The sequence below is a fragment of the Sorex fumeus genome, unplaced genomic scaffold, assembly GCF_029834395.1.
Source record: "Sorex fumeus unplaced genomic scaffold, SorFum_2.1 ptg000010l, whole genome shotgun sequence".
Classification (NCBI taxonomy): Eukaryota; Metazoa; Chordata; class Mammalia; order Eulipotyphla; family Soricidae; genus Sorex; species Sorex fumeus.
The window spans coordinates 2213039-2282396 of NW_026606067.1; the positions used below are offsets into that span (position 1 = coordinate 2213039).

Here is a 69358-nt window from a genome sequence, read left to right on the forward strand (position 1 = left end):
CCTGGGCACCAGGACGATCTCTAAAGTACCATAGACTGGAGGCCGGGCAAAGGCTAGCAAATTCACTGGAACACATGCCGAGGGGGGAATCTTTCCCGGTGCTTTCTATAAACCGCTAAGGTCCGTGGGACGCTTCCAAGGGAGCGGTCCTCTGGGAGACTTAGGTTCTTACCCACGCTTAGCCTCTAACCACCTGGTGACCCTGGGTAGTTTCCCGCTTTGCGTCCCAGTTTGAAACAAGGGTCCCCATCGAGGCGGAAGTTCTGCCCGTCCTCTCTCTCACTCCAAGACAAGACAACCTAGGTTGTACCCGCTCCCGGTCGCCCTCCCCTCCCCCACCCCCCCAGCCCGCTGCTGGACACGAGCCAAGCGGGCCCTTTAAAGGCTCAAGCCCCGCCCCTGCCTCTGGCCGGGGCCTTGGATTGGCGGCGGCGGCACGGGGCGGAGTCCGGAGTGGCTGGCGGCGCGCGGGGGCGGGGCCCGGCCCGGCCCGGCCCCCGCCCCCTTTGTTCGCGCGGCGGCGGCCGGGCGGGAGGTGTGTGCGCGCGTGCGGCGCGGTGCGGAGCGCGGGGCGCCGCGGGCTGTCAGGAGCCCGATGGCGCGGGGAGGCGCGCGGGCCGGGCCCCGGGGGGCCGCCCCCGGCCGCGGCTGAGCCCCCACTGCAGCGGCCCGCGAGCATGTCACCTCTGGTCGCCCGCGTAGCCTCCGCCAGCCGTGAGCGCGTACCCACGTCCCGCGGCCGCGCTGGCTGCCTACGACAGTGGCCCCCGGACCTCCGCCCCTGATTGGCGCAGGGACGTAGCGCCAGAGGACCATGGCCGGCCAGGGGGACTGCTGCGTGAAGGTGGCCGTCAGGTAGGGACCAGCAGCGGGGGGCCACACCGTCGCGGGCTTTGTCTCTCGTGGGCGCCCCGCGCCCCAGCCCGCGCTCCCCGCCGAACGCGGCCGCGTTGGCCCCGCGGCTGCAGGGGGAGCGGCCACCGGCGGGGGCGGGGGCGGGGGGAGCTGCTGGACGGTGGCTTTGTCGGGGTGGGCATTGGGGCCCCTCCTGGTAGCCCTTAATGATCAGAAAATCGAATAAACAAGGAAATCCGGTATTTCACACCCAGCTCTGGTCCGGGCCGGGAGCTCTATTTCCTCTTGGCGTCCCCCCCCCCAGGGGGTTGCTGTCTCTTACGGGACACGGGGGGGGGGGGGGCCTTGTCCCCTCGTCCACCCGCCCGGCTTGCTCGGAGCAGGGGTCCCGCCTGGCCGGCAGCCCTGCCTGGAGCCGGTTCTGAAGACAAAGATCGGGGCTGTCAGAGCAGGCGGGCATTGAGAGCGAGCCCTCTGCCCTGCCCCAGGAGGGAAGGGAAGGGGCGAGGAAGAGGTGGGTGTCCCCAGGTTGTGCCCGGAGGCCAGGAGGCGCTGACCAGCCCTAGGTCAGAACTAGGGGGAGGCCTGCTGGCTTCCCTGGGATTTGAAGGGATCAGCTGACAATCGGGAAGGGAGGGGAGGAGGCTGGGGGCTCTCTGAGGAGGGGGCATGGAGGTGCCGGGAAGCAAGTACTGCCCAGAGGAGCCGTCCTTTGTGTGGGCACAGATGCCTTCTACACACTCCTCGCCCCACTTTTGATTTGGGGTTTTTTTCCTTGCGAGGGAGGCTGCTGGCAGGAGCGGGGATGAGCTTTCATCTCGGGGTGTGTCAGAGAGGCTGTGTCTGTCCCAGAGCCCCTGGGTCAGAGGTTACCCAGATCCCGGGATGTCCGTCCGGTAGGCAAGATCAGAAAGGATCGTGGAAAATCTCCCGCTTGCTGCCGGGTTTGACCCGACCAGCCTGCAGAGCTTGGGGTGGAGTGAAGGGCTGGGGATGGGGGCCCCCTGCCAGTCAGGAGAGACAAAGGCCCGCAGGTGCCTAGGGGGCTGGCCAGGCGGGGCCAGCGCTGCGGGCATGTGACCTTGTTGCAGAAACCCGTCGGGTACTGGGGGGACTGGGTGGAGAGAGAACATGTGTAAACGCAGCTGCAGAGGGGGAAATGGACCCCCTTGAGCCAGGCCGGAAGGAAGGGGTTTGGGGTGCCCCTCCCATAGGGGTTTCCTCTAGATCCTACCTGACAGGAGGAAGCTAAAGTGCCCCCAGCCCATCAGGGTCCTGAGGATGGACTGGGGGGTGGTTAGATGGGGCAACCCTTGGACTGGTCCTTGTCTAGAGGAGCCCTCTGTCCCCCCGCCCCTGCAGGATCCTCGCTACGGAGAAGCTGCGCCTGCCCACTGGACCTAGTTCTGTGGGGTGTCATCACTGCAGCCCTCTCAGATTGCCCTTGCTAGTGCCCACCCCCACTTGGGGTCTGGTTGGAGGAATGGGGAGTTTTGAGCATCTAGAGTGCCAGCCAGGCTTTCAAGGGACCCTGGAAGGTGCTCCCCCCTCCTACTCCTCCCCTCCTATCCCAGCATGAGCGCCCAGCCCGGCACACACCAGGCGTCAGCAGGCAGCCTCTGTGGAAGGTAGACAATGCCTGGACAGAGCCCAGCTCCTAATCAGAGAGCTGAGGGTGGGGGGACAGGGAGCAGACAGTGCCCCTGAGGGGATGGAGAGAAATTCCCCTAGCGTGGGTTGGTGGGCTGGGGTGAGTGGAGCTTCTGTGGAAGGGCAGCGTATTGAGGCTCGCCAGGTTGTGCTGTCTGTGAACTTTCTGCAGATCTCTCCTGACCAAGTGCCCCCCGGCAACCTCAGGACAACTTTTGTGCCTGGGTGGTCAGGGTTGGCCAGGACATACTGGTGCATGTGAATGTGCAAGTGTGAATCTGTGCGCATTTGTGTGTGCATGTGTATGTATGTGTGTGTGTGCGCACACACACACACATACACCTGGGGATGCCTACAGCTGCTGCTAGATTAGGCCAACGTGAGAAGTGCCAGGCCAAGGGCCCTGTGGTGCCTGATGAGGCCAGAGGAAATGACTCCAGGACTTGGGGCTGAGAGACCTCTAGGAGACACCCAGGTCTCCCTTTGCACCCGGAGATTCCCATGCCTGCCTCTCCAGCCAGATGGCTTTATCGAGGAATCCTCTTAGATGCTGAGCACTCTGGGTTCAGGGGCCTGTGGGCAAGGCTGGGGTTGACCTGCCAGTCAGCCTGCTGGCCTGCTGCTGGTGCTGGAGAAGGGGAAGGGGGGCGGGGGGCTATTAAGAAACGTGAGTTGGCAAAGTGGAAATTGGGGAAGGAAGCCAAGTCACATGGTCTGTTTCTTTAAGCCCCTTTCAAGCCCCCAGCTCCAGTGCCCCTGCTGCAGGGGAGCGGCTGTGGTCTGAGTCTGCCCCACCCCACTTATCTCTGCCTGCCTTCCTTCCTTTCCTCTTGCACCACTCCTGGGGGGAGCCAGGAACACTGCACACCCCTGGCACCCCTATTTGGGTTTTCTGGCTACTTCTGAGCTCTTGCTACATGCCTGAATATCTGTCTGAATGAGAGTCGGAACCCAAGAGGACAGTGAGGTGTGGGGAGGGGGAGTTGCCCTTGGAACCCTGCCCAGGGCCCATCCATGCCAGCCACTGCCCACAGGGTTCCTGGTGGTTAACTTCTGGCAGGTCAGGGGCCCCAGAACCTAGCCAGGACCTCATTGGAGATCCCATAGGGCTTGGCTGTGCCTCCATGCAGAGTTGGGTTTATGTCATCAGGAGGAAGTGAGCTGGTAAGTAACCACAGGTCCGGAAGGGGGGGTGACAGGGGGTGTGGGGTGCACCCTTCTGCTGGCTGATTGGGTCTCAGCTTTTGAAAACCTCAGCACGGAAGTGTAGTGGAGCAGGACGGAGCAGGACAGGGAAGTGACGAGGTGACACAGACCCCCCTCATTTTCTCAGCTCTGGGGGCTGAGGGCAGGGCTGGGGCAGAGCCCTGGGGAGCCTTTTCTAGTTATCCTTCCTGGCCTCAGTTTTCCCAACAGCAGAATGGGAGCTGTGGCTGTTTCATGAAAATGGGGCAGGAGGCAGCAACAGGCAAAGGGCACAGGAGCAGTAGTTGTCTGAGTGGATAGCGCAGGGAGAGGCTTACCTTGCCCCTGGCCGACCCAGTACCAGGTTCTGGGTTAGATTCCTGAGCACAGAGCCAGGAGTGAGCCCTGAGCACTGCCGGGTATGGGCCCAAAACAATAAAATGAAATAAGGGAAAATAAAATTATAAAAAGGACCCAAAGGGTTCAACCCTGATGGCTCAAAGGGCTGAATTGCAAGGACCCCTTCGTGGGGGGAATCATTTATACCTTGTGATCCTAGCACAGCAGGTAGGGCGTTTGCTTTGCGCATGGCCAGCCCGGCTGAGCCGGGTTCGATTTCTCCGCTCCTCTCGGAGAGCCCGGCAGCTACCGAGAGTATCTCGCCCACACGGCAAAGCCTGGCAGGCTACCCGTGACGTATTCGATATGCCAAACACAGTAACAAGTCTCACAAGTCTCACAATGGAGAGATGTTACTGGGCCCGCTCGAGCAAATTGATGAACAATGGGGGGGGGGGGGGGGGGAACAGTGACAGTGACAGTGATCCCCTGAGCACAATTGGTTGAGAAAAGCTCCCTTTGAAAAGACAGAAACCCACCCCAAAAAAGCTATTTAAGAGGAAAAGTGAGTTTATCTCCAACCTTTTTCTATGCAGTCATTTGTGTGTGTGTGTGTGGGAGGGGGGGAGTGTGAGTGTGTGAATGTGTGTTACCCTATAATAATGCATGTACTTGTGTGTGTCATCATTGGGCCAGGCCTAGTGCCAACTCTTCCTCTGAACCCCAGTGACCCCATTGTGTGGTAATCGTGCTGAGAGGGAATTGGATTTGGCCCCAGGAGACGGAACCTGACCTACCCTAACTGCCCCCCAGACTGGGGGTGTCCTGCCACCTTGGTGTCTTGGGGGCTGGTGCCCTGATTGAGGGAAGTGCTGAGGGAGGCCTGTGGTGCCCATAGACGGAGTGGGGGAGGGCTTTCCCTTTAGGGGGCGCCAGAACCTCACCTAAGGTCTCTGAGGTTCTGGGGTGACCCACTTATTCCCCCTCCCCAAAAGGCAGAACCCTACTATTGGGATCGTCTCCCAACCTCCCTTTTTTTTTTTATTTTTTCCTGGGTTGTGGGTCACACCCGGTGGTTCTCAGGGCTGTGAGGTGCTGGGGATTGAACTCAGGCCAGGCACGTGTGAGGCAGGCGCCCTCCCTGCTGCACCATTGAGGCAGCCTGGCCCAGGGTCCTGGTTGCTGCTGTTGGCCTCACCCCAAGACCTTGCCCTCCATATCTGAGGGGGCTGAGAAGTCAACGTGGCAGGGGGGGGCTATTGGCAAAATATCCAGGTTTTGGATTCTTCACCTTGGGGATTGGGGGGGCTGGGATTAGGGGACTGTGAGGCCATGAGCTCCCCAAGTCCCTGCCCTCTGTGCCCTCCTTAGGAACCTGCCATCAGAGCACTGGGCGTGGGGGACAACTGGAGGAGACCATGGTGGTGGTGGGGAGGGGGGGTTCTGTTCCCAGAGGCCCCCCCAGGAGGACTCCACCATGGAGAGGACTCTCCCCAGGACACCGCATCGGGTCCCCCATCCCAGCCTCCCCCCTCAGGCTGGACTGCCTGTTGCTCACATTCCTCTGCAAGGCAGGATCCCCTGAGCACTGCCCCCTACCCCCCTGCAGAGGCAGATGCTCCAGCCAGGCTCCGGATCTCCTGGGAGGTCGTGGGAACCCCCTGCCAGATGACAGTGGAGGTGGGGGGCTCCGGGAGAGGCTGGAGCCCAGCTGAGACCAGGCGCTGCCTCCCCCCTCCCCCATACCCCAGGAGTCAGATGGCCCAGCCGGGACCAGGCTCTCTCAGGGGGCTTCCCTGCTCCTCACTGCCTTTACTTCCCATTCTCACCGCCCCCCCCTCCAATCCCCCTCTTTCAGGCTTTCTGGGGGAGGGGGACAGTTAAGCCTATTTAATGTCCATGACTTGCCCTCAGTGCCCTGACAAGTCATCCTGGTATTTCTCATGACTAGAGGTGAGCTAAAAGTGTAGGCCGTCCCTGGGGTGCTGGGTTGACACCCCAAGGTTTCCTTTCCGCAGGGTTTTCCGGGCACATCATCAGCTCCAACTGGCTCTGGGTCAGAATCCAGCAGAGAGAGTTGCTAGGACCCCTCACCGGGCCTGCCAGACCTCTGAAACCCAGGCCCTTTGACCCCCCCAATACAAAGCCGGCTTGTTTGGGGGTTCAGAGCTGGGTCTGTCCCTGAGGGCAGCTGATGTGAGGGGGGTGGTTGGCTGGGGAAGGTCTAGAGGCTGAGAGAAGGGCGGCGGGCAACCAGCCTCCAGACTTCGCCCCCATGGCTCCCTGCAGTGAGCGCACCCCAAGCGGGCCCTGAGCGCCTGCCCTTCAGCGAGGACGGGCGGGCGGGCGCAGTGGGGAGATGCTGCCGCGCCGTGTCTGGGAGCCAGACTCCCCTGAGGGAGCTGCGATCCGCTCCCAGCGCCTTCCCGCAGCTGGCAGGCTGCCGGGCCAGCGAGGATGCCTATTAGGGGGGCAGCCGGGAACACAGTCCTGCCGCCGCCACGCGCAGCCTCCCGCTCCAGCTCTCTGGCTCCTGGGGGGAGGGGGGCTCAGAGCTCCAAAACAGGAAAACGCTTGCCTGCAGCTGTTGGTGGGATCAGCCCAGGAGATTCTGAGGGGATCATTTTTCTACAGCCCCCTCCCCCCTCCTGGTGCTGGCAGGCTTAAGCAGCCCGGCTGGGCACCAATAGTACCCAGCTTCAGCAAACCGGCTCGCCCAAAGGCGCTCCCAAAACTCTAGGTATTGTCCTCCAGAGGGGAAATTGGTGTGGAGAATGCAGAGCCCGAGGGTGCTGTCACTGACTGACTCAGGAAGAAGATTCCAGGCAGGAAGTGCTTTGGTGGCTGCTTTATCTAAATCCCTCCTGCGAGAGCTGCCCTTTGACCCCCCCTGTCCTGAGGAAGACGAAGGTGTCTGGCAGGTCACAGCCACCACTCAAGGCTCAAGCCATGACCTCTCACACACAGACACCCATGATGGCACTAACGTCCTCTCGTTGTCAAACACACACACACACATACACACTCACATACATATCACATGTGTCCCCTCTCTCTGTCTCTGTCACACACACTTATTTGGAGTCAGACTCGGGGATTAGCACTGGGGCTTATGGGTACCCCTCCAAGAAAGGATGAGTCTCTCCCTCCCTCTCTTGCCTGAGCTCCTGAAGGAGAAGTGTCAGTCGCCCTCAGGACTTTCCCCCAGTTGTTATGTTGGGGTTCCAGCTATCTGAGGGGTTCAGGCAAAGCCTGCCCATCTGGAAGTCCCCAGAGAGCCCTCTCCTCCTGGGGGCAGCTCCGGGCTAAGACTGGGTAGGGTGAGGTGGGGTGGGGTGGGGGTGGGGGGCAGGTAGGCACCTTCTTCTTATTTATTAGCTGAGTTATTCCCTTTTTCTCTGAGCCCTCGTTGATGAGGGTAGAAGGGACCACACGGAGGGCTGATAGAGCAGGAGAGTTCGCTCAGGCCAGTGTGTGTGTGTGTGTGTGTGTGTGTGTGTGTGTGTTTATGGAGGGGTGTCACGCCAGAAAAGGGTGAGGATTCACAGACATTGTGACTGTAGCCCATCATGGTAATACTTGTCTAGGACTCTTGGTTAGCTGTTTTAACACCCTAGCCCTTCAAGAAAGGGGCAGAGACTAACATTAGTTTATGGTAACATTAGTTTATGGTAAGATTGGGGGGAGGGGGCGGGCAGGAGTCAGTGGAGGTGTCCTCACCCAGGGGACAAATTTCACCCAAGAATCTGAGCCACCCCACATCCCAAGGTCACCGGGCAGGACCTCTGATTGGCCGGGCTCGTGTATGATGTCATGGGGTGGGGCAAGGGAGTGCCCATCCTCCCACTTCCAGGCTCGGAGTTCCCGACTCTGGGCACGTTACCCTTTTGCAAAGGACTTTTTTTTCCCCCTCCTATGCTCTCCCTGGAGAAGTGCCTGTCTCAAAGTGCCAAGGAAACGCTGAGCTCAGCGCTTCCCGAAGCTCTCTGCTGGACTGGGGCCTTTGTCCCAGCTGCTACCAGCACCGAGCTGGGGATGGGGATGTGTGTGTGTGTGGGCGGGGGGGACGGCGGGGTGGGGGGGAGGGTGTCCCTCGGGACCCCCTGTGCGTGTTCCCGTTTCCGCGTGCACCAGCCGGGGGCGGGGGTGTTGGGTGCTCGTGTGTTTCCCGCGTGCAACGAGCTGGGGGTGGGGGTGCCCCGTGCGCGTTTCCCCGCATCCACCAAGCTGGGGGTTGGGGGGGAATCCCTGTGCATTTCCCCGCGTGCACCGAGCTGGGGACGGGGGTACCCCGGGTGCATTTCCCCGCGCGCATCGTGCTGGGGGAGGGGGTGTCCCGGGTGCGTTTCCCCGCGTGCACCGAACCGCCGTGGTGGGTGGGTGGGTGGGAGTGTGCCCGTGTGCATTTCCTCTCATATGCCCTTGGTGCGCAGCGCGGTTCCCCGGGAGCGGCCGGCGGGGATCGCGGTAACAGCCCAGCACGCTCCCTCCCACTCAATTGTGCGTCGAGGAAGTGCAGCGGCCCCGCCGGTGCCAAGATCCTGCCACAGAAAAGCTCCGGCGCCTTTTTCTCTTCCATCCGTCGGGCCGGCTCCCATTGCCCCTCCGGCCGCAGGGTGCCAAGCGTCAAATAGACCAAGCTCTGTTCTGGACCGTTCCTGGGCCTCTCGAGCCCGCTCCCGCCTCTTCTGTGGGCCCTGGAGAAGGGCCGGAGCCCGCAGCTCCGGGTGCCATGCCCCGGTGGTCCTGGACAGAAAGGATATTCAGACCAAGTGGTCAGAACTTGCCAATTTGAATTTTGTTTTAGAAAAATATTGCCTTAAATTACAATTTCTTTTGGGTCCAGAGAGTTGGTACAGTGGATAAGGTGCTTGCCTTGCCCACCCAGGTTCGATTCCCAGCAACCCCTCAGCATTGCCAGATGTGGTACAAAAGCCAAAAAAAAAAAAAGAAAAAGAAAAGAAAAAGAAAAAAATCCCAACTTCTTTTGATTAGAGGTTTTTGTTGTTGTTGTTGTTGTTGTTATTTTTAATTTTGTGGCCACACCCTGCTGTGCTCAGGCCTTACTCCTACGAATCACTTCTGAGTGGCAGACTGGGGCGGGTGGGTGGTGGTGGTGGGGGGAGACCATATGAAGTCCTGGGGTTTGAACCCAGGTCATCTCTCTGGCCCCTGATTTGAGGATTTTTTTTTAATGTCTCCTTAAATTTCATCTGCTTTCCTCATACCCCCAGCAACCATAATTCCCCCTCTTGCCCCCAGCGGGTAACCGAGCTGGACCAGTTGTCCTGGACACAGCAACAGGAAGGGTCCACTTTTCCCTGAGATGGGGCCACGGTGCTCTCAGTTGTGGCCATGAGAAGAGACTGCAGTCACAGTGCTGTGGGTCCCTGGTGGTTCCTGCTGGTCCCTGCTGGTCTCTGCTGGTCCCTGCTGGTTCTCATTGGTACCTGCCTGCTGGTTCCTGACCACTAGCTAGTCAGGCTGAGGACTCTCCTTTTGTGGCTGGAACAACCCACCAGGGCAGGTCTTGGTCCTGTGTGGTGGGTCTGGAAGTCAGAGCCAGCCTCACTCACTGCTGACTCCTCCAGCAGTGCTCCCTAGCTCCGTTGGGGGCGTGGAGGGGGGGATGGTGACTGATTCCGAGTAGGAGGCAAAATTGAGACATGGTTGGGCTTGTGGACACCACAGAGCAGGGCCGATGTCCACCCTTCACAGTTTTCTACTCTCCTTCCTGGAAAATGGGTGCAGAGTTCAAGGCTCCTTCACTGGGTGTTGAAAGCCTGATTTCTTTTGTGTTCGATCAAGTTCTTTCCCGGATGTTGTTTGGGGATATTAGTGACTCACCCTGTGTGTTGGGGCCACACCTGGCAGTGCTGGGGCTGTGCCCGGGATGGAACCCGGACTCCTGCAGGCCAAATATGTACGCCAGCCCCTTGACTTCTCTCTCTGGTCTGCCTGACCCCCTTTGCTCTGGGGACCCTGCTTGTCCAGCCACAGCCTGCAAGTGGGGTTGGTGGCGCAGCTGAACCCCAGTGGATCCCACATCTGGGCATGCAGGGCCCCTAAACTGCGGAATCCCCTCCTCGCACCCCCTCATCCCAGGCCCCAGGGGCTCTGACAGACTCAGCTGCTGCACCCCCGCCCCTGCCTGCCCCCTCTGTCTCCAGGGACCGTGATTTGATTTCCTCCAATCACCAGCATTACCATCTGCTTGAGGTAATTAAATGGTGTTTGAATTGAATCCAGAAATCCCATTGCCCAAGAGGTAGTGTGGTAAGGGGGGCTCCTTCCTGGGCTGGGCTTCACGGACAGGCTAGGGGGGTCTTGAGGCTGCCTGGGCCAGACCCTTGTCTCCCAGGAGCATCTGCAGACCCCAGGCCAGCAGGCTGCGGGGCCCAGAATTCTAGACCCTGATCCCTCCAGATTGCCGGCCGCCCTGTCTCCCTGCATTTGAGCAGACTCTCCCCTGGAATCCTGATCTGACTGGGTGGCCCCTAAACACTGGATTAAGGTAGATGATGGCGGGGTCCCTTTCCTCATACAGAAAACCTCCACTCGTGCCCATGGCTACGTTCCCGCACCCCCTCGCCCCCTGTCTCTTTCTCAGCCAGGTGTTGCGCTCCCCCTCTCCGCCGCTCTGGCTGGGGCCAGGCAGCCGGGACTAGAGCCCGTGCTGAGTCTGAGGCACCCCTGTGCCCTGCTGGGTGTCCCCTCACTCTTTTCTTCTCTCCACAAATGTTGGCTTAGTCAGTGGGAGCTTGACAAGAAGCTCATTGTGAGCGCCCTTGAGTGGTAGCGCCCAGCCCGCCCCCCTTGTACTGGAGGGCATTTGGGAGGTACTCCGTGCCAATCGCTGCCACGCATGCTCACTGACTCCCACTTGGTTGCCATGGGGACCGCACCAGGGCGATGGCCGCTTGGAAGAAGAGGAAGGGATGGCGGACCCCATCCATGGCTGCCTCCAAGCTGAGCCCTCATATCACCTTTCTTCTGTTGTAGGGGGGTCCCACCCAGATTGGGGGTGTTGCCCTTTGGGGGTGGCCCAGCATCCCTTTTGGAGCAAACTTGTGCTGGTCTGGCCAGCCAGACTCCTCCACTTCTGGAGGGAGAAGCTTTCCGGGGTGTCCCCTGGGCTCTGGCTTCTTCCCGGGGTCCCCACAGATGTGCTGTTCTCCTCTGGAACTCAGGGTACAGCTGTACTGACTCCTCTCTCCCTGGTCCCCTTATACAACCTACTCAAGTCATTAGATTCCCTCAGCTTTAACGTCCTTGTCTGTATAGTCGGGCAGGTAACACATATCTCATTTGTAGTTATACATTATAGTTCATGTAAGTTCAACCTATTTGGCGGGTTGGGTTCCGGGACCACTCCCAGTGGTCGCTTAGGGTGCCAGGGATCAAATCTGGCCTTCCAACATGTGAAGCACGTGCTCAGCCCTGCCAATGCTATGTTGTTGGGGTTGGGGGGAAGTAGGTGGCTTAGGCCACACCTGGCAGTGCTCTTGGCTGTGTGCCCAGGGAATCACTCTTGTCCCTGTGTTCAGGCGACCATATGCAGTGCCAGGAGTCAAACTGGGATCAACTCCAGCACTATCAGCACAGAGGTGTTCAGTAGGTGTTAGTGATGGCTGCTTTTGATGGTGTTGGTGTCACTGTGACGGTAACTCACAAAGGCTGCCCTATGCCTTTGGTCGCAGGGGATCCCTCAGCTTCCTTCCTTTTCCTCCAAGGGTGAGGAAGTGAGTTGGGGGACACAGCTCTGACTCAGGGCTCTCCCTGTCCGGCAGGATCCGGCCGCAGCTGTCAAAGGAGAAGATTGAGGGCTGTCACATCTGCACCTCTGTCACCCCAGGTGAGCCCCAGGTCCTCCTGGGGAAAGACAAAGCCTTTACCTATGACTTTGTCTTCGACCTGGACACATGGCAGGAGCAGATCTACTCAACCTGTGTGAGCAAGCTCATCGAGGGCTGCTTCGAGGGCTACAATGCCACGGTGCTGGCCTACGGGCAGGTGAGCCTCTCTTGCCCTGGGCTCCCACTTTGACAGAGGTGGTACAGGGATTCGGGCTGGGTTTCAGGCTTCTTTCTTTTCTGCCCCTGCAGACAGGGGCCGGGAAGACCTATACCATGGGCACCGGCTTCGACACGGTCACCTCGGAGGAGGAGCAGGGCATCATCCCGAGGGCCATCGCGCACCTCTTTGGGGGTATCGCTGAGCGGAAGCGGCGGGCGCAGGAGCAGGGCGTGGCGGGGCCGGAGTTCAAAGTCAGCGCTCAGTTCCTGGAGGTATTTATTCCAATCAGGGGGTGCCTGGGGAGCTCCAGGGCAGCGAGGGGGTCATGGGCTGTGAGGCTGTGAGATCCCCATGGCCAGAAGTAGCCAAATAAGAGTCTTGCTTGACACAAAAAGGTGGGCTCACGGAACACAGGTCTGGGATCCCCATCTCCTACCCTGAGCCCTGCTGGGGGTATCCCAACAATTTCCTGCAAAAGAAACCAATTTATAGCCCTCCTGATCTCCATGAGGCTGTGTGCGGGAACTCCACCCCGAGCCAGCCCCACAACCCATTCATCTCCCTCTTCCTTTTCCCTCTTCCTCTCCCCTCCCATAACCCCCCTCTATCCAGAGCCTTCTGTCCATTTCCTACCCACAGTCCACCCAGTGCCCCTTCTCATGATCCACCTACTATCCACCACCACCCACAATCTACCCATAAACCCCCCACCTTCCACCCACTGTTCACCCACCTCCCACCCATTCCCTGCCTACAGTCAACCTATTACACGCTTCCCACAATCCACCCATTCTCCATCTGTTCCCCACCCTTCTGCCCACAGTCTCCCCATGTCCCTCCCACTCCCCTCCTATTCCCCACCCATTCCCCACCCACTTCCTCTTCCATGCTGGTCCCAAGGCACCCCCCTCCCTCCACCGCACCCCACCCCACCCAGTCCTCAGAGAGTCTAGTGCACACACAGGACACGTTCCTCCCTCCGGGAGAGTTGGAAGGTTGGTCCCCCTTTCCTCACCCACGTGTACCCAAGCAGGGTCTGTGTCCCCAGGAGCCCCGAGGGCGGCCACTGTTGAGCTCTGGTTGGGCCCCCCGCCCCCCCCCCCCCAGGAGAAAGATGAGTCACCTGGGCGGATGGTTCCATTTCCATGCTGCAAGCCATAGGGCAGGTGCACGTGAGAGATCAGCCCTTGAGGTTCCCCATGAACTGACGCGGATCCCCCCGCAGCTCTACAATGAGGAGATCCTGGACCTGTTCGACAGCACACGGGACCCCGACTCCCGGCACCGCAAGTCCAACATCAAGATCCACGAGGACGCCAATGGGGGCATCTACACCACGGGTGTCACCGCCCGCCTCATCAATTCCCAGGAGGAGGTGAGCAGTCTGGGAAGGCCCTGCAGCGCCCGCCCCAACTCTGCCCCGCTTCTCACCCTACCTCTGCCCCCCCTGCTGCAGCTGATCCAGTGCCTGAAGCAGGGGGCCTTGTCGCGCACCACAGCCAGCACCCAGATGAATGTACAGAGCTCCCGCTCCCATGCCATCTTCACCATCCACCTGTGTCAGATGCGGGTGTGCGCCCAGCCGGACCTGGTGAGGAAGCCCCAGGCTGTGTGCTGGGGGGAACCTGGGATTGGAGTCTGCCACCACCTCATGTCGATCTTTCTCTGCTTCTTGAGCCCCAGTTTTTTCATCTGTACAATGGGTGACCAAAACATGCAGGGTCTAGGGGTCGGGCTGTACCCAGAGTACCACAGGTGGTATTCCTGGGGGGCAGTGGGAGACCAGGAGCAGGGGACGGGCAGGGACTGTCCACTGAGGTACCTCCTCTTCCGCTGCAGGTGGGTGAGGGGGTGACTGGGCTTCCCGAAGGCTCAGCGCCCTCCAGCGAGTATGAGACGCTCACGGCCAAATTTCACTTTGTGGACCTGGCGGGTTCTGAGCGGCTGAAGCGCACAGGAGCCACAGGCGAGAGAGCCAAGGAGGGCATCTCCATCAACTGTGGCCTGGTAGGCACTGCACCCCACAGGCCACCTTCCCCTTTCAGCGACTGCTGGCAAGGCCCCCCATCTCCTTCATCCTTGCCTCTGGCCCCTGTGTCCTATCTCACCCCCTTACCCCTCCTGGGCAGAGGAAGGTTAGATGGGGTGTCGGACCCTCTGCTGAGCACAACCTGTCTTCTGCAGCTGTCCTTGGGCAATGTCATCAGTGCCCTGGGGGACCAGAGCAAGAAGGTGGTACACGTGCCCTACCGGGACTCCAAGCTCACTCGACTCCTCCAGGACTCACTAGGGGGCAACAGGTACCCCAAGATCAATGTCTCGAGTTGTGGGAGGGAGGCAGGAGGGTGAGTGGGCCGAGGAGGCCCAGGCAGGCTGCATGGACCGGGTGGGAAGAGCTTTATTTATTTATTTTTTATGTTCTGTGTTTTGGGGCTACACCTGCTGGTCCTCAGAGCTCACTACTAGCTTTTCATTCAGGAATCATTTCTGCTGAGGCTTGGGGGACCCTGTGGGGCGCTTGGGAAGTGCCTCACCTCTCAGCCGGAGAAGAGCTTTGCAGTGGGGAGAGAAGTGCCAGCTGGGCCATAGTGCCAGCGGTGCTGGGAATTCTAGGGCAAGGTGGGGCCCCCTTGCCAGACGCCCTGCCAGCCCCTGTACAGCCCTGCCATCCTGTGCCCCAACGTCCAGGTTCTAACCTGGTCCTTAGGGCGCTGAGGCCTTGGGAGAGCCGGTGGGAGCAGAAGCTCCGCTCTGGGATGATGCTTCTGGGTGCTGACTGTGCCCTTGCCCCCAGCCAGACCGTCATGATTGCCTGCGTGAGCCCCTCGGACCGTGACTTCATGGAGACCCTCAACACCCTCAAATACGCCAACCGAGCGCGCAACATTAAGAATAAGGTGGTGGTAAACCAGGACAAGACGAGCCAGCAGATCAGTGCTCTGCGGGCAGAAATCGCGCGCCTGCAGATGGAGCTCATGGAGTACAAGGCGGTGAGCAGGTCCCGCTTAAAGCCACGCTCACGAGCCGCGCCCCTCACCAGCCTTCCGCCACGCCCCGCGTCCCGCCCCTCGACCACGCCCCGATTCTAGACCACGCCCACAAACCACGCCCCGACTCCGCCCCACCACGCCCGCAAACCACGCCCCCTACTCCCCGCCCCTCGGCAACGTCTCCTTCCCCCTCGGCCACGCCCACGAGCACGCCCTCCTGCTTCCCTGCCCCCTTCTTTACCCCCCCCACTGCCAGCTGTAGCCTAGAGCCTGCCCAGAATCGGCAACCCCTCTCACTCCCCCACCACCACCCCCCCATCCCGCCCAGCCCCCTGATTAGGGCACAGCTGGACGCCTCAGGACCTTAGAATACTAAGTGAGAGAAAGAAGAGCTCCTAGCCTGGAGGCCTCGCTCTTAGGTCTTAGGTCCAGTGCAGCTCCCTGCTCCCTCATGGTTCTTCCTGTTCGCTGCCCTTGCTGGGTGGGACCAGAAAATAGGTGATGGGGTCCAGAGAGATAGCTCAAAGGGCTAGAGTGCAGGCTTTGCATCCAGGAGGTCCAGATTTGATTGCCCTGAGTCACCACGAGCCAGGTGTGACCCAACAAACAAAAATAAAGAAAAAAATGGGTCACTGGAGTGCTTGGAGGAGGAGTTGACCCTACTCATTAAAGTCAGGGGGTGACTTCCTGGAGAAGGGGAGCTTTTATATGAGTTTTGAGGTGTGAATGAGGTATCAGACATTCTAGGGTGCGGACATGCCATGCATAATAAAGGAAAAGAATGGGCAGCTTGGAGCAGTCCCCTCTCATCCCAAGGGACTGAAATGGAAATCTCTCCTGGGTTTTGCTCAGATTTGCTTCCCCCCCCTCCCCCAAAGAGTTGTCAGCCTTTATGAAAATCAGGGCATTTGAGTTTTTCTAACAAGATTGTGGGAGGCCTAAAATGGCCACTTGAAAAGTGTGGACATTTTAGGTTTTAAACTGTGGGGGCCCGAATAGAGCTAGGGATCAGATTTGGGCAGGGCTGGGCATGCAGCCACGTGCCCCACCACTTGGGCCCCATCCCAGGTCTCCAGTGTGAACTTTTTAATTTTTATTTTTTGCTGTGAGGAGCTGAGGGACCCAGTGCTCAAGCTGTTTTAGAAGCTTGGGGCAGGGGTTAAGAGGTCTGGCAGGGAGAAGCCTCCTTGCCCCTTGGCTCATCCTGGGAACTCAGACCCGGGCTACTCACCAGGGCAAGCGGGTGATTGGTGAGGACGGCGCTGAGGGCTATAGCGACCTGTTCCGCGAGAACGCCATGCTGCAGAAGGAGAACGGAGCACTGCGCCTGCGTGTGAAGGCCATGCAGGAGGCCATCGATGCTATCAACAGCCGCGTCACTCACCTCATGAGTCAGGAGGCCAATCTGCTGCTGGCCAAGGCCGGTGAGTCTCAGCACATCTCCAGGCTGGGTGCTTGCCCCCACCACCCTCCTAAGCCTACTAGTCAACTCAAGGATTATTCGTTTAGGCATTTTTTTTTAAAAGTTGATTCTGAAACTCTCTTGGGGGCAAGGGGAGACACACCCATAGATTGTGGGTCGTGCTTCCTGTGGGGTCTCCAGGAACCACTCTGAATGGTAGCCAGGGGGCCTTGTGGTATTGAAGATTGAGCCCAAGGATCCTGCATGCAAAGAAGTCCTTTGGGTTTTTGTTGTTCCTGTTTAATTGAATCACCATGAATTATAAAATTAGAGTTATTCATGATTGAATTCAGGTGGACAGTTCCAACACCAGTCCCTTCACCGGTGTTCATTCCCCCACCAGTGTCCCCAGTTTCCCTCTTGCCTCAGCCTGCCTTCTTTCCTTACCCCCTTTTTGGCACTGAGGTTCACAGCACCTAGTCCTCGTCCAGAGTGACCATGTCCCTCTGTCATTGTCCTAGAGACCCATCTCCCTGACACACACCCCACCCAGTGGCAAGCATCTCACTAAGGACCAGTTTTCCTGCTCTTCTTCGTTTCTGTTGCCACAGAGCAGCCTTTGAGTTCTCACCTTGCATCTTGAAACATTGTTTAAGGTCACAAGGAACTCCTGAGTATCCACTCTGTTTAGCGAAACTAAGGCTTCAGCCTCTGAGCAGGAACTGCCTCGAGTCGTGGGTCATTCAGCGTGTCTGTCTCTCTCAGGCTCACGGCACCTGCTCTGTGGGGAGACTCTGTTCCTCAGTGCTCACATGCGTGTGCACAGCCTCCTAGCACTTCCCTTTCCACTCAACATCGGGCTTTAGAAATCCCTCGTGGGCAGGAGAGAGAGCTCAGCAGCCAGAGCATATGCTTTGTATGCCTGCAGGGGGCCCGGGTTTGGTCCCTGGCACTCTGTAGTTCCCTGAGCACTTGAAGAAGGAGCCTCCAAGACCAAACCTTGAGAATCTCTTGAGTACTGCCATGTGTTGCCAAAAAAAATCCCCTCTCCCCCCAAAAAATACCCCTCAAAATAATCCTTCCTTATGAAACCATTTTGACCCCCTTTGTTCTTTTAAACATCATGTTGGTCCATGCAGATGGTGGTAACTGTCTCAGCAGAACGGCCTCCGTTGATGGACTTTGCTGCACTTCCAAATTTCTTCCAATGAGCCCAGAGTTCATTCCTGTATTTGCATCTCTGGACCAGTCTTTGCTAGGGGCCTTCTTAGAAAGGCCCTGGGCGCCCCCTGGTGGAGGCTCAGACAGCCGCCACATGTCGCTGGAGGTCCCTTGATAACTGTCTTTTATTGTTTGTTTTGCTTTTGGGATCACACCCAGTGATGCCCAGGTTTTACTCCCGGCTCTGCGCTCAGGGCTCTTTCCAGGCAGGGCTTGAGGGACCACATATGGTGCTGGGGATGGAACCCAGGTGGTATGCAAGCAAGGCAATTGCCCTGCCGCTATATTGTGGCTCCCACCCCCGTTTGTTGTATTTATTGTTGCCCACCTCACCCCCTCCAGGTGATGGCAATGAGGCCATTGGTGCTCTGATCCAGAATTACATCCGGGAGATTGAGGAGCTACGGTGAGTGAGCAATGCATGTTTGGCCCGGTGGGGTGCGGGGGGAGGCTGGGGGAATTGGGGTGCTGCCTGATGGCCTATGAGGTTCACCACCCCCACTTGCTGGCTCGGGCCCACAGGACGAAGCTCCTGGAGAGTGAGGCCATGAATGAGTCGCTCCGCCGCAGTCTCTCCCGGGCCTCGGCTCGGGGCCCCTACTCCCTGGGGACGTCCCCCGCTGCGCCCGCCTTCAGGGGCAGCCCGGTCAGCAGCATGGAGGATGCCACCGAGGTGATCCGCAGGGCCAAGCAGGATCTGGAACGGCTCAAAAAGAAGGAGGTCAGGCAGAGGAGGAAGAGGTGAGGACATGTTCCCCGCCCCAGAGGGCTGCTCTCCATGGAGAGGGACCCCCAGGCCTCCTGAGAGCTCACCCCACATAGTCTCTGGGGCAGAAGCCACCTGACTTCCTCCAGTACTATACTTCCCCCCGGGTTTGGGGGCTGGTTCCCTCTGGGCTGGGAGCTAAGGAACCAGACTCTTCAGTGGAGCAGGAAGCCAGCCCCAACTTTGCCCTGTGAGTGGGAACCCCTCCACCATACCCTTACCAGCCTGCCCACATGCTCATGGCAGGCAGGGGAGCCCCCTAACCTGGCCTCCCTTGCCCTCTGAGCAGCCCAGAGAAGGAGGCGTTCAAAAAGAGGGCAAAGCTCCAACAGGAGAACAGTGAAGAGACAGATGAGAACGAGGCGGAGGAGGTAAGGGGCCCTGCTGCCCCCCCCCCCCCCCAGGTTTCCCCCTCCCCAGCTCCCTGGTGCAGGAGGAGCTGCTTAAGGCCACCCTGGTCATCACGGCCCCTGATGGTCTTCCTTTCCAGTCCCCACCTCAGCCCAGGGGGGCAGGGACTCCAGGCTCTGCTCAAGCTGCGGGGGTGCTGGGTGCTGACCACCAGGCTAGGATGGGCTGCAGGCTGCCCGGTGCCCCCACAAAGTGCAATCTGGACTTGCCTCTGCTCCGGGTCCCCCTCCCGAGGCTGGGCTCAGCCTGAGTGAAGGGGGAGCTGCAGCCCCCTGATTGCTTTGTGGTGCCCAGGAGGAGGAAGAGCGAGATGAGAGTGGCTGTGAGGAGGAGGAGGGCCGCGAGGACGAGGACGAGGACTCAGGCAGCGAGGAGAGCCTGGTGGACTCGGATTCGGACCCCGAGGAGAAAGGTGCGTGGCTGGAGAGGGCCGGGGAGGCTTGGGGAGGGCTTGGGAGGGCCAGGGAGGGCTGGGGAGGGTCAGGGTATATTCAGGAGGGTCGGGGAGGGCTGGGGAGGATCAGGGAGGGCTCAGGAGGGTCAGGGAGGGTCAGGGAGGGCCGGGAGGACTGGGGAGGGTCAGGGAGGACCAGATTGAGCTAGGGAGGGTCAGGGAGGATCAGATCAGGCTGAGGAGGGCCAGGAAGGCTGAGGAGGGTGGGGAGGGTTGGGGGAGGGCTGAGCTGGGCCAGGCTGCCTGTCAGCATCAGGTCCGAGCAGGTGAGGGGCCGACTTGGTGGCAGAAGAGCCGGAACCCAGGTGGGCCGGGCACTGTGTGAGTCTCTTCAACACCGTGGATGCCAGGACACAGGAGGCCAGCGGGCAGCTGTCAGTAATGGGAATGACAGTGACGGCCACAGGAACTGCTGGGCCAGCCTGAACCCCATTCCTACGGCCTGGCCCTTCCATCCTTGCTCACACCCAACCAGTGGCATGGGGCTGCCCCATATCCCCACAGACACAGGGTCACTCATCTGGATGCAGAGCGGGGGGTGACCCCGTCCTTCACAGGGCAGTACTGCCCATGGCTCCCCTGCTGCCCTCGCTGCCCACAGCTGCAGGGCTCCAGGGCCCTGGTACCTCCTCTGGGGATGCCTGGTTCTGTGGCAGAGCAGGGCAGGAGAGGAGCCCCTGAGCCCCCTGCATTTCTGGGGCTGAGCTTTCTGCTCAGTTCCCCTCCCTTTGGCGGCACTGCAGCCTGCCAGAGTTTACATGCCCACACAGCAGCACTGCTGGGCAGGCAGCTCCAGGCCCCAACTGCAGACCCAGGGCTGCCCCTTCTATGCACCCCCTAACTGGGTTTATCATTTCCTTTAGTCTGGGGCACTCAGGGCCCACCTTGCCCTTCCTCTCCTCCCCTTCTGCTGGGTCACGCCTGTCTCTGCTTCCCCAGAGGTGAACTTCCAGGCAGACCTAGCCGACCTGACCTGCGAGATCGAGATCAAGCAAAAGTTGATCGATGAGCTGGAGAACAGCCAGCGGCGGCTGCAGACCCTCAAGCACCAGTATGAGGAGAAGCTGATTCTGCTGCAGAACAAGATAAGGGACACGCAGCTGGAACGCGACCGGGTGCTGCAGAACCTCAGTGAGGACCGCGCTCGCCCACTTCTCGCCCCCCTCTTCAGCGCACTGCCCACCAGCTGTCCGTTCGCATAAGCCGCACCGCGCTCACCCACTCCAGTGCCACACCCACTCACGCAAGCATCATGCTCACCGACGCTAGTGCCATGGCCATTCCAGCCCCACGCCCACCCACTCCAGCATTTTGACCACCAGCTCCAGCACCACACCCTTTCACTCCAGCACCACGCCCACCCGCCCCATAACCACGCTCGCGCACTCGTTGCAGTACCAGGCCCACCCGCTCCAGCATCGTGCCCACCAAACGCTTCCAATCCTGTTCGTTTCTGGGGACTTACCCACCCTTTTGAACCCTGCACTGGTTCCCTTTGGCCCAACCCTGATCCTGTGCTATGGTTTACTGGTTGATTTAATAGTAGTTTCCTTCAATCCCTGGGCACGTGAGCATGACACTCCTCAGCCTCTCTTCCTGCATTCGCTCCCCTGGGCGTTGTCCTCGGGAACTCCCTCCCCCCCTTTTTTTTTTTGCTTTTTTGGGTCACACCGGGCGATGCACAGGGGGTTACTCCTGGTTCATGCACTTAGGAATTACCCCTGGCGGTGCTCAGGGGACCATATGGGATGCTGGGAATCGAACCCAGGTGGTCTGCGTGCAAGGCAAACGCCTTACCTGCAGTGCTAACTCTCCAGCCCCCTCGGTACCCCGTTACACGCCTGCTTCTCCCATTCCCTCCTACTCCTGCCGTCTGCCAGTCGGGCTGTCCGTCGTTCACGCCCTCATGCGTCCAGCGAGCAGCCGCTGACCACGTCTTGGACGACAGCCTTGTCCTAGGAGCTGGGGCTCTACGGGAGGGCGCTGTGGGGCTCCGTGTCGCAGAGGACGCAGTTGGGGGGGAGCCGGGGGCTGGCCCTGACCACGCCCGTGCCCACAGGCACCATGGAGTGCTACACCGAGGAGAAGGCCAACAAGATCAAGGCCGACTACGAGAAGCGGTTGCGCGAGATGAACCGGGACCTGCAGAAGCTGCAGGCGGCGCAGAGGGAGCACGCGCGGCTGCTCAAGAACCAGTCTCGCTACGAGCGGGAGCTCAAGAAGCTGCAGGCCGAGGTGGCCGAGATGAAGAAGGCCAAGGTAGGTGCGGGTGGTCCGAAGGCTTCGCTGGCCTGGCCCTGCTCCCCCCACCGCCCCCCCTTGAAGCACGGTCCTGGGAAAAAAGGCGAGTGGAGGGTCTGCGGCGTGTGCTCAGTGCTGCCCCCAGTGGTGGGGAGACGCCATCACAGCAGCCTCCCCGAGGAAGCATTTGTGCCAATTTTCTAACAGCGGCAGCAAAAACGCTCGTCGTTATCGTTAAATTATATTGCAGTTATAATTTAGAGAGGTTATTGTTGGTGCTGTTTGAGCGCTCTTAGAGGCCAGGCTGAGGCTTGTCCCCATACGTGTGTGTTCTTATCAGCCCCGGGAGAAGCGTCTGGAGTAAGGCCTATTGTCGCCCCCTTCTGTGCCTGAGGGGAAGCAGTGCTCAGGGAGGGTTGGTCCCAGGCCGTGAGACAGAGCTGGGACTGAGCCCCCCAGCCCCGCTGTCTGCCCCATGGTGTGTGTCCTCTGTGGCTCCTTGCACTCCCTCTTGCTGCCATTGTAGAGAGAACTCCATCTCAGGCTGGCCAGGTTTATGGGAGGTGGCCCTGTCTCTGAGCTGAGGCTGTCTGGGGTGCCCCTGTCCCTGAGCCTGCACTGTCCAGGGGTGCCCTTGTCCTTGAGCCTGGGCTTTCTGAGGGTGCCCCTCTCCTAGTGTGGGAGCCGGCCCCTCCGGACCCATCCTACACATGTGTCCTCACCTGGTCCCCCACTCCTACACTCCCAACCTGGCCCTGAGCCCCGAGTGTACCCCCATCTCCACAGCTCAGGGCCAGACCAGGGTGCAGCTCTAGGGATCCCTGGGAGACAGTGTCCTAATGACTGACCAGGTGCAGACAGAGGAGAGAGCCCGGGACTGGGGTGGAGGATGCAGTCTGTAGGGGAGGGGAGAGGTGGCAGGCAGGCTGACCACCTCTGTCTCTGTTTGCCCCTACCATACATCCAGGGGCTCCAGGGTTGGACCAGGGGCGAGAAAGCACCCCCCGCATACACACACACACACACACACACACACACACTCACGCATGCACACATGCACACACACACACACACACACACACACACACACACACCAGGGCTCTAGTGCCCTCTGGCGGTGTAGCCGGGAAGCATATCTGTGCCCCGTTTTCCCCACCAGCGGTGGGAGGTCTCGTCTGGCCCTCATGCAGCCTCCGTGGTCCCCCACTGATGCCTCTTCAGGGTGCTTACACTGTTCAGCCTTCGTGGGGCCTAGCAAGAGAGAACCCCAGAACACTCTGGGGACAGAGGCCTCATATGTGTCCCTGAACCTCAGTCCTAGGGGTGAGGTGCCCCTCAGCCAGGTGCCATCAAACTGCTCTTGAGAGCCCAGGCCAGAGGTTGAAGACACCCTCTGGGGTCCCCTGAGGTTCTCTGCAAGGAAAGAGGGTCCAGCAGTTGAGGCTTCTACCTGGAAGCCTGAGAGCTGGTGTGTGAGACACCTGACCCCAGAGTTTGGCTGCTGGCCAACCCCTACTTCCCTGACCAATCTCAGCGTCCATCAGGTGGGCCCACAGTGTTCTCGGGTGTGCTGCAGAGGGGACACCGCCTTGGACTGCGGACCTGTGGAATAATGTTGCTCTCAGCACCAGTGTCTCGGGCCCAGGCTGTGTCCACCCATTCTCTAAGGCTTCATGGTTACCCTGGCAGCTAGGGTGGATATGCCTCTTAGGAACTAAAACTCCAGGCCCAGCTCTGTCAGTTCGTGTTTTTCCCTTGCCCGGACCCCAGTCCACTGGGTGGTCAGGGTCGATGCCTGTGCGGCCTCAGTGGTAAGCTCAGAACCTCACACTGGCTCTGGGTACTGAGAAGTCACCAAGGCATCTTCCATTCCTTCTTGCTGGCTCCCTATGGGCAGGACCCTGCCATGAACTCTCAATCCTGCACTTGCTGGACAAGCACTTTAGCCCTGAGTCACCTTCCAGGCCTCTGCGCCCGCTTTAGGCAAGACTGGTCTCTAGGATTCCTGATCCCTCATCCTGATCCCTGAGACCAGGAGCAGGGCCCCGCTGTCTTGCCTGCAGATCAGCGCTAGTCGAGCCTATCCACTGGGCAAGAGCTGGCTCCTGTGTCCAGGGACGTTTCCTCTGCTGACCCACCCAGGGCACACTGCTGCCCAGAAGGGGGTGGGGTGGGCCAGCTCCCCGGAAGGTGGAGAAAGCCTGTGGTGCTTACCCTCAGCCAGGGGCGCGGGGCTGAGGAACGGGGTGGGGTGTGATGACTTGAGGCGACCACGTGGGCTGGTCCTAGCCACACTGGGCTGCTGTCACTGCCCGTCACCTGCTGGCTAACAGCCCTGTGTCCAGGGTCCTCTTGGCTTTTCCCTAAACAGGAAGGGTTGGGCCTGGCTCTCTGGGTCACCTTGTGGCCAGCATATGGCCTGGCCTGTCCCTCATCCCCAATGAGCAGCACTGGTTTGGGGGCTGCACCTGGTAGTTACCTGGACTCTGGCTCTGATGCCCCACTCCTTGGCCCATCACCCAGGAGCAGGTCTCGAATGCCCAGACCCAGGGCCTGTGCTTTGGGCATGGACCAGCAGTGGGGCCCAGGGTGGGTTGGACTTGGGGAAGCGGCCATTCCTGGGGGCTGGGGCGTGGTCGTGCCCCAGCCTGGCCTCACCGCCACCGCCGCTGCCTGCGCCAGGTGGCGCTGATGAAGCAGATGCGGGAGGAGCAGCAGAGGCGGCGGCTGGTGGAGACCAAACGGAACCGCGAGATCGCGCAGCTCAAGAAGGAGCATCGGCGGCAGGAGGTGAGGGCGCCTGCCCCCCCCCCCCCACCTGCCGCAGCCCCCCGCTGGGATGGGGAGTGGGTGCCGGGTGGGGCAGGCTGGGGGGCAGCTGCCCGGTCCTGCTCGGGGTGCTGCCGACCAGCAGGGTGCTGGTCCAGGATACCTCCCTGGGGACTGTCCCTGCAGAGAGGGGCCAGCGTCTGGGTCCCCTGGCCCCGGAGGGGTTTGGGGGGTGGGCTCAGCATCAGCCCTGCCTCTCTTCTCCCCCCAATCGTAGTTTCAAATCCGAGCGCTGGAGTCCCAGAAGCGGCAGCAGGAAATGGTGCTAAGGAGGAAGACACAGGAGGTGAGAGAGAGCCCCTGCTGCCCCCCACGGCCCGAGGCGGTGGTCCCAGCCCCCCAGACTGACTTGCTGTTCATGCGCTTGGCAGATGCGTTGAGTGAGACCTGGTGAGGGGTTTTTCTCTAGAAAGGCCCAGGAGGGCCGTGAGCGGCAGGTCAGGCGTGGGGAGGGGCAGGGCCCAGCAGGGATTCTTGGTCTCCGAAGTGGACAGGGCGCCCCATACTCATCCTCTGCTTCCCCCCGCCCGGGACCTTCCCGCACCCAATCCCAGACTGCGCCCTGCTCCTAAGGACACTTTCTCCGGCCCCCAGGTGACTGCTCTGAGGCGTCTGGCCAAGCCCATGTCTGAGCGGGTAGCAGGGCGCGCGGGGCCCAAGCCCCCCATGCTGGACTCAGGGGCTGAGGTGTCAGCCAGCACCACCTCGTCCGAGGCCGAGTCGGGGGCGCGCTCTGTCTCCAGCATCGTGCGCCAGTGGAACCGCAAGATCAACCACTTCCTGGGGGACCAACCCGCACCCACGGTCAACGGCGCTCGCCCTGCTAGGTGAGGGGGACACAGGGCTGCCCTGGCTGCAGCCGTGGGGGCGGGTGGAAGTCAGCGGGGCGCAGGACCCGGGAGACACAGACGGGAAGTTGAGGTTGAGGGCGTCGTGGGCAGGCCAGGTAGGGTGGGGGTCGGAGCCCAGAGGCTGAGCCGGCCCCACCCAGTCCCGTCTCCAGAAAGAAGTTCCAGAAGAAAGGGGCCAGCCAGAGCTTCAGCAAGGCGGCCAGGCTCAAGTGGCAGTCCCTGGAGCGGCGCATCATCGGCATCGTCATGCAGAGAATGACCCTCGTCAACCTGGAGGCTGACATGGAGCGGCTTATCAAGGTGGGCCCCCGGTGGGCTCCGACTGACTCTTGGGCTCCCCCGTCCCCACGCCGACTCAACTCTGGCCCCTCTCTCTGCCCGGTTCCTTCTGCCTGCTCTGGAGTGCAGAGGGGCGGAAGGAGGCGGGGAGCAGGCCGGGCAGCACCCTAAGGCGCCCTTTCCTGCCCCCAGAAAAGGGAGGAGCTGTTCCTCCTGCAAGAGGCGCTGCGGAGAAAGCGGGAGCGGCTGCAGGCCGAGAGCCCCGAGGAGGAGAAGGGGCTGCAGGAGCTGGCGGAGGAGATCGAGGTGCTGGCGGCCAACATCGACTACATCAACGACAGCATCACGGACTGCCAGGCCACCATCGTGCAGCTGGAGGAGACCAAGGTCGGGCCACGGGGATGGAGGGGGGAGGCGGGGAGGGGCAGAGAAGTGGCGGCCCCCCCCCCTGACCTGGGTGTGCCCTCCCGCCTCCCTCCCTGCCTGCCTTCCGGTCCTAGGAGGAGCTGGACTCCACGGACACCTCAGTGGTCATCAGCTCCTGCTCCCTGGCCGAAGCCCGCCTCCTGCTGGACAACTTCCTCAAGGCGTCCATTGACAAGGTGGGCAGGCTGCAGGGTCCCCGTCCCGTCCCCTTCCCCATCATCAGGACTTCACTAATAGGCCAGGGCAAGCAAGCCGCTCACCTCTCGGCCGTGGATTCCGAGATGATGGGGTGATGACAGCACCAGCCTAATGCCCGACCGAGTGGCTTTAAGGGGGGGTGATGCATGCCCATGGGTTGGGCCCCATGCCCGGCTCACTGCGGGGTCTCCATTACAGGGGTCCCTGTGCATCACCCCCCGTTCAGTTGATGATCCGTGGGGCCGGAGGGAGGGGTAGAGTGTGGCAGAGTGTGAGAGTGTCAGGGAGTGTCAAGAGACAGACAGATGGACAGACAGACCAAGCACAGCCCACCCAGGAGGGTTGGCACTGACTGTCCCTTGGAGTCTCTGTTGCTCCTGTCAACAGAGGTGACAGCATGTCTTTGGGGACATGGGGGCACATCGGGTGCCTGTGACCCTGGAAAGAGGCGGGAGAGTCCCTTCTGGACATTGCTGGGGTCCCCCCGAAGGGTGTGCCCTGGGAGTGCAAGTCTGCCAGGACAAGCCCAGGTGTGGGGGTGTGCACACATCTCAGTCATTGTCACTGGGGGTTCACGAGGCAGGGGTGGGCAGGAAGCTCTCTTGGCTTGTGGACATCGTCCTCCCCCCATGCCTTCCCTCTGCATAGCTGTGTCCTGAGACACAGCCACATCATGCAGTAAGATTAGCCCTGGACCCCTGGCTCTGTAAAGGCCCGTCTCCGAACAGCCTCGCACTGAGGTACTGAAGATTAGACTTCAGCACACGAATATGGGCCCCTGGCTCAGCCCAGAACAGGGCCTTCTGGACTATGCGTCTGAGGGAAGATTCAGGGTCCCAGGTTCGGCCTGTGGGGGGTACAGGGGTGCCCCAAGGTTAGAGGGGACCGCTCCAGCCTCCTTGCTGGGAGCCAGTTGTGTGAGGGCGGAGACAGACGCCCACAGTCTGACCCTGGCCTGGTTCCTGCTCGCAGGGGCTGCAGGTAGCCCAGAAGGAGGCGCAGATCCGGCTGCTGGAGGGGCGGCTCAGGCAGACGGACCTCGCCGGCGCCTCGCAGAACCACCTGCTCCTTGACGCCCTGCGGGAGAAGGCTGAGGCGCACCCCGAGCTGCAGGCCCTCCTCTACAACGTGCAGCAGGGTATGCGGGTGCATATTGCATGTGGACACGGAGCCATGAGAGCACGGGGTGTGTGTGTGCATGGAGTGCCTGAGCCTGCGTGTGCATGTAGATGTGTACATGGAGTCCACGAGTGTACATGTGTGGGTGCATTCGTGGGCACATATGCACAGTGTGGGGATGAAAATGGGTGCGGGGGCTGGAGCGATAGCACAGTGGGTAAGGCGTTTGCCTCACACGTGACTGACTCAAGTTCGATTCCCAGCATCCCATATGGTCCCTCATGCACCACCAGGAGGAATTCCTGAGTGCAGAGCCCGGAGTAATCCCTGAGCATTGCTGGGTGTGACCCAAAAAGGAAAAAAATGGGGTGCGGGTGTGCACATGTGGGTACACACGGGGTGGGATGTGCAGGGTGCAGTGTGCATGCAGGGCGCTGGAATACAGCTGTGCTGAGGGTCTTTGCAGCCCCTTGGTATCCCTGTGCTTCCCTCTGGGGAGAACTTCCCAGAACTCCCAAGAAGCCCATGTTGATCCCTTGAGTTTTGGGGAGGAGAGGAGGAAGCAGTCTCCTTCGCTCGCTCTGGGGGGCGCTCACCACCCTGCCTCCTGCCCTCTGTCCCACAGAGAATGGCTATGCCAGCACCGATGAGGAGATCTCAGAGTTCTCCGAGGGGAGGTGAGAGCTGGGGCTCGGGGGGAGGGCGCGACTGAGCTGGGATTTGGGGACCCAAAGTCTGAGTGCCAGAGCACAGGCTATGCGGATCCTGACGCATCCCACATCCTTCTTCCTCAGTTTCTCCCAGTCATTTACCATGAAAGGCTCCACCAGCCATGATGATTTCAAGTTCAAGGTGAGCCCTCTGGAAGACAGAAGGCGGGTCCGTGTGCGGCCCCCCAGGCTGCCTGTAACTGGAATGTGGGTGCAGGGAAGGCTTCCCTTGGAGTTGGCGTAGACAGAAGGAGAAGGCGAGGTGTACTGGGCTTGCCTGGTTCCAGTAAGAACCATTTTCCTCTGCTTGGGATTCCCCAGGTGTCTTGAAAGCATCCCTTCCACGAAGGGGACCACTTCCTTTTTAGATTTTCCCCATCCCGCGGGGACATGGGTCCAACCCAGACGTTTCTTTACAGGGGGAGCCCCGCCTATCAGCGCAGATGAAGGCGGTGTCCGCTGAGTGCCTGGGACCCCCGCTGGACATCTCCACCAAGAACATCACCAAGTCCCTGGCCTCCCTCGTGGAGATCAAAGAGGACGCGGTGGGTTTCTCCGTGCGCGACCCCTACTACCGGGACAAAGTCTCCCGCACCATCAGCCTGCCCACCCGCGGGAACACCTTGTAAGTGGGAGCAGTCCAGGGGGGCAGGGAAGGGGCGGGACAGAGGTGGGAAGGGGGCGGGGCCTGGGCGGTCCAGGGTGGGCTGGGGATAGGGTGGGGCGGTGGGGGGCAGGCCCCGCCTCACTGCTCCCTCTGCGGCAGCCCCCGCCAGTCCCGAGGTGCTGACAAATCCCCGCTGACCCGCCGGAAGTCCTACGACCGAGGGCAGCCCATCAGGTGAGCTCATGTCCTGGCGTCCACTCTGCAGCACTGCTGGTCACTGTTGGTTCTGGGCCGGGGTGACCTAGTGGTTCTGCTCCTCCCACCCATCAGCTTCTCAGCTCAGAGAAGCGTCTCTTCCTGTCTCCAGAGGCATCACGAACTGGGGGGGAGGGGGGATGCCCCTGACCCTAAATGTGTGGCCAGCACGGCTGGGCAGTGATGGGAACTGGGCGCTGCTTGGGCCGCTCCCTGTGGTGCTGGGGTACCCTGCGGGCTGGGACGGGTCCCACTCCTGTATGCAAAGCTTGTGCTCCAGCCCTTTGAGCCGGCTCCCCAGCCCAACTGGAGCCTTTGAAAGTCCTTGTCATGTGAGACGAGAGGAGTGTAGAGGTTGATGTTTGGGTTTTGTTTGGGGGCCACACCCAGTTGTGTCCAAGGCAGGTTCTGGGGATATTTGGTGCCAGGGATTGAAACCGGGTCTGCCAGAGCAAGGCAGGTGCCCTCCCCGCTGTGCTATGGCTCCAGCCCCGGAGTGTGGATTTTAAAGAGAGGACAGGGAGAGGAGGGCAGGGGGAGCCCAGGCCGCTGCAGACCCCACCGTGCCTCTGTGGGTGACTTGGGCCACACAAAAATATTTGTCAGAGAGGCTTGGGGAAACCCCTGGGTAAGATTGGCTTCAGAGGGCCTGGCAGGGGAACACTGCGGGGGAGGACAGGCATCTGATAGCTGTGGGGTCCCAGACCCCTGCACCCCTGAGCTCAGAGAACACAGCTCAGAGGCGGGGGAGGCAGTGCAACTCGCTCAACTGTGCAACGGGAGAATCAGGCTGAACTGACTGAGAAGTCTCCAAAGAGAGGAGGGGCCCAGTGGTTTCAGAGTGGGACCAGGGTCACGCATTTCTCTGTGTTCTTGGCAGTCGCTCTGTCTTGCCCCGGATGCCACAGCAACCGCTGAGTCCAGAGCCGGCAAGGGCTCCTTCAAGCCTCCTCTCCCTGGGTTTGGTGGATCCACACGCACCCCCATTTGACGTGGGCCCTGCCCAAGTTTAGTAGCTACTGCTCACTGCTGCGGGCCGCTTGGCTCAGCCGGGCATCGGCTCTTACCCCGGTCCCACGTTCTCTTCCCTTGCATTTTCTCCACGAGGCACACACCAGTGACATCCACAAAACACACAACAAGAACAACAACAACAAAACACATAATGCAGAGAAAAGGGGCCGGAGAGATAGCAGAACACATAGGCACTCGTGTTGCACACAGCCAACCTGGGTTTGCTCCTGTGCCCCACGGGGTCCCCTCAGCACCACCAGGAGGGGTCCCTGAGCACAGAGCCAGGAGTAAGTCCTGAGCACAGCAAGGTGTGACCCCCCAAATCAAAAGAAAATAAATAAAGGAACCACTCCCAGACTTTCTTGTGAACCAGATTGTAGGAAAGGGAATCTGGGACTGACTCTGTCGCATGTCCATCCGGGGACCGTAACCCCACAGAGCACCAGGGCCTTTGGGATTACAGATGCATTTTAACCAGGGCTAGAGAGATAGTAGAGCAGGGTAGGCATTTGCCTTGCACGTTGCTGACCCGGGTTCAATCCCCAGCACCAGGTATGGTCCCCCGAGCCTTCTAGGTGTGAACCCTGAGCTCAGAGCCAGGAGCAAGCCCTGAACACTGCCGGGTGTGGCCCCCAAACCAAAATGATAATAATAGAACAAATGTACTTTAATCACAAGGTGGGAACTCGGGGTGTGGACACAGCGCTCCAAGGATGAGGGGTGTAGAGCGGCGGGCAGGTGCGGCCACTCACGGGGGCTGCTCTCTGTCCCACTCTCCAGGTCCACGGATGTGGGATTCACGCCACCCTCATCCCCTCCCACTCGGCCCCGAAATGACCGCAATGTGTTCTCCCGGCTCACCAGTAACCAGAGCCAGGGGTCCGCGCTGGACAAGTAAGAGCGGGGGTTAGGGGCCGGGGGTGGAGCTCACCTGGGCTGGCCCTGGAGGGATGGGGCCTTTCTCTTGGCATCTCTGCCCACCGAGTCCTGATCTGGACTCTTCCCTCCCCCAGCATGCAGTGCGCTCTGGACAGGGCAAGGGAGAAGTGCCAGGGATGGGGTCAGGGGGGATCGTGGCGGTGAGGTCAGGTGATTCCTGGCCCCTGGGACTCTCCCCAGAGCCCCTCTGAGTGCTCACCCGAGGTTCTGGGGACCCGCAGAATGAGACCCCCTTCTCACCCAGCCTTTCTGAAAAGCACGTGGCTGCCAGCCACTGGCTTTCGTCCACCTTGAGAGGCTACTCGAGCCCCACTGTGAGGTGGTGTAGGAGTCCCGCCCAGCCATGACACTTGTCCTGATCCCTGTGCCAGGGGAGGAGACTCCGGGGAGGGGGGCAGCTTAGACCCAGGGTCTCTGACACAGGGGGAGGACCCCATTGGGGTTGTCCTCTGCTCTCCCGCTCTCTCCAACTTCCTGTGACCCCAGTGGGCCACGCTCTAGGCTACCCAGTGGGGTCAGTGCCATCTTTAGGGAAGTGTAGAGAGGACCTAGAAGGGGGTGTTTCTGTGTGTCGGGGCATGGGGAGTGCCCCTTCTCTGAGAGGCTCTGGGTCCCGCAGGCGACCTTTCTCAGAAACTTTGGGATGGGGGGTTCTGGCCACGCCAGCCTGGTGGTCTTCCGGACCCTGAGTCTATTCGTGCCAGGCCTCAGCAGCCCTGGAGTGTGCCAGCCTGCCACAGGCGTGAACCCACAGGCCTCGAGGTGCTGCAGGGGCCGCGGGAGGGGCGGGCAGCAGGTTAGGAGAGGCCAGCGATGGGGCAGGGCGCCCCACAGGGCAGACAGAGGCTTGGGACAGCAAATGGCCACGACCTTCTCCCCGAGTGAGGGCTGGCGCCTCCCCCCCGACACCCCTCTCTTCACACCTGTTAGCTGCGGCACCCCGGTGTCCCGCTCCTGGGGGCGTCCACGGCTCCCCTGCCAGCCTGCCCCCCAACCCCCACTGCTCTCCTTGAGCAAGCAAGCACCCTGACCCTCTGCTTCTCTCCGCCCCCCCCGGGAGAATAACCCGCCCTCTGACCTCTCCCCTGCTCCTCCTGCCTCTGCCCCTCCTCCCTCCGTGCACCCCCTCTCGCCCCCTAATCGCCCCCTAATCCAGCTAATTTTCTGCCTTCCCAGGTCTGATGACAGCGACTCCTCTTTGTCGGAGGTCCTGAGGTACACACAGAATGGCTCTCGCGTGTGCGCCCCCAGCTCGCTCGCTCTCCTCTCTGCCCCGCCCCCTGCCTGAGCCCTAGTCCTCAGCATGCCGCCCTCCCTTCCCACATCCCCACCCCCAGGGGTGCCGCATGGTCTCGGGAGCTGGGCCTGGGGAGGGGACGCAGCTGCTCGCCCCAGGCTGGCCCTCTCCCCCAGGGCCCTGCACAGCCCCCCACTCTCTGGCATCATGGGCTTGGACGTGTGCCCCTCTGGGTGCCCCCGCAGGGGAAAGGCCATCCCCCACTTCTCCGGGCATGCGCTGTCCCCTGACTCTCCACAGTCACCTCTTGCTTGTCCTCACGGTCATGGCCAGGCCCAAGCCCCGCTCAGGGAGGGGGCAGCTGTGACGCTTAAGGGGCCATTTGTGCTGGCGTGACATTGGCCAGCCTGATTGAGCCCTGGAAACTGACCCTGGGGGTCTGCGTCTAGGGAGAGGAGAATGCTCCTCCCCCACAAAGCTCACAGCATGCGGGCAGCCCAGGGCAGGTCCCTCCTGCCCTCCAGGAGAAGCACCTTTGTCTCTGGGCATTCTTGGAGGACTCTGGGTGCACGCGTGGCCTATAGCACCTCATTCCCACAGGGACCCGGGGGGGACCGGGACCTGAAAGGGCTCAAGTCCTTTGTACAAGTGACAGTCCCGGGTCTGACCATGTGGTACAGAGGGGGCGCGTGTGAGTGTGTGAGAGTATTATGACCGTGTGTATGTGTGTAAGATTGTATGAGTATGTGCATGCAAGCATCAGTCTGAGTATGTGTGTGATAGTGTGACTGTATATGTGTACATATGTGTTTGTGCATGTATGTGAGTGGGTGTGTGAGTGTATGTGTGGAGAGGTGATTGTAATTGTGTGTGCGCTTATGCGAGAATGAGAGTATGTGGGCTGGAGCAATAGCACAGCGGGTAGGGCATTTGCCTTGCATGTGGCTGACCCGGGTTCAATTCCCAGCATCCCATATGTCCCCCTGAGCACCGCCAGGGATAATTTCTGAGTACAGAGCCAAGAGTGACCCCTGTGCTTTGCCAGGTGCGACCCAGAAAGCAAAAAAAAAAAAAAAAAGAGAGTGTGTGTGAATGTGGTTGTGTGTATGGGTGGATGTGTGCATGCATTTGTGTGCATCTATGCGGGTATGCAAGGGTGAGTATGAGTTTACGTGTGAATGGATGGATATCTGTGTATATATGTGTGCTTATGCATGACTGAGCATGTTGTGTGTGAGTGTGTGGATGGATGATCATGATGATCGTGTGTGTGAGTGTACTTACATGATAGCATATGTGAGTGTGTGGGTACTTACACTATAGCACAAGTGTGTGGATGGGTGGTCCTGTGTGTGTACTTACGTGATAGTACGAGTGTGCATGGTGTGTGTAGATGTGTGATCATGTGAGTGTGTGTGTGTGTGTATGTGCATTCTTGGGAGCCCCTCAGGCAGTCACTCACAGGTACCCCAAGCCAGGGCTGCCTGGGGCCACCTTAGCATTCTCTCTGCACCTTGGCCTCAGCTGGATTTACCTGGCATTGGTGAGCTGTGACCCCGAGGCCTGAGCACTGCACAGGGGGCCTGGCCGCGTCTGAGTCTTCAATCATGCAGGTTCAGGGGACTTGGGGACAGGGCCTGACTCAGTGTGGGCCCGAGAGCTTGGCATGTCTCCATGCCCAGACGTGCTAGGCCCTGCTGGTGTCTGGAGTCTCCCCAGGAGACCCTCGTCCCTTCTCCATCCGTTGCCCTCGTGCGTGCCTTGCTCAGCCTGGCTGGGTCCCGTGCACTGACAGACTGCCCTTCTCTCCCTCTCTCCCGGGAAGGGGCATCATCTCGCCTATCGGAGGAGCCAAGGGCACACGGACAGCCCCGCTGCAGTGTGTCTCCGTGGCCGAGGGCCACAGCAAGCCCATCCTCTGCCTGGACGCCACCGACGAGCTGCTCTTCACAGGCTCCAAAGGTGAGTGGCACCAGCTGCCTTGGGGTAGGGTCCCCTGGGCATCAGCCTGTTCCCCAAGGGGCCCGGAGGAGGCCCCTGTTGCCTGGCCCTCTGCCTCCTCCTTTCCTCTGTGTGACTCAGTGGCCCCATCAGCACTTCCTCTTGTGCTTCCCTTGGAAACTCTAGGAAGCTTCTCAGGGACCCCTGTCTCCCTGCCCTCAATGTCCTCCCCTCCGGACCCCTGATTTCCAGCCTTGCCTTTTGGCCAAGCCATGCGAGGGTCTCAGTAGCTGCCCCAGAGTCTCGGTGGCGTCCCCTCCGCTCTGGTGTCAGAACGGCTGGGGACAGACAGCCTGCCCGGCGAGTGTGTGCAGTCCCCGGAAGCTGCATTCTGAGACGCGCCTCCCTAGGAAGCCAGTCACCGTGCACATACCCACTGTCCTTTCACAAACCTGAATGCTGCTCTGTTGTCCCTGGGGGGCTTGCTGGCCTGAGGTCCATCGCCATGATGGAACACCGCTTGCTCCTTCGCTGCCAGGACAGCAGTTACAGGGAGGGGCTGCCACTGGTTTCTTGTGAGGGCACCAAGAGTGCTCCATGGCCAGGGCCAGCTGTGCATGGTCAGTGGTGTTCAGGGGTTACCAGGACTCTGCCGGGCAGCATCCAAGGGTCCGTGCTGGGAGACTCCGCTCGGAGCTCGCTTCCTGAAACCGGGAACAAAAAGGCTCTGTGGGTTCTTTTGTCTTTTTGTTTTTTTAAGTGAAGGTAGTTTTTACTGAACAAAACTTGATTGGGAAGAGGAGAGGAGACAGAGAGAAGTGTGGGGCTGGAGTGGTAGCACAGCGGGTACGCAGCCTTGCACGCAGCCGACCCGGGTTCGATTCCCAGCATCTCATATGGTCCCCTGAACACCGCCAGGAGTAATTCCTGAGTTGCAGAGCCAGGAGTAACCCCTGTGTAATGCCGGGTGTGACCCAAAAAGAAAAACATAAATAAAACAGAGAGGGAAGGGTGTTCGAGAGAAAACACGGGCTTCTCCAGAGAGGAACTAGCAAGCAAAGAGAGTGAAGCTAGCGAGATTGAAAGGAGCACGCGGGCTTGAGGAGTGAGCCAGAACAGTTTTGTCTTGGCCAGGGACACCAGCAGCCTTCCCTGACTCAGGTGTCTCTGGGAGTTTGTTTGGGAAGCTGTGAGCCGGTCCTTTTCTGAGCACGCGAATGCACACATATGCCCACAGGAGCACACACCCGCCTCCCGCTCAGAGTGTCTGTCCTCCAGGCTGCCCAGACCCCCTCCCCTCCCTGGGTGGTATTGGGGGGCAGGGGTCGTGTGAATGTGTATTCTGACCTGGGGGTGGCTCCCTGCGGAGGCGCGCTCTCCTCCTCACACAGACCGAAGCTGTAAGATGTGGAACCTGGTGACGGGGCAGGAGATCGTGGCTCTGAAGGGTCACCCCAACAACGTGGTGTCCATCAAGTACTGCGGCCACTCGGGGCTGGTGTTCTCCGTGTCCACCTCCTACATTAAGGTGTGGGACATCCGGGACTCGGCCAAGTGCATCCGGACCCTCACGTAAGTCCGTCCCTGCCCGCTCCCCGTGGCGTGGCTGCTGGGGTGATGCAGCTCTGTGGTACAGAGGCGCATGTAGCCCCGGCACTGGTCGGTCAGTGTCGGTCAGCGGCAGTCACGGGTGTGTCTTGGCGCCGTCTCTCCCAGCAGTGCTGCGCCATACACTTGGTCCCGTCCCTGAGCATGGCTTGAAAACATTTTTGCTGTCGGGATGCCAGAACCAGGGCCAGGATGAAGTAGAGGGTGCCTGGCTGCACATGGGTCTGGCACTGGGGTGGGCAGGGAGCCCTGCTTGAATAAACGGCCCTGGTAGTCCGGCTTCCATCTGCCACTGACACTGAGCCTCAACCTGCCTGTCGTTTGACCGACACTTCCTGGCAGTGGGGCCGCCCAGAGCGGCCACCGGGTCTCTCCCCCGGGGGAGCATGCCACAGGGTCAGCCCCGGGCATGTGGCACTTCGCCAGCAGCAAAAGCACCCTGGGCTGGGGTGCTGGTCTCCATGTGGCAGGTACCCACCAGGGTCTCTCCCTTTCCCTCCTTCTACTGTGAACCCAAACTGCTTCCCCAAAAATTGTCTAGGGGGTTGGAGCAATAGCACAGCGGATAGAGCGTTTGCTTTGCACGCGGCCAACATGGGTTTGATTCCCAACATCCCATATGGTCCCCTGAGCACTGCCAGGGGTAATTCCTGGGTGCAAAGTCAGGAGTGACCCCTGTGCATCGCCGGGTGTGACCCAAAAAAGGCAAAAAAAAAATTGCCTTATAAAAGCAAAACCCGGGGGTGGAGAGACAGTACGGGGGGGAGGGCGCTTGTCTTGCATGTGGCCGACCCAGGTTCAATCCCTGGGTCCCATATGGTCTCCCAAATACTGCCAGGAATTTGGGAGAGTGCAAAGCCAGGAGTGACCCCCCTAAGCACAGCAGGGTGTGACCCCCAAACCAAAGACAAAGCCAACCCAGTGGTGGAAGATGCTGACTCGGAGGTTGAGTGATTCCCACGAGACCAGAACCCTGGCCTTTTGCTCCTTCCAAACCTGGAGCCACGGACAGCCAGGGTGGGGACTTGGCTTTCACCTAGGAGAGTGGGGGTGGGTACAGGTATGCCTCGTGGGGTACCCCAGTTCACTGATCAAAGCCTTCCCCAGAGAAGCTGCCACTGCTCTGTAGATCAGGGAAGGCTTCCTGGAAGAATGGTTTCTAGCCTGTGCAAATGGACTGCTTGATCCCTGCCTCCTCCTTGCTGTCAGGTCCTCGGGCCAGGTGATCTCAGGGGATGCCTGTGCGGCCACCTCCACGCGGGTCATCACCAGTGCCCCTGGCGAGCACCAGATCAATCAGATTGCCCTCAGCCCCTCGGGTACCATGCTGTACGCCGCTTCGGGCAACGCCGTCCGCATCTGGGAGCTCAGCCGGTCAGTCAAGAGCTCAGGGGTCTCCCAGGGGTCAGGGTGGGTGGCCCTGGCCTGCCCACACCCTTGGCCATGCAATGCATGTCCCCGCCCTGGCCCCTGCCTCTGAGGAAGGGTGTGAGGCCTGGGCCAGCACCCCCACCTCACCCCAGCTCTCTTCTGCCCCCTGTCCCCGCTGGGCCTCTGCCCCTCCTCCACATGCAGGTTCCAGCCTGTGGGCAAGCTGACCGGCCACATTGGCCCTGTGATGTGTTTGACAGTCACCCAGACGGCCAGCCAGCACGACCTGGTGGTGACCGGCTCCAAGGACCACTATGTGAAGGTACCCAGCCTCCTTGGCGCCCTGCCCTCCGGGATGTTTCTCTTCCTCTTTGCTTTGGGGGGCCCCTTGTGGAAGGGAGAGACTGGGGTCTGGGAGAGGCCTCTGGGGCGGCCTCATCCATCGGGTGGGTGTCAGGGAGTGATGTCAGGGTACAGGATGACAGGACGGATCTGGAAACAAGGCCACAGGGCTAGGAGGCGGCTCAGTCTCCAGCACCATGTGAACCTCAGCACCATGCCGGGAGTAGCCCCCAATCCAGGTCATGTGTGGTCAAAAAAGGCAAAAAGAAAAGGGAGGCAGGAGCAATGACAGTGCAGTGGCGGGGGCGCGTGCCTGCACACTGTGGACCCCAGCACCAGCACCCCTTATGGTTCATGAGCATCGCCAGGAGCGATTCCTGAACACAGGGCATCATCGGGGTGGCCCCAAAACAAAAGTGAGAGAAAGGGAGAGGGGGAGGAAGAGAGAGAGTAAGGGAGGGAGGGAGAGAGCGAGCCCCTCCCCGGGCAGGGCCTGTAACAGTTGAGAGCCCCAGAACAGCTGTGGAAGGAGGAGGCCGGTGGCTGTGAACCAGTGCTGGTGAGGTTATGGTCAATTCCTGGGAAAGAGAAGTTCCCAGGCCTGCCTTCGGGACTCCCCATCTCCCCTCCAGTCTCCCCTCATTCCCAGCACCCCCTCAGGGAGCTCCACCCCCCCACCCGCAGTAATTGGCCTTCCCCGTCCCCCACAGATGTTCGAGCTGGGGGAGTGTGTGGGGGGCACCATTGGCCCCACCCACAACTTCGAGCCGCCACACTATGACGGCATCGAGTGCCTGGCCATCCAGGGGGACGCGCTGTTCAGTGGCTCCAGGGACAATGGCATCAAGAAGTGGGACCTGGAGCAGCAGGGGCTTGTCCAGGTACAGGGGGGGAGGGTCAGTTGGGTCGGGGGACCCAGCCCCGCGGAGTCTCATCTAGGTGCGCGGGGGGTGGGGGGGGGCGCTCAATCCTGTCAAGGGCACCCGGCCCTGTGGGGTCTCCTCTAGGTACAGGGTGGGAGGTCAGTCGGGTCAGGGCGCCCGGCCCTGTGGAGCTCATCCAGGTATGGGGGTAGGGGGCTGTCAGAGTCAAGGGGTGCAGGAGCTCTTGGGGTTCCAGCCCCGATGGCCTGAGGGCCGGGGCTCCCCAGGGTTCCTGCTCTGCCCCCACAACCTTTGCTCTGGGGGTCCTCTCCCTCTGCCTCCCTCCCGCACTCCCTGGCCCTCATGCCCGGCCCCCTGCCCCGGCAGCAAATCCCCAATGCGCACAAGGACTGGGTGAGCGCGCTGGCCTTCGTGCCCGGCCGCCCCATGCTGCTGAGCGCCTGCCGCGCGGGCGTCATCAAGGCCTGGAACGTGGACAACTTCACGCTCATCAGCGAGCTCAAAGGCCACGACAGTCCCATCAACGCCATCTGCACCAACGCCAAGCACGTCTTCACCGCCTCCAGGTGGGTGCCGGAGAGCCGGGGGGAGGTGGGGGGGCCCTGGCTGTCCCCGGGGGCTCCATGCACACCCCGCAGCCTTTGAGGAGGGCCACGGGGCCGCCCCGGGCACAGCTGCACACTCGTCCCCCGCCCCGCCGGCCTGTCCCGGACCTACTCAGCGGCTCTCTCTTCTCTTTCTTCTTCCCGCTGTGCCCTCCCCCCCACCCCCCTGTCTCCCCCACAGTGACTGCCGGGTCAAGGTGTGGAATTACGTGCCTGGACTCACCCCCTGCATTCCACGCCGGGTCCTGGCCATAAAGGGCCGTGCCACCACCCTGCCCTGACCACCCCCCGCCCCCGTTCCCCTCTTTCCTCTCCCTCTCTTTCTCCACTTCGATCTGAGCTGCTTCTTCACGGTACGAGACTATTTTACTCCCCCCTGCCTGCCCCCACAGCACCCTCCCCAACACGGTCTCAGCTGCCCCACTCTTCCGAGCATGCGCCGTGGACAGGCCCTCCCCCCCCGCACCCCCCAGTCCCCACCGCAGAGGGGTGCCAGGCTAGCAGGCATCAGAAAGGGGGACGGAGCAGGCCAGCGAGAGCCCGCCCCGAGGAGTCTCCCAGGACCCCCTCCGCACCCCCTGCCCTGCACCCTCCCCACTGGCCCCTCGGGAAGCTTGGGGAGTCGAGCCTGTCCTTCCCTTGGCCGGGGGGATCGCCAGCCAGGCCCACCTTGAGAGCTGACTGGTCCCCCATCTCTCCTCGCCTGCAGTGATCTGACCGTGAAGATCTGGAGCGGACGGCGGTTACCTGGGGCCCAGGAGTGATGCCCCACAGCACAGCAGGAAAGTGGGGGACCCCACCCCTCCGACCGGCGACTGGAGACAGGGGTGCCGACCTGGGGTGTGGCCCCTCCCCCTCTCCTTCCTCTCTGTCTCCCCCAGTCTGCCCCCCCTCCCCCAGGAGAGAGCGAGGTGGGAGAGAAATTAAGCTGTGAAGCCAAAGGGCTCTGTCCCTTCCTTTCTTCCCTTCAGCCCTTGGCCTGTCCCCGCCCCCCCCCCCCCAGCCCTGAGCAGCCTGGCCCCTCCTTGATGGGCCTCCCCACTCCCCTAGCCCCTGCACCTGCCTCTGAGCCCCACAAGCTAGTCCTCAGGTACCCACAGAAACCAGGTGTAGCCGCTGGGCTCCACGCTGTCCTCCACACCGTGCCCGCGGCAGTGGTGCTGGGAGGCGTCAGAAATCCTTCGGTTATTTAATTTATTTTTTTATTTCCGTTCGTCGCTGTTGCCGCCTGGACACGGACTTGAAGTTTCTTCTCCTGCGTTCTCTCCCGCAGCTCTTGGGGGGCCCAGAAATCCCCAAGGGGCCCCCGCTGGGTGCTCTGTGCAGGAGGGACCCCCCCCCCCCCGCCTTGGGCAGCCTTGCCGGGGCCCCTCGATGTGCCCCTGACCTCTCGGCCTGCTGCTTCGGTGCCTTCCTCCCCGCCGGCAGCCTTATAGCCCGCGCCTCACACATCGCTCCTCCTGCTGCTCCCCGGAAGGCACCCCACGACCCGGGCACAGGGGCCCCACCTTGGGAGCAGCCCCGGTCTATGGCGTGTGGGACTGTGGATGCCACCCAGGGCTCAGGAAACACGATTTTGAGCCTTACCGTGATGCAGGCTGCCGCCTTGGGGGACGCAGGGAAGATGCAACAGAGCCACCAGCCAGGCCGGTGGAAATCCACAGGAAGGAGCCTCGGGAACGGGCGCCCTCGCACCCATCCCGGGTCCAAACCTGCTGCCCTTGTTTCCTGTCCTTTTACCCCACCCTGCGCTTCTTGCGGCTTCAGTCTTCCTGGGGGTCAGGAACCCCGACGCTATTCAGAAGACTTTGGGACTCTGGGCTCTGTTCTGCCCTGGGAGGCCAGTGCCCCGGGCAGCAGGGCCAGAGGCGGCCAGAAAAGGCCAAAAAATTAAATAAATAAATCTGCTGAGGCTGGAGCTCGGGGCCTGGAGCCGCCGCAGGAAAGAGGTGGTGGCCCCTGCAGACCGGTCCCAGGTTGGCGATGCCAGTGCCTCCTGCCCGTGTCCTGCGGCCGAGCAAGCACTGCCGTGACAACTGGAATGAACCCCCACCCCCACCGCCCGCCTGCCCCTCTCCTCCCTGAACAGAAAAAGCATGGAGCGCACCCCGTGAGAAAGCCTCCCCTCTGCATGAGCATCCTGCCCGAGCCTGCGCCCCCTGTTCCGTGCCCACCCGGTGCTCCTCCCCGTGCTCCCGTCGGTGCTATCTCCCCTGCTCTCTGCCGTCCGCCCTGGCCCAGCTACCTCATGGGCACGGCTTTCTGTCCTGCCACCACCCCGTTGACTCTGAACTTGAAGGGCCGCCCCCCGAGCCCCGCACAGTCCCGAGCTCTGAAGAGGCCTTCGCCACTTTCAGGGATGTCCAAGGTACCTAGTTAGGGGCAGGCCCCTGGCGCCCCCCATTGCACAAGTTCCCGAAATGCTGGAAGCACAAATGGATTGTGATGGGAGCACAAGGGTGGGGGGGGGGAGGCCAGGCCCAAACTTGGACTGGCTGACCCCTCTGGGGAAGGAACAACTTTTGTAGACCCCACAGCCCCCACCCACCAAGGCACACCCCAGACCCTGCCCTCCAGGTGCCCCCCCCCCCCGACACCCCTGCATGCTTTCAGGATTGTCTGCGAGTCCCCTGGTTTGGGGGAGGGGCTTCCCCCCTGTCGTGATCAGGCATCCCCACAACCGTGCTGGGTCCGGGCACTGCCCTCCTTCCACGGTCCCCCACTCTGTTGGCTTCACCCAAGCGACCCCCTCCCGCCCCGCTCCTGCTGGCCATCTGGAACTCGCTGGAGTTGCCTCAAGATGACCCATATGACAGGGCCGAGGATGGTACACTGGACCTTTGGGGTGTCTGGGGGCCACCTTCCGCCCCTGGGAAGGGGCCTTGGAGGATGTGGGAGCTCCCTACCCCCAGCTGACTTAGACCTTCCCCCGAGTCGTTGAACCCTGCCAGCCCCCGGGGCAGTGCCCCTGAGTTGGTGCAGTTAGAGGCTGGCAGCCGCGGGGGTCAGAGGCAGCCCGGAGTGCTCCTGCGCCACCCCCAGCTGGTGCTGCACCTGCCTGGGCCTGCAAACGTGCAGGAGCAGCTTCCCACGCGCTGGCCCGGCCGTTGGCATCTGTCCCTTTGCCATCCCAAACAGGAAGCTGCTCCCTTTGGTAGTTAGGCAGTCCCACCTGGGCCTGGCCTTCCTCTCCTGACTTCTAGATCCTTCCCTGCCCCCCTCGGTGTAAGAACAGACCCCGCAGGGGAAGTTCGGTTTCCTTCCTGGCATCTGGGGGTCTGTTGCCCACCCTCTGCCTTTTCCCCCAACCTCTGCTGAGCCCTCCCCCACCCCATTCCAGCCCAGTCCTTTGAACCCCTGTCCTGAAAGACCTTCGGGGAAGCTGGTCAATCCCGGAAGGGCCTGGGGTCCAAGAAACCCAAGAAGAGAAGGGGCCTGGCCCAGCCCACCGGCGCGTGTCCACCCCTCCCTGGCAGCACACAGTGTACATACCTTTTGTACCTCTGCCGACGGCTGTACATAGTGTATGAAAGTTGTCTCCTCCCCCCGCTGTACAGTTCTGTCCCCGGATGTGTGTGTCCTGAGATGTTCTCATCAATAAAACCCGAGTCATGTGCTCCGTGTGTTGCTGTGTCCTGAGCCTAGTGGCCACCAGGGATGGTGGGTGGGAGGTGGGAGGCAGGGGTCAGGCCTGGCGAGCAGGTCCTGGGTGTTCAAGTAGGAGGTGCCGTTGGGGGCTGTGTTCTCCTCTAAGACTGTCAGCTGCATCTCGGCCGGCACATGGACAGAGGAGAGGCCGCTGGCCTGCCCGGGCACCAGCCTTGCTCCAGGCACTGCTCCTGGCTCCCCTCGGACAGCTGGTGGGGACTCGTTTTCTGAAACAAGAAAAAGTCTCCGAATCCTGGCTGAGGAAGGACTGTAGCACTGTCCTCCCATTGTTCATCGATTTGCTCGAGCAGGCCCAATAACATTGTGAGACTTGTTATTACTGTATTTGGCATATCGGATACGTCACGGGTAGCTTGCCAGGCTTTGCTGTGTGGGCGGGCGAGATACTCTTGGTAGCTTGCTGGGCTCTCCAAGAGAGGCGGAGAAATCGAACTCGGGGTGGCTGACCGTGTGGAGGCAAACGCCCTACCTGCTGTTCCATCGCTCCAGCCCCTGAGGAAGGAAAGAAGCGGGAATTGAACTTGGCCCCATCAGTCCGTGATTCTTCTTCTTGCCACTTGGGAGAGAAGACAGAAATAGTGAAAGTTCTTAGGAGCTGGAGAGATAGTCCAATGGACAGGCTGGGCATTTGCCTTGCATGCAGCTGACCCAAGATCAATCCCCAGCCTGCCAGGAGTGATACCAGGAGTAAGCCCTGAGCACTGCTGAGTGTGACCCGAAACCAGAAAAGAAATAGGAGTTCTCAGCAGGGGCTGGTGAGGAGCACTCAATGCGAGCATACAGAAGGCCCAGGTTTGCTCCCCAGTACCACACGGTCTTCTGAGCACTGTCAAGAGCCACCCCCAGACAGAGCCAGGGATAGCCCCAAACCAAGTAGCTTCAGAGAAGAGTCTATGGCTGTCTTGACCCTTGTTTCTCCATCAGTGTCTTCGAACACCTTGGTCCTCTGAGATGATTTGATCCTGTTTCCTGTCTCAGACAGGCCTGCCCCAAGGTATTCTGTGACCCCAAGAGGCCTCTGTGACCCCAAGGTATTCCACGGCAGGTCAGACCATTTTGAAAGCTGGCCTTTGGGTTTCCCTGTTTCGGAGACGAGGGTCTCTTGGTTGTTTTGCAAACATAAAGCCAAGCTACGTTGTGGGCAGACCAACACATTCAACGTGACTACTGACAATGAGTCACTAGCCGGGGAGCCAAGTCTTCTGGTCCTCCAGGGGCGAGAGGGTCCTTGGCAAAGGAGAGGGGCCCTGAGCTTCCAGGGTCACTGCATCGCTCTAACTCTCCTATCATCCCCCTCCCCGCTGCGGGCGGCTGAGCCTCCTGTCTAGAAACCAGGGCGGCTGCAGCTGGGAGCCTTGGTTTCTGGCGGGCCAAGCCAGCTCCACCCCATTCTCCCTGCCCACTCACACCCCGCCCAGCTCCCCCAGGCCTGCTTTTACGTAAGAGCCTGCTCAACAGGACAAGGACCACTGTTCGCCCCAGGAATGGCAGATGGGCGAGGCTGTTTAAGGCCACAGTGGAGGGTACCAGGAAGCTGCCCAGCCCAGAAGCTGAATCACCTGCAACTCCTGGGGCTGGAGCCATAATAAAGCAGGGAGGGTGTTTGCCTTGCATGCGGCCGACTCGGGTTGGATCCCCAGCATCCCACGTGGTCCCCCACGCCCATCAGAAATGATTCCTGAGTGCAGAGCCAGGAGTAAGCTCTGAGTACCACTGAGAGTGGCCAAAAAAAAAAAAAAAGGAAAAAAAACACCCGCAGCACCTCCCTACCCCTGCCCCCTGCCCCTGCACCCATCCCTGGAGGTTTGCCCCGAAGGGATTTCACACACACACACACACACACACACACACACACATACACAGGACCACCTGTGTTCTTAAAGCAGGAACACTGGGTTAGGAAACATGGGTTCCTGTCCCTTCAATGTGGGGGAGTTGGGTTCCCCCCAATTATGAGAGTAAGACACGCATATCACCACAGATTTGGAAAACAAGCATGTGAGTTAGAAGAGTCCCATTTGGGGTGTAAAAAGGAAATGACCTGTCTCAGAGTCTGATGACCCACTCATGGTCAGATCTGGTGGCACCTTCAAAGATGCCTGTTTGTGGGGCTGGAGCAATAGCACAGTGGGTAGGGCATTTTGCCTTGCACGCGGCTGACCCGAGTTCGATTCCCAGCGTCCCATATGGTCCCGAGCACCGCCAGGGGTGATCCCTGAGTGCAGAGCTTGTTAGTGGCCAGAAAGGATTGTAGTTAAGGCACTGACCTTGCAAGCAGCCAATCTAGTTTTGATCCAGGCACCCCATATGGTCCCCTAAACAATGCCAGGAGTGATCCTTGAGTGCAGAACCAGGAATTAGCCCTGAGCACAGCTGAGTATGCGCCCCCGCCAAAACCAAAACCAACAAATATACTTTTTAAAAAATTGACTCTGTGCTTTGGGGGTAATACCCAGCACTACTCAAGGCTTACTCCTGGTTTGACTCAAGGTCACACCTGAAGGAGCTCATACGTAGTTCCAGGGATCAAATCAGGCTGAGTTGGCATGTAAGGCAAATGTCTTAAGCTCTATACTATCTCCCCAGTCTTCCAAAATGCTTTCTAAAAACAAAGTTAGAAAATAAAGCTAGGGGCCAGAGAGATAATACAATAGGTAAGGCACTTGCCTTGATCATCACCAACCTGGGTTCAATCCTGGCATCCCATTTAGTCCCCCAAGCCCACCAGGAGTAATTCCTGAGTGCAGGAGAGTAACCCAAGAGCAACCCAGGAGCATTGCCATGTGTAGCCCAGAGACACACACACACACACACGCGCGCGCGCGCGCACACACACACACGCATACACACATACACGCGCACACACACGTACATGCACACACATATATATGCACACGCACACATACACACGCACATGCACACACATGTGCACGCGCACACACACACCTTTTCCCTGGTCCTCAATCTCCAGGGAAAGCACCCAAGGCGCAGAGGAGTGGGTGAGTGAGTGAGATGGGGAGGCAACAAGTCAGCCTGGAAGCTGCCACTCCATGGTCTGATCTCCACTCAGTGCCCGGCCATTGGCCTGGCAAAGTGGGAGAGGTGTGTGGGGGCACCCACAGCTTCCAATCGTCCATCCCAGTGGCCCTCTGCCAGAGCGTTTGCCTTGCTAATGGTGTCTAACCAGTCCAGGGTCAGGGGTGCCTGGTGCTCTGGAGGGTAAGAGAAGCCAGTGGGCTCCCTGGGCTCCCTAAGCATGTAGAGCGAGTGGGCCAGGAGCATCTGGCCGGCAGATGTAATCAGGGCTCCTGCACCTCTGGGTTCTTCCCCGAGCCTGGCGGTATGTCCAACTGCTGCACCAGGACATGAGGGGCAGAGCACAGGGCTGGAGGCAGCAGGAAGCTCCCCATGTTCTCCTGGGGGCCTGGAGAGAAACGTGCCTGGTACCACAAGTGACTGGACCTGACGCTGCCGGACATGGGCCATCGTCAGACCACCATCCAAGCCTGAGAAGATTTGGCTGGAGGTGGCAGGGGTGGCAAATGACCCTGCAGAAGCCTGGGGTGGGACCTGGGAGGATTCCAGCAGAGCCTGCGGGGCAGGCTGGCCAAGTCCCCTCGGGTGGGAGACTCAGGCTTCTGCTGCGCATGGGGACCTGTTGCCTGGCGTCAGGTGTCAGGAATAGGCTGTGATTCAGGCCTCACCTGCCAGCAGTTATTCCTGCCCGGGTGGTTTCTAAGCTCCATCCTCTGGGATCCTAGCGAGCAGGCGAATGTTCTTGAACATCACTGGGTGGCACCAGGAACCCCGTCTTGAGCACATCTAGTCCTTATTGCTCCTTGGGTCTCTAGGTCACTCTGAGCGCCTAGGACATGTGAATGCACAAGAGAAACCCCAAGCCCATCCTCAGACTACTCTGAGAGGGAGAAAAGCAGTGGGGTGTCTTAGGGGGCGCAGAACCAGAAGGGGTCGGCCTGAACAGGACGCTGGCTGCAGAGAAGGTGATGCCAAACCAATAGCTCTATGCCTAAGAGCCACAAACTACCCAGGGGAGGGCTAGGCCCCTCTCGGAAGGACACATTTTCTCCTTTAATAGTCATGCTTCTGCAGGGACACAGCTCTCCTAGTAGCTCTAGGCAGTTAAGATCAGGGTCAAGGTCACAGTGGTCAGCCTCCATGGGGGCAGTAGGCTTGGATGTGGCTCTCTCAAGGCTGCTGGTGGCAGAAGCAGGACCACCTGGGCTGGTACTGGGGCACCAGTTTCTCCTTGACATCCAGGACGTACAAGGTCTGCTTGGCCAGGCAGCTGACGAAGGGGTCCGAGTCCTCCTGCATGTTTCTGAGGGCTGGAAGCAGAAAGGGCATTTCATCCCAGCTCTACTGCTCTGCAAGCAATTCCAAACCTGGAGTGCATGGCCGCCTTTGTGTCTGCGCGCCATCTCAAACCCTACAAAACTGATCGGTCAGTAGCAGCACACCAGATTGGATGGGATGGGATGTAGAAAGCGACCAAAGCGAGCAAAGCATAAATACAGAAGGCTTAACCTGAAACAACATGTTAGCAGTCTTTTATATAAGGGCTCAGTGGCTCTATAGTGAAATACAACCATATTCACTATCTTTCTTCTAAGGAAACATTTTTGATCATTCTGTTAGCAAATTACTGATAACAGCAATGTGAAATATTGAGGGCCTGCTATGGGGGGCAGGCTTAAAGGGGGTTGGGGAAACTGGAGACAATGGTAGAGGAAGGTGTAATGGCGGTGGGATTAGGGTTGGAATATTGAATGCCTGTAACAAACCATCGTGAACAACTTTGTAAACCACAGTGTTTATATAAAGTACAGGGAAATTTTTAAAAATTCATAAATACAGTTAAAAGGAGGTATGTTTCAGAAAGAAAGAAAGAAAGAGAGAGAGGGAGGGAAGGAGGAAGGAAGGAAGAAGAAAGGAAGGAAGGAAAGAAGGAAGAAAGAAAGAAAAGAAAGAGAAAGAGAGGGAAGGAGGGAGGGAGGGAGGGAGGGAGAGAGGGAGGGAGGGAGGGAGAAAGGGTTCCACTGGGCAGGGGGCTGGGGAGAGGCACAAAGGGGCTGGCAGCTTTCCTAAGAAGGACAAAAGTTTGCTCTGGGGGTCCCCTTGCTTGGTTGCTCCGAACCAAGCAAGACCCCTTATAGGCCCTGGAGTGGGGGCTACTGATGCCCAGGGACCCCCCCCTCCAACCTCCTTCATGTATCCCCAGCTGCTACAGAGGGGAACAGCAGAGGAGTCTGGGTTCTTGCTGCCAGAGTGGGGAAGCACTTGCCTTACATGCAGCCGACCCAGCCTCAGTGCCCGGCACCACAAAAGATTCCCCTAGCCTACCAGGAGAGACCCCTGAGGACCGCCGAGTATGTCCTGGGCCCAGAGTTTCTGTTGGGAGCCAGTAGTAGTAGGTGTGGTATTTGGGGTTGAGAATGGGGAAAGTATGGGGGCTTGTGCCTATGGGAGGGTTGTGAATGGAGAATGTCTGGACTATGGTGGGTAATTTGGGGGGCTGAGGAGTCTCTGTGTTCCCTCAGGTGGGGCAATAAGCCATCCATGGAGCCTGAGGAGGCTGTGCTGGCTAAAGACAGGGCCAGAACTCCATGAGTGTGGGGGATCAGTGAGAACATAGGGATCGGAGTGGTCAGCCGATGCCCCAAGCCTAAACGCCCTAAGATATCTGTGCCTTCCCTGTCCCTCTTTTAGGATGGCTCTTTTGGGGTGCCCCTTCTCCTCCCTCCCGGGACTTTCCTGCCCATGTCTGCCCTTGGGGAAGCCGGAGCACAAACACCCCCACACACCTACGTACGAATCATGCGCCTGGATGCTCTCTTCCTCACTGAGGGTCTGGAAGATCTGGCCTAGAGCAGAAGCACACCTCAGTTCCTGGATGGACCCGGTCCCCTCCTGATCCCCCCTCCTTGGTGTCTCCCTCCTGGTCACCACCCCCCACTCAGCCAGCCGTGGTCACCAATCACGGGGGGAGAGTGTCCCATGGGGTCCCCCTTCTCCTGTAGAGCCACAGAAAAATTGGGCTGAAGAAGGGGAGTGCGCCTCCACCCCAGTGATGCTTTTTTGGGGGTGCCACAAGACAGCCCCTCAACTGTGCTTTCTTACAGAGCAGCACCCCACATATGCAGCCATTTCCAACCTGCTGGAAGAAGGTCCCAGGGGAGGAGGACAGGGTGAATGGGCTCCCCACCCACCCCCAGGGCATGAACTCTGGTGGGAACCCTCACATGGTGGATCCTGGGCTGATGCAAGGTTCCCGAGACAGGCTCGGTCGGGGCAAGGACGGAGACATACCCGCAAACCAGACTGCTCCCTGGCGGATGGGCGCCTGCCAGCTTCTGAAGAGATCCACGCTTTGCCTGAGGAACCAGAGTGCTCTCCTGCGCTCTTGCGCCAGCTTCAGACAGGCATGCAGGGGTCAGGCACTGTTCTCTTAACCCCCCGGAGAGGCCACCCCAAGCCCCCCGCCCTCCCAGGCCACTGGAGTCCCAGTGGTCTCCCCAGCCAGCCCCTCTCAGGACGTCCCCACTCTGTAGCCTGTAGGGATCCCCCACTTTGCCCAGAGAGACATGAGACCCTCAAAGGGAGACTGAGGGAAACCTCAAGCATCCTGGGGTTCATGTGTCTCCTAGGGGAGTGAACCCCATTATCCAGATACTGTTTTTTTCTGGCCGGAGAGAAGGTGTGCTGGACCAGAACATGAGCTCTGCATGCATGACGTCTGGGTCTGACCTCTGCACTGCTGGTCGCCCAGAACCTTCAAGAGCAACTCCCAGGCACAGAGGTCACAGCAGCCCCCAGATACTATTTGTTTGTATCTTGGCTTAAGATTTTTAACCTCAAAGCCATCTGTTTCACACTGAAGAACCGATGGACACCACTTGTAAACATCCTCAAGACAAGGACCCAGAGAGACAGTACAGCAGGTAGGGCACTTGGATTTGCCAGGTTCGATTCCCAGCATTCCGCATGGTCCCCTGAGCACTGCCAGAAGAGATTCCTGAGTGCCAAGCCAGACTTAACCCCTGAGCATCGTGGGGTGTGAATCCAAAAAAAAAAAAGAAAGAAAAATAGAGCCAACCACACAAAAAACAGCCTCAAGTCCATGTAGACATGGGTGGGGGTTGCTTTTGTTTTTTGTTTTGGGGCCACACCCAGTGGTGTTCAAGGCTTTCTGCTTTGTCCTGGCCCCACACTCAGGGATCACTCCTGGTGAGGCTTGGGAGACCATATAGGGTGCTGGGGATCGACTCAGGTCAACCACACGCAAGGCCAGCACCCTCCCCACTGTCATATCACTCTGACCCATGGCCTTGGGCTTTTAAGTCCTTTTCCCCTCCCCGTCTCTGCATTCACCCAGGCTGTGTTCCTTGGGAGGTGCCGAGGTGGGCTGGGCATCCTTTTGCAAACCCTCATCCACTTTCTGGGTCCTTCCCTCTGGTCTTCACTTCTTCCCTCCCCAGCTCTGCAGGCCGAATCCTTCCATGGGAGCCTGCCCAGGATTTCCCAACATCCTGTGGGGTGGTGCCAGGGATTGAAACCAGGCTTGGCCTCATGCAAGGCTGTGCCTCATCCCAGGGACACTCTCTCCACCCTCCATTGCCAGTAAGGGAGCGCTTCCGAGCTCCTGGTTGCGACTTCCGGAACGCTTTCAGCCGAGTTTCCAGTGCTTACCATCTATGCCTGTCACACAACTTGTTCTCTAGACACCAGTGGTAGCAGTCCAACCTCATAGACCAGACACGCACCAAACCAAGACCCTCCCTTCACTACCCTGCTTCCTCCTCTTTCCTATCTTCCCGACTCTGCCTCTGGTACCAAGCCTTCACCTCATACTTTTCCTTCAGTCGACCTTCCAGGCTGGCTGATGTCTCCAGTGTAGCTCCTCCAGACCCCATCGCCTCCCTGCCCTGCAAGCAGGGCCCGCCTCGTCCCCCTGGACCCACCCTCAGCCAGTCTCAAGCACCATCTCTGACCTCATCACGCCCACATTGTGCTTAGAGCACTTCTGTGGCTCCCCATAGCCCAATCCTGACTGGCCCGAACCTTCACCAGTCACGAGGCCCTTGTCTCTTGCTCCCTCTTCTGTCAAGACTGCAGCCGGTGGCGGGGGCTGGACTGATAGCACAGTGGATAGGACATTTGCCTTGCACGCGGCTGACCCAGGTTCGATTCCCAGCATTCCATATGGTCCCCCGAGCACCATAATTCCTGAGTGCAAAGCCAGGAGTAATCCCTGAGCATTGCCGAGTGTGACCCAAAAAGAAAAAAAAAAAAAAGACTGCAGCTGGTAGCTAAAGCCAAAGAAGTCAGTTGACAGACTCTGTGGTGTTTCAAACATATCTAAGCATTTGTTGGTATAAATGAGGGCAACTTCCCCTGAGACAACAATTACCTCCTCTCTTTTTTTTCTTTTTCCTTTGGGGGTGAGGGCACACCCAGTGGTGCTCAGGGCTTACTCGTGTGCTGAGGGGTCATTCTGGGGCGTGCTCAGGGGACCCTATGTGGTGCTGGAGATTGATGTAGGGTCGACCACATGCAAGGCCAGCACCTTAACCACGCTGCTGAATCTCCGGCCCAGTGAGTTCCTGATCTTGCCTGAATAAAGTGGAAAATTGGACTGGAGTGATAGTACACTGGGCTGGGCACCTGCTTTGCATATCACCAACCTGGGTTCCATCCCTGGCATCACATATGTCCCCCCCCCACTTCCCAAACCCCACCCCAAGCCTTCCAAGAATGACCCTAAGAACAGAGCCCAGGAGCATTGCCAGATGCGGCCCAAAAGCCAAACAAACAAAAACAAAAACAAAAAAACATCGTAGTGGAAGATGGAACAACACTAAGTTCACTTTTATAAAAATCGATTTTCAGTTTTTACATATAGTATCTCTAGTATCCAAAAGGGCCCCCTGAGTGTCCACTATGGGGCTGTGGAGGATGTGTCTGTGAAGGAGAGGCACCCATTTCTAAACCCCACTGCCGAGTGGAGGACAATAATCTGGGTTCGGAACTGACTCAGTCTTCTGCACAAACACAGACTTCTAAGGAGTCTAGCTGCACCCCACAGACGAACCTTTCCCCTCTGCATTTCCCCCTACGGTGCTTCGGAGATGTTGCATTTGTTTGGCAAAGCAGAGGTTTGTGGCCACCCTGAGTGGAGCAGAATCTATTGGCTCCATTTCCCCAAAACAGGGGGTGACTTCTCTCTAGTCCTATAATCTCTTTTCACCTCTTTCCAAAAGAGACTGAAAGATCTATTTGTGGGTCAGAGCAACAGCACAATGGGGAGGGCATTTGCCTTGCATGTAGCCAACCCAGTTTCGATCCCTGGCATCCCATATGGTTCCCCAAGCACTGCCATGAGTAATTCCTGAGCTCAGAGCCAGGAGTAACCCCTGAGCATCGCCAGGTATGACCAATAAAAGACAAAAAAAAATCCATTTGTGAGCTCAGCTTCTGAACTGAGATCGGAAATAACAGGAAGGCATGAAACTTGCCTAGATACTGGTGGGAAATAGGGTACTGCAGGAAAACAACCCAGCAAACCAGGCACCTCCCTATCTCTCCCCTGGAGCAAGAGTGGGACCGGACTACCCTCTTACCAGGGCCCCGAGGATCTCCCAAACGTCTTTCTTGGCAAATATGACCTTGAGCTTAGACCAGCCCAGGATGGTGGCTGTGTAGATGAGGATGGGCCGGCAGATCTGGGGAGACAGGAAAGCTCAGCTGGAGGAGATACGGGAGAAGCGCTGGGAAGAGACGCAGGGGCCTGCCAGGGGAGACGTCAGTCATGGGGTCACACCAGGAGAGAGGAAGTTTTCAGAGAGCCCTAAGAGTCCCAGGGTCTGGAGAAAGGCAGGGTTTTCTAGGTAGTTTGGTTCTCACTGGACCCCTTTTTGTCCTTTGCATGAGAAGACAAAAGCTGGGGGTGTCACATGGGAGTCACTGGGTTCCAGTCAGCACCTAGAAAGGCCACAGCAAATGGCTATGAAGGTTCCTGGTTACCATGGGAGTGTGGGGAGACACTGAGCAGTGAGTCTCCTCCCCCTCCTCTCCTGCTCCTCTTCCTCCTCCTCCTCCTCCTCCTCCTCCTCCTGCTCCTCTTCCTGCTCCTCCTCCTCCTCCTCCTGCTCCTCCTCCTCCTTCTCCTTCTCCTCCTCCTCTCCTCCTCCTGTTCCTCCTCCTCCTCTTCTGCACCTCTTCCTGCTCCTCCTCTTTCTGTTCCTCCTCCTCCTGGGACTTCCCTTCTCCCATAAGTGTTTTTTTCTGAAAACAGTGATCCCTGCAGTCTCACTCCCCGAAAGGTGCAGTCCCCACACAAATCAGGATGACTCAAAGCTCTGCAGTGACCTCAGATGTGCCTGGGGTCCCACACACAGTTGTTCTCAGCAGCAGATGCAGCTCTGCGCTGGGTTCCGGGGGCTCAGAGCGGGACCGTCCACCCCAGAACACAAGCCCATCCAGAGCTTCTCTGCTCTGCACTCCGGGAGCTTCTCCAGAAGCGGAGCCCCTCTCTGCTCTGAGGTGAGGGTTGTGCAGAGAGCAGCATGCAGAGGTGGCCGCTGATGGCCAGGGCCAGAATGCAGGGACAGGAAGGGGACAGCCCTGGGATGCACATCCTTGGGCTGCCTCTCTGTGGCCCTCTAATCACCCCTTCCTCTGGGGGCAGCAGCGAGCGATGAGGGACACGGGCAACACCTCACCTTATTCACACTGATGCTCTCATCCAGCAGGTGCAGCACCATGATGATGACTACATTGATGACCTGGTATTGAAATGGGAAGACCAGGACCGTCCCCTTGACCTTGGTCAAGATGAGCCTGTAGGTCTCAAAGGCTGTTATGCGCAGAACATCAGATTCCTGGAAAAGATGAGAGCAGGGACACACACCCCTGCCTCAGGCTCACCATTGCTCAGGGACACAGGCTCGACCTCCTACTTCCAGCTCCCTATGACACTCTGCATCCTCTTGGACCTCCAGCACCACAGTCCCTCCGTATCTGTACCCTCTCTCCATTTCACCCCTTTATCTTGAGATCACACACACATAAACACACACACACACACACACACACACACACACACACACAGGGAATATCATAGTCCAGCAAAACAGGACCTTTCTAGAACATTCTGCCTACCTGCCTTATTTCAAAGTCTCCAGTGAAGAGAGGACATCTGGGTTTAGGGGCTCACCTCCTCGTAGAAGATCTCCAGCAGGAAGGGGAGCTGCGTGAAGAAGGATGAGTGGTTCTGCCAGCTGAGGCCGCCTATGAGTCTGTGCACGGCCCGCAGCACCTCCCACACCAGTGCCTTATTCTTCGAGGAGTAGCAACACTTGAGCACGTAGGGCTGCAGCACCTGGAACGGCCTGGTCTGCGGAACAGCTGCTCACGAGTTAGGGGTGGGGAACTCCACCCTACCCTCACCTGCGTCCCGCCCACCAGTGTCCCGCAGCACACCCTTTGCTATACTCCCCTCCAACTCCCCCACTGGAATTGTTCAAAGAAATGGGTTGGGGGCCGGGGCAATAGTGCAGTGGGTGAGTGTTTGCCTTGAACACGGCCAACCTGGGTATGATTCCTGGCATCCCATATGGTTTCTGAGCCCCGCCAGGAGTGATCCTTGAGCACAGGGCCAGGAGTAAGCCCTGAGCACCCTAGAGTGTGGGCCAAAAAATAAAAGGAGGGAGGGGGTTGTTCAACCCAGCAAGGGGGAGAAGGAGAAATCTGCACCTCCTTTCCATCACCCACAACCTCCCATCTTCGTGGCCTGAACCCCCCGCCCAGCTCTGCACAGTCTAGGGGCAAAGTTCCTCTTCTCTGGCCTAGGGTGCGGGGATCCTATGCCCCGGACCCTGTCCTCAGGCTCTAGGAAGGTTTCATCAGCCTGCTCCTGAGAACATGGTCCAGACCGGTTCACCCTGGATTCCCCAAGCCCCTCAGGCCTCCCGACCCCTCTTCTCTCCCCTGGGTTTCCAGATGTCTCAAGAGCATGGCTGGACCCCGGTGCCCCCTTACCATGTCTTTGTGCTCCACGATGACTTCTACCAGCTGCATCAAGAGCTTTGCCATGGTCAGATCATTGCACAGGAAATACTTTCCTATCACAGCTGCGGCTGCCTCATCCAGCATGTTGGCCACAGCCCGGGACCTGAGCAGCTGGCAAAGGGGAAGGGGCAGGACAATGGGCAAGGAGCAATGAGCTTTGAGGCCTCTGAACTCAGAACTCTTAAGGAAGGGAAAAACTTCAGCATTTGAACAAACAGGGAGAGAAGCCGAAGCAGAAGGGTGGCGTCACACCCCGGCCCAGTGGCCAGCCCTCACTCCATCAGCTCCCTCGGGACCTCAGGGGCAATGCTCTAGGGAACACGGGTAAGACATGCACTTTGGGAGGACTGGGCCGGGACTCGCCACAAGACTATTTACTTCTGGGACTGGGCCACAAGACTCGCATTCAAGATTGGGTTTGTTATTATTATTATTATTATTATTATTTGGCTTTTGAGCCATACCTAGCAGTGCTCAGGTCTTAACTCCTGGCTTTGCAGTCAGGGATCACTCCTGGAGAGGTTTGTGGCTCCCTATGGAATGCTGGGGATTAAACTCAGGTTGGCCTCATACAAAGCAAGCATCTTCCCCATCGTATTATCTCTCCAGAACCATGAAGATTTGTCTTTTAAGACTGATAGTGAGGACCAGAAAGATAGTACAGCAGAGAAGGCACTTGCTTTGTACATGGCAGACCTAGGTTTGATCCCTGGCGTCATATATAGTCCCTGGAGCCCCTTTAGAAGTGATATAGAAAGAAAGAAAGAAAGAAAGAAAGAAAGAAAGAAAGAAAGAAAGGAAGGAAGGAAGGAAGGAAGAAAAAAGAAAGAAAGAAAGAAAGGAAGGAAGGAAGGAGTAAGCTGGGTGTGGTCCAGAACCAAAAAAATGTTTAAAATATTTATTTATTTATTTATTTTGTTCTTGGACTACATCTGGCACTGCTCAGGGGTTACTCCTGGCTCTGCACTCAGGATTCACTCCTGGCGGTGCTCAGGGAACCATACGGGATGCCGGGAAACGAACCTGGGTCAACCACATGCAAGACAAACGCCCTACCTCCTGTATTATTTATTGCTCCGGTTCCAAAAAACATTTTTTTAAAGGTTGAGAAGTCTAGAGAAAAGAGCCGTTTATTGGATATTACTGCACTATCTTGGGGTAGACTCAAACAGCCTTGGGTATCGAGAGAGAATCAGACCAAGTACATCGGAAACCTGTGACTCAGGCCACAAAGTGTCATCAACTATGTCCCCAACGCTCTGTGAGGCAGTGACAGGAAATGAGACCCAGGGGCCTGTACCTGCCTTTCCCGGGACCCTCACCACACCCCATGGAACCTCACTTCGGTCAAAAACAGCAGGACCATGAGGAAGCTGTAATCTTTGAGGTCCTTCAGGTCGTTGAGGTTGTTGATGAGGATGTGGAAAACGGGGCAGTTGTGCCAGCAATCCTTGACCACCATGGCTCTGTGGGCGGGAGCACCAGACTCAGGGGCAAGGTATTCAGAAGGGGCCTCTGGAAGGCAACTCCAGCTGGGCACCAGCTCACCTGGCCAGCAGAACGACCCCTTCATAGTAGTCCTCAGTACTGATGAGCTTCTCCCAGCCCCCAAACATCTGAATGTAGGCCACTTGCTCCTTGTAGCCTGTGCTCTCCATCAGGGTCTTCAAAGCCTCCACGGTGGAGCTGGGAGAGGGCAGACAGTGCACAGGAAGTCACCCCAGCCTGTGCTCCTCTCCCTCACCCATCACCTGCTGTCCATGCAAGCCTTCTGTAGAATTTTTTTTTCTTTTTGGTTTTTGGGTCTTACTCAGTGCTGCTCAGCGCTCACTCCTGGCAGGCTTGAGAGACCATATGGGATGCCAGGGATTGAACCCGGCAAGAGTTCAAAGGGCCGTTTAAGGGTTATTACTGCACTATCTTGGGGTAGACTCAAACAGCCTTGAGATTCGAGAAAGAATCAGACCAGGTACATCTGAAACCTATGACTCAGGCCACAAAGCGTCATCAACCGTGTCCCCAAGCACAAGTCTTATCTGCTCTACTACGACTCTGTTCCCACCATAGAATCTTTTTGTGGGTCACACCCGGCATTGCACAGAGGTTACTCCTGGCTCATGCACTCAGGAATTACTCCTGGCGGTGCTCAGGGAACCATATGGGATACTGGGAATCGAACCCGGGTTGGCCGTGTGCAAGGCAAACGCCCTACCCACTGTGCTATCGCTCCAGCCCCTCCACCATAGAATCTTAACTGGGGTTGGGGAGATGACTCAGCAGGCTGAGCACAGGCTTTGCATGCAAGTGGCCCAGCATGATTGATCCCCAGGGCACTGAGCTGGGAATAGCTCCCGAGCATTACTGGTTGTGACATCCCCCCACCCCCAATACAAACATTCCCCCCACTAATAAAGCAAAAATAAATATCATGAACTACTGGTGGCAGGTCAGTCCTCCAAGATCAAGCAGTTTACAAATGAGGGGCCTCGACTGGAGAGGTGCAGCTTCTCTGCGGGGAAGGGGAGGGAGGGAAGCCTTGACAGTGAGTAAAAAGTTTTCTCTGAAGAGTTTGGGGCCAAAGCTCTGCCTCAGCCAGACTTAGAGTCTTTGCCTAGAAGACCAGTAAGACTTGTTCAAAAACAAACGTCAGAGCTTGGGTGTTGAGGGAAAGGGCCACCTGCAGAGTAGGGGGAGGGGGGCTGGTGATTAGAAACCAGGAGGGAGGTTCCTCTACCAGCTGAAAACAGTAAGAGAGAGGGAATGTGACCCCTTGACCCCTGGCATCAAATCACAAATACAGATGGATGGATGGGTGATTCAGTAAGTTGGCCTTGATGCATTCAAAGGCCAAGGAAACCTTCATTTAATGGAGAGCTAACAGAGGTGGTAAGACGCAGGTCTTGTGTGGGCCAATCCCTGGCTCTGAATATGGCCCCTGAGTATCACCAGAACTGAAACAAGATAATTTTTATTGGATGAAATTGGCTTAGAAAGATAGGAAAGGAAGAGAGGAAACTGTCAGGATAGAACACGGCCGTCTCCAGAGTAGAAAAAGCAAGCAAAGAGACTCAGACAAGCATATGAGAGACATGTTCAAGGGAGGACATGGGCTTGACGGAGCCTGGAGTAAGCCCTGAGCACTTTTGGGTATGGCCCCCAAACAAACAAATTGCTGGGAACTTTGTTTCTGGGAAAGCAGCTGCTGTGTTTGCAATGTTCATCGAGGGTCTGTTTACAGTAGCCAAGATATGGAAAGAACTTTGGTGCTCCACAATATTGGAGAGGGGGTTTAAGAGCAAGCACGGGGCTGGGAGATAGTACAGTGGGTAGGGAGCAAGCCTGTCATGCATCAACATGAGTTCCATTTCTGGCACCCTGTGGATGCCGAGGCCCAGATATCCCCAGAATTGCATAGAACCCAGGAAGCACCATATCCCCAGGTACTGGCCCAATGGGTCAAGAATTGCCAGCAGGGCCCCCAGATCTCCTGAGCATCACTTGGGATGTCTCCCCCAAAATGAGACAACAAGGCTGGCTACACAATGGAATACTAAGGCTCCATATTGAAAGAAAGGAAGGAAGAAAGAAAGAAAGAAAGAAAGAAAGAGAGAGAGAAAGAAGGGAAAAAGAAAGAAAGAAAGGAAAAAGAAAGGAGGAAAGAGAGAAAGGAAAAAAGAAAAAAGAAAGGAAAGAAGGAAGGAAGGAAGGAAGGAAGAGAGAAAAAAGAAAGGAAAAAGGAAAGAAAAGGGAAGGAAGGAAGGAAGAGAGAAAAAGAGAGAAAGAAAGAAGTCTTTCAATTCAAAAGCGACCCCCTTGAAGGATCATATCAGGGTCTTTAGATCTTCAGCTCTTCAGCTCATGAAGAAAGGAAGGACAGAAGACAAATGCAGCGTGTTGTGGAACAGGAGGAAACGAAGCAAGAACAGACAAGGCCACACCCCGAGATTCTGATTATGGAATTGAGGATACTAAAGAGGGAAGAAGTGGGAGTCCTGGGGGGCTCCAGGGCCTCCTCGGAACATGTACCCCCCCCGCCCCAAGGAGGGTTGTGGGCCCTCGTTGAACACATCGACGTGGGCGCATACCACTGTGGCTCACATTTAATGAACACAAATTGCTGCTCTTGCCCCAGTGTGTTGGAGAGGTGGCCCGCTGCACACCCAACACAGACACAGTGCTACAAATCCATGCCAAGAAACCAAACCTGCGGAAATGATGTGAGGCGAGGGCAGGCACAGCAAGCAGAAGTGAAAGGAGGGACGAGGGGGACCAGGAGCGGGCTGGGAGCCGAGTGTGTCTTGTGCGGGCGGGGGCTGACGGTACCTCACGGCATCCTGCAGCTGGCTAGCCTTCAGCCCCTGCTCCTGCATCATCTCCGTGTCCCTGCTCATCACTAGAAAGGAGAGCTGGAAGAGCAGGGCCAAGAACAGGGAAGAGTAGAAGGTCTGCAGCTCCGTCCGCTGAGTAGACTCTAGCAGGAGTTGGTGGATGGCCTTGGTGGCCTGTGGGTGAGGAGGGGACTCACCATCTTCATCTGTGACGCCTGGATCCCACCCCTGGGAGCTCTGCTCGCCGCTAACCGGCAATGTGGGCGGGTGCTCTGAAAGCCAGGCAGGAAGGGCTGAGCACATGTTTTGCATGTAGGAGGTCTGGGTTCCATCCCTGGCACCACATGGCTTCCCCTTACTTCCAGTACCACCAGGAGTGGTCCCCAATAGCCACGGATCATTCTGGGGTCCCAAAATAGAACACAACAATAAACAACCCATGCAGGAAAATCAAAAGCAATTTCTAGAATGTCATGGTTGTTGTTGTTCTACTTATTGCTCTGGAGCCACATCCTACAATGCTCAGGGGTTACTCTCCCCCCTGTGCTCAGTGGGGGACCATACGGTGCTGAGGCTCAAACCCCAGCCTCCAGCATGCACAGTACATGCTCACCTCTTCCAGCTATCTTTCTGTCCTAAGAAAGTTATTCTTTTATTTTCTTTATCCTTTTTTGTTTTGTTGTGGGTGGGTTACACCTGCTGATGCTCAGGGCTCACTCCTGATAGGACTCGGGGGACCATAGGAGATGCCAGGGATTGAACCTGGGTTGGCTCCAGGTAAAGCAAGCACCTTACCTGCTGTCTTATCTCTCCAGCCCCCAGAACATTCTTATTTTATTTTATTATGTTTCTTCTGGGGGTGGTCATATCCAGCAGTGCTCAGGGCTTATTTCTGGCTCTGTGCTGAGGGGACCATATGGGATGCTGGGGGTCAAACCAAGGTTAGCAGCATGTAAAGCAAGAGCCGTACCTGCTGTACTATTGCCCTGGCCCATGTTCTTGTTTCGGTTTGTTTGGGGTTTTGTTTCTTTGTTTTGGGGTCACACCCAGTGGTGCTCAGGGGTTACTCCTGGCTCTGTGCTCAGGGATCACTCCTAGTAGGGCTCAGGGGCCCATAAGGGGTGCTGGGGGATCGAGTCTGGGTCTACAGTGTGCAAAGCAGGTGCCCCTATCCGCTGTGCTATTGCTCCAGCCTGCCATGTTCTTATTTTAAAGTGCTTTTGTAGTCATGAGGAGGTTGTTGTAGTCTTTCATCCTCCTTGAAAGATAAAGAGGATTTGGGGTTAGCCAAGCTCACCCAGGGAATACTAACATACTGGTCCCATTTGGGGTCAGTACAGCAGGGAGGCCATTTGCCTTTCACTTGGCTGACCCGGGTTCAATCCCCCGCATCCCATATGGTCCCCACAGCACCGCCAAGAGTGATTCCTGAGTGTAGACCCAGGAGTAACCCCTGAGCATCGCGGGATGTGACCCAAAAAAGTAAAAAACCAATAAAACAAAAATGACTGGTCCCACAAAGTGAAAACTCTCCCTCCAACCCCAGCCCCAGATTTCCCCACCCTGAAAATGAAAGCACCTGATGAAAAAGGGAGGCCCTGGGGGACTCAGTACAGGCCAGGGGGTGCCCAGCCCCCAGACCCGCTCCTTGCACCCCTCCATACAATCAATGGGGAGATCTTGACTCTGCTGTCTGGCTTGTCATCCTCCTCATCTGAGCACATCTCTCTGGAAATCAGCCTTTGCATCAGGATGTTCATGACCACTTCGTAGCCTTTGGGGAATGATGACAGGATCCCCCAGTGCTGGTGACTCCCTCTGTGAAGGCAGAAACCCACCAGCATGTTACCTACCAGGAGTCCAGAAGCTTCCAGAACACTCCTGGCTTCTCTGTTCAGGTTTCCAGCTTCCTCCCTTCTCCCCATTGGTCCTCTCTCCTTTTTCTCCTGTTCCTTCTTCTACCTTTTTATCCTTGCAGTCCTCCCTCTGCTGTCTCCTCACACAGCCCTAAGTCCTAAATGATCAGGACCCCCAAATGTGTGAGTCTCACTTACAGCTGCCCTTCAAAACTACTTATACATAAAACAAATAAAATATTTGCACCAACTCTCTGCTGGAAAATACAAACGAGTGACAGTAGCACTAAATAAAAGAGATAGTCACCCATTTGTGGATGAGGAGACCCCCATATTGTGGAAGTCAAAGCTTTCTTCACACTTTGCTAAGGTGCACTGCAATCTCAATAAAAAAATCAGCAGGACATTTTTTAAAAGAAATGCCAGATAGATCACACAGCAGGTGAGTCACTTGCCTTGCATGCTGCTTGCTGGGTTTGATCCCTGGCACCCCATCTGGTCCCCCTCCAAGCACTTCCAGGAGTGATTCTTGAGCTCATCGGGTATGGCCCCCAAACAAACAAACAACAACAAAAAACAAAAGAAGAAATGCCAATGCCAATAAATGTTTGAATTTTGAGTTGGGGACACAGCTCCATGGTACACATGGATTCAGGCTTGCCTGCGTGTTGACAGCCCCCTCATCCCCCAGAACCACATACACACATGGGTTTAACATTCTATGGAAAAATATAGAAAAGACAATGTAACTTTTTTAAAAAGTTATTTTGGAAAAAGTGTTTTAAAAAAAAGTCTAGAGAATTCACAAGATGTTATTTCAAGAAAAAAAAAAAACCTGAAAATAGACCCTGAAAATAGGTTAAAAAATTTTTTTTTTTTTTTTGCTTTTTGGGCGACAATTTTTTTGGCTTTTTGGTGATGCTTAGGGGTTACTCCTAGCTTTCCACTCACGAATTACTCCTGGCAGTGCTGAGGGACTATATGGGATGCTGGGAATCGGGAATCGAACTCAGGTTGGCTGCTTGCAAGGCAAAATCCCTACCCTCTGTGTTATCACTCTAGCCTCAGATTAGTTGATTTTTGATAAAGCAGCAATGGTCTTCCAATGGAGGACAGTCTCCTCAACCAACAGGGCCATTACAACCAGAAATCAATATGCAAAAATTAAGACTTATTCTCATGCCTCACACAAATTGTTTTATTTTGTTTTGTTTTGGGGTCACACCCAGCAGTGCTCAGGACTTACTCCTTGCTCTGTATTCAGGGATCACTGCTGGCATGCTTAGAGGACTAACGTTATGGGGTGCTGGGGATTGAATCCAGTTTGGCCACATGCTTTCCTGTTGCTCCAGCCCTGCCTCACACAAATGAATTAAAAATGTGTCCTAAACCTAAATGTCAAGCATCAAAGCATAAAGCCTGTAGGAGTGGGCGGTGGGGAAGGATATTTCATATGTTTCAAGTTGATAGCATCTTATCATCCTGTGACCTAAAACAAACTAGTTAGAGAGAAACGGAGGCTAGCTGAACCTCATCAAAGTAAAAATGTGTGTTCTGCAAAAGACACTCAACAGAATGAAAAAAACAATCCATAAAATGGAATACGTATTTGGAAAGAGTCAGAAAGACAGTACAGATGCAGCAGTGAATCCCGGACGACACCAGCTTGTGGGAGATGTCTTCGGACCCTATGCCAAGCCGATTTCACCAGGACTCCTCAGATGGAGCAGGTGTCCCCTTTTCCACCCACTCCAGATGCATCCCAGGTGGCCACAGACTTTCAGAAGAAAAACCCAGGTATGAGGGAACGGGCTCTGAAAATGCCAGGGCATGCGGTGGCAGAGAGCTGTTCCTTCCCATCTCCCCTCCCACCCCTGCGGAGTCCTGGTTGTCACACCCACAAACCGTCTCCGGGCCATATTTAAGTGCACCACCTACCTTGATCCAAAGACCCACAAATGAATCTCAAAATGGATAAGCTCCCTACAGAGATGTCTCTGGACCCCAATCATTTACATATTTAGAATCCCAGGAGTGAGTGGCCACTTTTGCAGCCATGCGACCTCTCATGATATTCATAATTAGCAACAGAAAATAAATTATCTAGAATCTGCCTATGGCAGGCAGGCTTGAACAGTGATGGGAACATTTGAAATAATGGTGGCAGGAAGGTATAATGGTGGTGGGATTGGTGTTGATATATTGAATTTATCAATTAATGTGAACAACCTTATGAAAATAAAATTTTTTTTGATTTTTTTTATTATTATTAGTGAAACACCATGAGGTACAGTTGTAGATTTACAAATTTTTGTGCTTGGGTTTTGATTATACAATGATCAAATACCCATCCCTCCACCAGTGCCCATTTTCCACCACCATGGATAATATCCCTCCCACCCCCATCCCCCCCATCTCACCCTGCCTCTGTGGCAGGGCATTCCATTTTGTTCTCTCTCTCCTTTTGGGTGTTGTGGTCTGCAAAAGAGGCATTGAGTGGCAAACATGTTCAGTCCATAGTCTACTTTCGACATGCATCTCCCCTCCTGGGAGGATCCTCCAAACACCCTTTATTTGGTGCTCCCTTCTCTCTCTGAGCTGCCCTTTCCTCTAGAATTCCTGGCTGGCCTCTAAGCTATGGAGTAATCCTCCTGGTGCTGAGAAAAAAAAATTTTAAATAAATTTTTTTTAAAAAAAAAGAAAGATTGGGAAAGGAAATTTACAAATACCCATCTGATAAAGGGTTGATATCAAAGATATACAAAGCACTGGTTGAACTCTACAAGAAGAAAACATCTAACCCTATCAAAAAATGGGGTGATGAAATGAATAGAAACTTTCCCAAAGAAGAAATCCGAATGGCTAAAAGGCACATGAGAAAATGCTCTATATCACTAATCATCAGGGAGTTGCAGATCAAAACAACAATGAGATATCATCTCACACCACAAAGACTGGCCCACATCCAAAAGAACTAAAGCAACCGGTGTTGGTGTGGATGTGCGAGAAAGAGACTCTCCTTCACTGCTGGTAGGAATGGTTCAGCCCTTTTGGAAAACAGTATGGACGATTCTCAAAAAATTAGATTGAGCTCCCATTTGACCCAGCAATACCAGTTCTGGGAATATATCCTGGAGAGGCAAAAAGGTACAGTCAAAATGACATCTTCACTTCTATGTTCATTGCTGCACTATTCACAATTGCCAAAATCCGGAAAAAATCTGAGTGCCTGAGAACAGATAACTGGTTAAAGAAACTTTGGTACATCTACACAATGGAGTACTATGCAGCTGTTAGAAAAGATGATACTACATGGAAAGTATCATGCTAAGTGAAATGAGTCAGAAAGAGAGGGATAGACATAGAAAGATTGCATTCATCTGGGGAATATAGAGTAACAAAATGGGAGACTAACACTCAAGAATAGCCGAGATTAAGTACCAGGAGGTTCACTCCATGGCTTGGAGGCCAGCCACACATGCTGGGGGAGAAGGCAGCTCAGATAGAGAGCGGAGCACCAAGTAAAGGGTTTTGGGAGGATCTTCCCAGGGTAGGAGAAGCATGCTGAAAGTAGACTATAGACCGAATATAATTGCCACTCAATGCCTCTTTTGCAAACCACAGCACCCAAAAGGAGAGAGAGAACAAAAGGGAATGCCCTGCCACAGGGGTGGGGTGGGAGGGGGGGTAGGGGGTGGGAGGGATGCTGGGAGCATTGGAGGTGGGGAATGGGCATTGGTGGAGGGATGGGTACTCGATCATTGTATAACTGAAACCCAAGCACAAAAACTTATAAGTCTACAACTGTACCTCATGGTGTTTCACTAATAAAAATTTAAAAAAGAAATAAAGAAAGAAAGAAAGAAAGAAAGAAAGAAAGAAAGAAAGAAAGACAGTACAGCAGGTAGATTGCTGTCCTTGCACATCACCCACCTGGTACCACATATGGTTCCTGAGCCCTGCCAGGAGTGATCACTGAGCTCAGAGTCAGAAGTAAGTCCTGAGCACCTCTGGGTGTACTTCAAACCTTGCATTGGAGCCCCCCAAAATATTATATCTGACAAAAATCTAGTATCTAGAGTGTACAAAAAACTCTCCAGACTCAGTGATAGGAACACAAAGAATCCATCCAGGAAGTGAGTAAAAGACATAGACACATGGCTGGGCAGATGCATCGGTAAGAGTAAGACCATGGAATGATGCTTGGCATCAGGGATAGAGACATAATACAGTGGGGAGGGCACTTGTCTTGGACTCGGCTGATTGTGGTTGGATCCTTGGCACTCCATATGGTTCTGAGTCCAACCAGGAATGATCCCTGAGCACAGAGCCAGGAGTCAGTCCCGAGCACCTCTGGGTCTGGCCCAAAGAACAAAAAAGTAAGATAAAAATTAAAAAATAAAATTAAAAAAAGGGGGGGTTGTTGGCTCAGAGACAAAATGTGTGCCTTGGGGACCAGAGTGATAATACAGTAGGTAAGCACTTGCCTTATGTGTGGCCAATTCGGGTTCAACCTCCAGCACTCATATGGTTCCCTGAGCACCAACAGGGATAATTCTTAAGTTCAGAGTCAGGAATAAGCCCTGAGCACTTCCAGGCATGTCCTCCAAACAAATGAAAAACAAAAACAAAAAAACAACAAAATGCATGTCTTGCATGTGTGAGGTAAGAAGAAGAAGGAGGAGGAGGAGGAGGAAAGGAGGAGGAGGAGGAGGAGGAGGAGGAGGAGGAGGAGGAGGAGGAGGAGAAGAAGAAGAAGAAGAAGAAGAAGAAGAAGAAGAAGAAGAAGAAGAAGAAGAAGAAGAAGAAGAAATAATGATATATTTTAAATACAAGATACCTGGGTTCAACCCCCACCAGCTTTGCATATGGCCCCCAGTGCACTCCCAGGAGTAATCTCTGAAAGTAGAGCCCATAGTAAGCTTTGAGCCCAGCCAGGTAAGACCCCCAAAGCAAAATAATAATTGTAATCATGAAGGCAAGAATGCTTATTCAGCACTTGTTCTGCACATGTGAGGCTCCGGGTTTGATCCCCCAGCACCACAGAATTCAAAAACATTTTTGCATTAAAATAATAACCGGGGGGGGGGATACAGGGATGGAGAGATAGAACAGGGGTTAAGGTGCTACCTTTGCACACAGCTGATTGTGGTTTGATTTTTGGTTTTTTTCCTTTTGTTTTGTTTTGGAGGCATCATGCCTGGCAGTGCTCAGGGATTACTGCTTGCTCTGACTCAGAAATAACTTCTAGCATGCTCAGGGGACCAGATGAGACAGCAGGGATCAAACCTGGGTCAGCAGCATGCAAGGCCAACGCCCTACCTACTCAGCTCTCACTGCGGTCCCGATCATCAGCCCTGCTTTGAATCCCCAGCAGCACAGACAGTTCCCTGAGCCCCCGAGTACAGGTCAGGAACAGCTCCCGAATACAGAACAAACAGCGCCCTTCAGTGTGACACCTCCCAAACTCACAATAATCCCACCGATAGGGGAGGAAGAGGGGAGCTTGGAACTCTGTGGCTTCTCGGGCAGCTCTCGTACCTGTGGGACTGGTTGTCAATGTTCACCAGGGCCAGGATGAGCTCGTCCGTGTAGGTCTGGGCCAGCACGTTGAAGAACTTCTTGGTCACGTTGAGACTCTGGGCATCTGTGACTCTATTCAGATTGTCACAGAGGAACTGGACTACCTCCCAGACCTGGGGTGGGACAGGAAGGCAGTTGCGTCCTGGAGGCCCCACACCAGCTCGGGTGGCTTCCCCGGCTCCCAGAGAGTAGGAGTAGGCTGCACACCCCCTGCTCAGACCCGATTCATTTCTGACTCATCACAGCCCTGGTTAGGCCGTATCCACATGGTGGGAGGCTTCTTTGTGCCCCCATTTTTCTTTGAGCGGTGAGTTGGAATGTAACTGAAGGGAGGTGAGAATCTAGACTGGAAAATGAGGGAAGGACGCAAGAATCAGGGGGGTGAGGAGTGGGAAGAAAGGGGCATAGGAGGCAGGCATATCCTGGAGGGAAATGGGGTTCCTTCTCATTGGTTCTGGACCCCCTTGTCAAGGTTTGGCAAGGTGAGGGGGGGAGTCCCACATCTGGTAGGGCTCTGGGGAGCATATTCAGTTCCTGATGGAATTGGAGTATGCACAGTGAGAGCTTACCCACTATACAATCTCCAGGCCTCAACTGGACCCCCTCATGGAACCATCATCCTCTGTTTTTGTTTTTTGGGGGCCACACATGGCTGTGCTCAGGGCTTACTTCTCATGGGGCTCTGGAGACCACAGACGATGCTAGGGATTGAACCCAGGTCAGCTGTATGCAAGGCAAGTGCCTTCCCCAGTGTCTAATCGCTTCTGCCCATCATCCTCTGTTTTATTTTCTTCTATGGAAAGTGGAATCATTCATTGCCCCTCTCCCTGAGTTCTGAGCTAAAGTAACTGGTGTCCATCACATAACCAGCACTCAATAAATCAGTTCGTAAGGGAATCTTTGAACCTCCTCATTTCTAGAGAAAACATTTGCTTCTCACAGACCTGTTATGAGTTCTAGAAAAGAATTTGTAAGGGGGCAGAGAGATAGTTTAGTGGGTAGGGTGCTTGCCTTGTATCCTGGGTCCATTTCCCAGCATACCATGTGGTCCCCCAACTACTGCCAGGAGTGATTTGATCCCTGACCACAGTGCCAGTAGTACCACTGAGCACCACTGTGAGTATCACACCCTAAGCATCACTGGGTATACCTCCCTGCGAAAAACAACCCTCCCCCAAAAGAAAAGCATGTGTAAATGCAGCTGGATTATGGGGCATCCAGTATTGATCAAATCAAGTTCGGCAAGAGTCAGGGACCAGTTGGAACTGCCCCCTGCAGAACCTTAAGACAGAACCTGCGGGGCTGGAGCAATAGCATACCGGGTAGGGCGTTTGCCTTGTATGCGGCCGACCCCGATTCGATTCCCAGCATCCCATATGGTTCCCTGAGCAGTGCCAGGGGTAATTCCTGAGTGCAGAGCCAGGAGCAACCCCTGTGCATTGCCAGGTGTTACCCAAAAAGGCAAAAAAAAAAAAAAAAAAGACAGAACCTTCTAGAAGGAAAGTGCTTTGCAAATCTAAATAGGCAATGGGGGAAGGTTGGCTCTGGCTACTTCAGAGTCTGGGGACACAAGAAAAGTAACAAATAAGGAACAGAAGATGGGACCCCCAAGGGACCTCCAGGATGTGCTTAGAGAACCTATTGTGATCCGGAGCAAGTTGGAGGAGGGGCAGGTCATCAAAGTCAGAGGGAATCCATCACACAGACCTTCAAAATTGAACTACCAAAGGGCTCGAGAGATGTTCCAGGGATTAAGGCCTGTCGTTGCATACACCGGAGGTCACTGCTGAGTACAGAGTCAGGAACAGCTCCTGAGCACTGCCGGGTGTGGCCTGACTCCCCTCCACTCCCAAATAAAGGACAAATAAAGACAAGTTCTGAGGTGTCCTTTTCACTTATCAGTCCCACTCTTTCCAAGGGTCTCATAAGGGCTGGAGGGATAGGATGGTTGTTCCATTTCCGGCCCCACACATGGTCCCCCAAGCTCTCCAGGACTGAGAGTGCAGAGTGGAAGGAAGCAAGCCCTGGAGGTCTGCTGGGTGCAGCACCCCCAAACCGAAACAACCAAAACTGCAAGGGGCTGGAGAGAGAGCACAGCAGGTAGGGCATTTGCCTTGCATCTGGCTGACCCAGGTTCAATTCCCAGCATCCTATATGGTCCCCTGAGCACTGCCAGGAGTAACTCCTGAGTGCCGAGCCAGGAGTAATCCCTGTGCATCACCGGCTGTGACCCAAAAAGCAAAAAAACAATAAAACAAACAACAACAACAAAAAACCCAAAACTACGTGTCCTGTAGCCCCTGAGCGCTGCTACCAGGCCCCTCAGGGGACCCATGTTGACGCATGCACAGAGACACAGGTGTGAGATACACTCCCAGCACACCTGCAGGGGCTGCCGCTGGCTTGGCCTGAACGCACACATTCCCAGCAGAGCAAAGGAGGCACCACAGACCTCTTCAGCCTGCCTGCACCATGACGGAGGACCGGGCTCTTCAGGACCTAGGGGCCTCCTGCTGCAGCTTTCTTTCCATTCTCCATCCCTTCCGGGTGGGGACAGAGGCCAGGGAATGCCCCCTTCTTAGGGAAGGGCCACTCAATCCATTGCAAAGAGCTCCTCTTTGAACCATTTTATCTCTGGGTTGAAGGCATGTGATCCTTCCCATCCCAAACAGGTCAGCCCCGAAAGGGAATGTCCAGGACGCAGCCTTGCCCTTGACCGATACCTTCCCGATTTCCGGCAGAGACTGATTCATCAGCATCATGAGGATCTGGGAGGCTGCGGAAATGCTCTCTTGGGACTTCTTGATGACCATGGTGTTCAGGAGGATGATGATCACATCGGTTCTCTCCTCGGGGGTCAGGTACTTTGTGAAGAACTAGAGAAAGAAGCATAACAACTCTCTCAGAGGTCCGAGTGATGTGACAGCAAATAGGGCACTGGTCTTGGACACAGTCAACCCAGGTTTGATCCCCAGCACCCTATAGGGTCCTCTACGCCCTGCCAGTTGTGATCCCTGAGTACAGAGTCAGGAATAAGCCCTGAGCACAGCCAGGTGTGGCCCAAAACAAAACCAAAGAAAACACTTTTTA

General features: G+C 57.2%; 1 protein-coding gene across 4 annotated transcripts; it reads left to right on the plus strand.

Moving 5' to 3' along the window:
* The first annotated feature begins 509 nt into the window (after nt 1-509).
* On the plus strand, nt 510-39612 carry KIF21B (kinesin family member 21B). Of its 4 annotated transcripts, XM_056110843.1 has the most exons (36): nt 511-855; nt 11820-12042; nt 12135-12317; nt 13271-13420; nt 13502-13636; nt 13885-14052; nt 14230-14345; nt 14840-15035; nt 16270-16459; nt 18001-18064; nt 18181-18399; nt 18714-18795; nt 19130-19247; nt 20229-20420; nt 21349-21548; nt 24213-24320; nt 24577-24645; nt 24954-25186; nt 25363-25510; nt 25682-25876; nt 25990-26091; nt 27086-27251; nt 27858-27909; nt 28027-28084; nt 28362-28567; nt 28709-28783; nt 30599-30712; nt 31934-31972; nt 33820-33956; nt 35327-35507; nt 36753-36917; nt 37119-37236; nt 37967-38137; nt 38507-38706; nt 38927-39098; nt 39455-39581. In XM_056110843.1, the coding sequence occupies exons 1-35, from the start codon at nt 815-817 to the stop codon at nt 39024-39026; spliced, it is 4914 nt and encodes a 1637-aa protein (XP_055966818.1). In that variant the 5' UTR covers nt 511-814; the 3' UTR covers nt 39027-39098; nt 39455-39581. The 4 variants fall into 4 exon arrangements, with proteins under 4 accessions (XP_055966821.1, XP_055966818.1, XP_055966820.1 ...); XM_056110845.1 differs by lacking the exon at nt 38927-39098 and having other exon boundaries at nt 39455-39612; XM_056110844.1 differs by lacking the exon at nt 31934-31972.
* The last annotated feature ends 29746 nt before the right edge of the window (nt 39613-69358 follow it).

What these genes read in the sequence shown, in the direction of transcription:
- KIF21B (XM_056110843.1), top strand. Translation starts at nt 815, where the DNA reads ATGGCCGGCCAGGGGGACTGCTGCGTGAAGGTGGCCGTCAG. An exon ending in TCTGCTGCTGGCCAAGGCCG is followed by an intron (nt 16,460 to 18,000) that starts GTGAGTCTCAGC and finishes CACCCCCTCCAG; the next exon opens with GTGATGGCAATGAGGCCATT. An exon ending in CCAAGGACCACTATGTGAAG is followed by an intron (nt 37,237 to 37,966) that starts GTACCCAGCCTC and finishes CGTCCCCCACAG; the next exon opens with ATGTTCGAGCTGGGGGAGTG.